The 72,089-nt window shown below is 33.8% G+C and overlaps 1 protein-coding gene and 1 long non-coding RNA gene across 2 annotated transcripts; both read left to right on the plus strand.

Moving 5' to 3' along the window:
* The first annotated feature begins 3,308 nt into the window (after nt 1-3,308).
* On the plus strand, nt 3,309-27,376 carry LOC127846364 (deoxynucleoside triphosphate triphosphohydrolase SAMHD1-like). The gene is made up of 14 exons (XM_052377565.1): nt 3,309-3,500; nt 9,825-9,985; nt 10,205-10,320; nt 10,612-10,679; nt 15,347-15,472; nt 15,885-15,932; nt 18,098-18,262; nt 19,064-19,155; nt 19,334-19,378; nt 19,490-19,688; nt 19,898-19,972; nt 22,334-22,429; nt 24,914-25,039; nt 25,347-27,376. Exons 1-14 carry the CDS (start codon nt 3,462-3,464, stop codon nt 25,395-25,397), a joined length of 1,407 nt encoding a protein of 468 aa, XP_052233525.1. The 5' UTR covers nt 3,309-3,461; the 3' UTR covers nt 25,398-27,376.
* A 28,364-nt stretch (nt 27,377-55,740) lies between these two features.
* LOC127846375 (uncharacterized) lies at nt 55,741-59,538 on the plus strand. Its single transcript, XR_008033479.1, has 4 exons — nt 55,741-55,816; nt 57,641-57,736; nt 58,835-58,963; nt 59,157-59,538. It is a non-coding gene; the product is annotated as an uncharacterized LOC127846375 (long non-coding RNA).
* The last annotated feature ends 12,551 nt before the right edge of the window (nt 59,539-72,089 follow it).

Raw genomic sequence — 72,089 nt, forward strand, 5'->3', positions numbered from 1 at the left:
ACTTTAGATTATTAAGTGGATTTTTTGGGGCATCAGAGCCGGTAATATATTTTGAGTGGCAATTGAGTTGATTGCAAACACTTGCAATGGATACTTACATTGTGAACTATAAGTTTAGTATAGGTTGGTAAATCAAACAAGTCAATTATTAATCAAAGCTCTGAAGGCACTACAGTTGTTCGCTCTTTCAACGGATTTAATATTACTTAAAGTCACAGATCATGAAGTTTGACTTTTGAATGTAGACCAATCGAACGCCACGAAAAATGCAAACACCAATGCAATTTACTTTTAATTGTCTACAGTGGTGAGATTTTGAAGAAAAAGAAGGAAAATGCCATTGATTTACAATCTCCCATAATTTAATGCAGGATTCACACAAACTCCACTTACGATTACAAAGAAGAAAAAAGAAGTTCAACGCATATCTAAGTTAGCGCTAAGTTAAGTTTGTGAATCTAACAATAATTATAAATAAATGTATAACTTTATAATGATTAATGTATTGGTATCAACGAGCATTGTATTAAAATCTCGATCAAACCACATTTAAAAATATTTATTTTATTTGTCTGAAATTAAATGCTTTATTTATGTATTTTCATTCCAGATTTCTTCATTTTCATGTACTAACATTAACGTGTTAATCCTCTTCTTCACCCGTCACCAATATTTTCATGAACGTACCATCTACTGCAATGTTTAATTCGAAAATTAACGTATTTTTTCTATAGTTTCAATGGGTCAATACTTTATCATTATGTGCATTTATTCTGATTATTTTTTTTTCAATCCTAATGTGATGAATTGCATGTCTATACTAATTTACAGCACCTGGTCTGCTGCAACACGCACGCTTTTCAAGCGTGAACTTTGACAGACGACAGCAACAATTTCTAACTCTTATAAAAGACGCTTTTTTAGATGCGTAGGAAGGGACATTAATCAGCAAAAATTAACAAATGGCTATACACAATCAAAATATACATGTACTGAAATTAAATTGCTACCGCGTAGATTCTTTAAAGGTTGTTGTTTTAAAAACTTACTGGCCATGAGGATTCAATAGCTCATTATTTGCTGTTAACTTTTCATAAGTAACTATTGTTAACAGTATCCTACCCTCCTCAGGCGATGTAGTGAAAGCAATATCTACCTATGGACCTTGGCGATGCTTCGGAGTCTTGAAACAAATCTTCTGCGAGTGACTCTCGTCCCGATCGTGACATGCACGCTCCAGCTGCTGACCGAGCTCTGTTGAACTTATGAATACTATATCATTTATAAAGTTAACTTAATTTGTTTGACAATCGCCATTTTCTTTTACATTTTCCACTTAAGTCGCAAGCTGATAGATTCAATAACCATTGGCGATTTTGTCGATCGGCAACGCTAGAATATAATATCCAGACCTTGAAATAAAGTTAGAAAAATTCACTTTAAATAATTTTATTTTACAAAAACTTATAAATTGTTGTTGTTGCATTTTGTTACTTAATTGTAACATATTCACCGCTGAAATGTGTGCAATTAATGCACATGTATTCAAGCAACACGTTAATGTGTGTGTCCTCAATTTGCTTATTATTAGTTGATTTTTCACTATTGAAATGAATGGTATTCTAATATTTGATTAGCATGCAGATTTATTTCGACATGCAGTTTTCTTTCGACACATTCTGAACATACTTTTCTAGCCGCGTCATGCGAAAATGGATCTTATGGCGAGTTGGCTAGCGTAGCTAAAGCCCTGTCTGCGCAGTTACGCAGTCTGGTCAGAAACTGCGCATCCCGCTATAAATCACGCAAGGTTTCGAAGTCTCATTAGGTATCTCATGACCTACTGCGATATGCCAGTCTGGATCATAGCTTCAAATCAAAAGATCAAATTTATTGTCGGTATGAGATAACAGGTATATAACATAAGCTATCTATAGTTTTTGACCGACCTAACAAACAGTAGCAAATTGCAACACATAATTAATACATGGCATACATAAGAGAAAGCTACTATACTATTCTAAAAGCACAATTAAAGCAGTATTCCTATATAAACAAGACAAAAATCGTCTATGTGTTATTTTGCAATAATTATGGGCGTTGCTTATACACTGAAAGCACGCGCTGTAACTAAACAAAACATGCCGATACATTTTCCACCAGCGTAATAATCTGATATTGAGGGCGGAGATCTGATCGACAGAACAGCCGATAGTTATCTTTATGGGCGGAACTTCATATAAAATAGTACACAAGAAAAATAAGATAGATTGTATAATCTTTAGTAAAAACCGTGTTAGAATCGAAATAATTCGTGTACGTTACGGCCGGAAGTTTAGTTGCGTGGTGTCAAATCACTCGTGCTTCGCACTCGTGATTTAATCCCTACGCATCTCAACTTCCGGCCGTTGGTTATTCGACAAAAAACTATAACGTACACGAATTATTTCTTAAATAAACGCTTATTTACGGAATCCGGATAGGGCCAAATTAAGTGTCGCGTGTCGACCTTCAAGGTCAACACACGACATTCAATCGACATTCTCTCGACGCTCTCTCGACGCGCGACAAATCAGTCGACAGTCAATATTTGAGTGTCGCATATTGCGCTGGGTTTTAGAAAAAAAAAATTCGCAGACAATCTTGACTGTCGACTGATTTGTCGCACGTCGTATTGAGCGTCGAGAGAATGTCGCGAGAATGTCGCGAGAATGTCGTGTGTCGACCTTCGAGCGCGACACTAGACATTCTCGCGACATTCTCTCGACGCACGACAAATCAGTCGACAGTCAATATGATATATCGCGAGAATGTCGCCTGTCGACCTAAAAATCACACGACATTCTCTCGACGCACGACATTTTCTCGACGCTCAATACGATATATCGAGCCAATATCGCGCAATTGTCGCTTGTCGACCTAAAAATCCCTAGGTCGACACACGACATTCTCTCGACGCTCTCTCGACGCGCGACAAATCAGTCGACAGTCAATATTTGAGTGTCGCATATCGCGCTTGGTTTTAGAAAAAAACATCGCAGAAAATCTTGACTGTCGACTGATTTGTCGCGCGTCATATTGAGCGTCGAGAGAATGTCGCGAGAATGTCGTGTGTCGACCTTCGAGCGCGACACTCGACATTCTCGCGACATTCTCCCGATTGATATAGGATGTTTTGCAATATTTCTTCACTTCTTGTTTCAGTTATGTGTACTCATTCTTAAAAAGTTTTTTCTTTTTGAAAGCCGTTTAGATTTTCATTCAGTCAACTGTTCCTTTAACATTTACTTTTGCATAAACTTCCCGTATCTTGCCTATGTTCGCAAGCGAACAACTAAAACTTGGTCTAGATAAGATTTCATATTGCGCAAAAATGCGTTCTTGAAATGTAATATCGAGCTTTATTGATTTGAGAAAGAGAACACAGCCGTTGCACATTTAAGCTAATAAACTAATACAATATGAGTGAAAATATACAAAACAATTCGGAACTAAGGAAGGTAAGACAGATTTATTTAAAACTATAAATGATAACATTTTCATTCTCAATAGATTAAATTTGTCTTGAACTCTCAAATAAAAATAGCTACCTTTTTAGCAGTTTATTACAATAGAAATACAAAATACACCTAGTTTATAAGTACAGCCTATTGTGTGGTTTGACTATCGACTGTGAGTCGGATAATTAATTCATTTAAATCATCGTAACAAAAAGGAATTCGACAGTGAGCCGTATTTATTTATTAACCATTGTCGGTACCCGGTATATTAAGCCATTTATTTTAAAAATTAAACGATAAACACATATGGAAACATTTACTTAGTGCTTCTTGAAGGGACTTCATCTGTTAATGTATATGTAAATACCATGTAAAAATAATATATATATATATATATATATATATATATATATATATAAAAATTTGTTTCATATTGAACAGTTTGCGAACCTGATTTCATGCGTAGGAAGTTAACAGAACGATTAAATGCCAAATTATTTAACACTAAACAATTTTCATGTAAGTTAACATTTGTGTGCACCTATTTTTGTCTACTTTACATGCTCATTTAAAGCGGAAGAAATAATAAATGTACACAACAATATAATGTCCTTATAAATAGATGACACATATCAGTATTATCAGTTTGGTATATTGTATATCCTATGATTAGCGGTTTCAATAACTTAAATTGCATCTCCACATTATAATATTTGTGGCCATTTAAATAAGATAATGAATACACAATTTTAATTCAATGAAACCATTTTTCAAAGCAAATTATTCCAATTTACCATTTCATTATAAGTCACATGGGGAAACTATTGTCACTAAAATCAATCGTTTCAAACATGGTTAAATGATGAAAATGAGCTTTTTATAGAATAATTAAAGATGTAATAAATTATTTCTTTGGATTTGCTGTAAAACTTGTAAATGAAACAAGACCTTTAATCGTAAAGTTATTTCATTCACACGGGTTTGCGCATAATCAATATTGGGACAATACAACAACTATATACCAGTACCGTTTATTGTTTCGGAAATGAAGTTTTTGTAAACTTGCGGTATCGCTTTGCTTAACTCGTCGCACACATTTAACTTGTGATCTTTGGTGGGCCATAAGTGGTAATTTAACCCTTTTAATACTCGCGATCTTTAAAATCAGAGCAGAACAGAACAATTGTTTGTTACACACGGGTATGCATGAGGCATGGTCTACTATTTATCTTTATTAAGCAATCACAATTATCTTTATGTGTAATCTAATCAAGTTAACATCGTATTTGCTCTATAGGAATTTTATTTTTTTAGTAACTTTCCTGATCAAAGATCCCACCACTACCGTCTGACATAGTTTTGTTTAATTAACAAACCAAATATTTAAACGTATTTAATAACAACAAACAAAACTATACTTCAACCTGAAATAAAAAGAAACGACAACATTATTCTTGCAGCAAGTACATTTTTATACATAAGACAACTTAAACGGAAAGAAGATATTTTTTTAACCAATATTGATTAAAGCGGTTATCGGCTCCACCAAAAAGATATTGACAATGGCTGTTATTAATGTGTTTATTTCTTTTCCATATGCTTTAACACAGGAATATAACTTTCAAAGTTTAACATAGATTCGCACATCTATTAAAATTAAATGCGTGGTAAGAAAAACATTGGCATCACGAATATGACATGATCTTTTATGTAACCAAAGACTTTCATTTTTAAAGATAGTTATGAACGTGTAATGTGACACATTTCAAACTATACTTAAACACTTTGACTTTTTCAGTTGAATTGTTTATTAACCCGGTTTTAATCATAGGATAACCGGTTAATGTTTGAGTGACCTGTTGCACTCATAATTTATATATTATTGAGCGCCCTGTACCTAAATTTAGATCAGCAATAAATAGTATTACGGCGTTATGTTTATGTGAACTATTGTTCTTTTATGTATTCGTTTTTTTATATTTATTTATGATCTATACTTATAAATGCCGAAAACGATTTTTATGATTTACTTCAGATAATTATTACGACATTGCGTTGTAAACATTTATAATGCTTAAACATCACAGATTCGTGTAAAAGTCAACGAACGTATTTGCTAATAAATTCTTTGGTACTCATTCATTTACATTTCACGCCCGTATTGGACCTTTTATGCAGTCTTTATTACACATCATTATATGGTTCTGCTTAAAAGTATTTGGGTTATTGTTGACCTTATATGGTAGTTCTAGTTTATTGTCGGTATATGAATTATTTTAAAATAAAATGATCTTATCAGAAAAAAACCCATAGAATTTGAATATGACCGTGTTCGTGTATTTGCTGTTTCTATTATGCTTTACTTTAAAACAATTGATTCAATATGTGTCCGATATAAATGTATTTTGAAAAAAAAGGACAAAATGTAATATACACGATTAATCTATGGTTATACACAATTAATGCCAGTTTTTTTTAAGACTGAATAAAAGAAGTTTGTTTCAGAATCACAAAAGTGTTGACATTTAATGGATAAAAAATTAATTATAAGTCAATCTTACTTAAAAGTCATGTAACTTACACAATTACCAACACGCACTGTAACGCCCAGGTCCAAAATACTCAGAAAACATTTAACTGATAGACAAACAAATATATTAAACAGTACACATTTATTTACATGGAGGATGTTGTAGCAAATTAAAGACCCAAGTAACCAGCGGCTTAAAGTTAAATTTTGACGTTGCGGTAGATCACCATCCAGAGCTATGCGCCAACTTACAATGACGATGAAGAGACAAAGGAAACGATCTACAACACTCTATAAACAGTTGTTGATGAACTAACCAACATAGACGCCCAGCTTCTGATAAGAAAAATAACACAGGAAGAGAATTAATGAAGAAATGTTAACAGACGTATGCGCATTTTATGACCTGGTTATTGGCGACAGTACGGTACAACACAAAGACATCCACGAAATAACATGGATCTCACCAAATGGCAAAACAAGGAACCAAATAGACTACATCACTATCTCAAGAAAGTTGAGACGCAGCATGCAGGACAAAGTATCCAAAAGAGGAGCCAACGCAGCTTCAGACCATCAACTACTGATGGGAATCACCATGATCAACTTACGGGCCTTCAGAGACACAGATAGACTTCAGACTACACTAATCATCCGAAGAATTAAAGAAACAGGACACCTTTTCATTTTCTCTGAGGAACATATCTGATTTCTTATGTATGATGACAGAAGAAATGTCATTCGACTAATATTGGATCTGCCTAAGGGGCACGTGGAATGACACGTGCACAAAGTTCTGGGGAAAAGAGATCACAAAATGAATGAATAGCTCTCTGGCAACACATTGAATCTGATACAGAACAAGCGAGACCTCAAATAGAAAATCAATAACACCAAGAGTGAAGATGAACAGAAAGTGCTCCAGGAAGAATTAACTAGCATGAACAAAGAAGTCAAGAAAAGTGCCAGAACAGACGAGAAAGTCTTCTATAACACACTGGAAGCAGAAGCAGAACAGGAAGATAGAAATAGAGACCTCAGCTAGGTCTTTAATATCATCTGAACCCTTTTTATGGAGAAACACAAGAGGCAAGGATGGACCGAACACTTCAAAGACCCATTTAACCGAGCTCAACGATCAACGAGAACGGATATCCCTCCTGCAAACACGCCAGTCAGAGTCAACACCAACCCTCCAACAAAAGCTGAGATGCAGAAAAACACACTGGCCAACACGCTCCAAGTCTTCAATAACAAGTGCCTCCGAAAAATCCTCACGATCAGATGGACAGACAGAGTCAAGTACCGACTTATGGAAACCGACAAACCAGGATCCCATTGGACAACGGGTCACACGGCAGAATGGAGATGGATTGGTCATATCATGCGAAAACCTTAAGAAAACATAACACGACAGGCCTAACAGTTGAGTCCCCAGGGAAGGAGACGAGTCGGACGCCCTAAGACCACATGGAGGTGATCCTGTGAGGAAGAAATGAAGAACTGTAACATATCATGGGGAGAGCTAAAGAAAGCAGCCCAATACAGAGAAGTCTGGGGGACTGTTGTCTAGGCCTTATGCTCCACAAAGAGCTCAAGGAATTACTTCAAGTTAGTCAAGATAGTTATCACTATTCGAAAGGCGCACTGATATAAACATTGCGGGTAACATTGGGCCCGTGCGTCCGTCCGCAACTAACGTCCCTGCGCAATTTATCCAACATTTCGTACGTATTTGTGAAACTTTTACAGATGTACTACAGTGCGTATTGATAGGTCTACACGACTGCGTTATATTTAACAAATAATCGCCCTAGAAACTTACATGTACACGCATTTGTGTTTACGCCTTCTACTTTTTTGATGCAAGGTTCTTCCAATGTTTAAATTAACTCTAAATACTACCATGCATGTTGTCAAAGTTTCACTGAATGCGTTGCTTGTTAAATATCAAGTTTCTTGCTACTCGCTTACGTGCGTGCGATTTTTGTAAAACAATAATATAGTAACTATATCCTATTGTATTGGCGCATATAACTGCATTATTTTTAAGGAGTGATTGTCTCTTGTTAAAAATTACCTTTACTATTTTTTCTGTCACCTCTCCCCACTTTTTGTGTACGGTTTTCGTCGAAGTTATAAAAATATCCCCGAGTGCTACAACGCATATTGTAAAGGTAATATCATTTCCTTGTTAGTCCCTTACTGGTTTCAGCGGAGGGGATTATAGATTTACCCTGACGTTCGTAATGTGTGTCCATTTATCAGTCTTTCTCTCTGTACGTTAGTCCATCAACCTGCACAATGCTTCCTGCTAATGCTTGAAAACGACTTAAGTTATTTGGTACTATTATTGTCATGACACTTGCTATCCGAATTCTGCTTTACGCTTTCTGTCTGTTAATCTGTCAATTCCTTCTTCTATTAACCTGTCAGCCTGTTTGTCCGTCTGCAAACACAGAAATAATGACACAAGTACACCGTCATATAATGGGCTCCTACAGTTTCTGAGAAACTACGTAAGATTCCTAGATAAAACTTTGAATAGTTATCAAGTGCCTTTTTGTTATTGGGGAACAACTTTAGGTTTTCACTAAGGGCAAAGGGTCAGGTTACTCTTACTAAAAAAGCACAAAACATCAACTTACTAAATATGACAATGTGACTGTAATATGAAAACAAATCTTTACCAGAACTCAATTGTCTTGCGCATGATAAAAAAGTTGAATTAAATATGAAACCGTATTAGTGTTCAGATATAAAGCAATATGAACATTTTGCCCATTATTATATGAAGAGGATATCATGCGACCGTTTCCGTTACTCTTAAGCGCACTTATGTCAATCTTGTTTAAACGGTTTTATTTTCCTGTGATTAACAATATTAACACTATTATAAAAAAGTGTCTTTGCGCAACTCATTCTACATTTTGAATACTGTCTACGTCAATCTTTACAGAAAAATGATCTGCAAATGCAAATAATATATTAAAAAGTTTCATTATTGCGCTATTGTTTTAGAAGTGATTGCCCCTTGTTTTAATTTTCATATAAAAAGCGTCTATGCGCAACACCGCCTACATTCTGAACAGTGATTTTTCTTAATAAAACACAACGATATCAAAATGTTCGGCTCACAGGGTATAACACAAGCGCAAGATGATTTTTTTCCTTTTCTTAAAAGTGCAGTCGCAAATTCTTACTATTTTGACAACAATGCATCCTTGGTAGGGGATTCACTACTCTGGGACATCTGTTTGAATACGTTTTTTAAAACATGTTATTGATCTTAAGCTGTATTTCAGGGCTCTTATCCAAATAAAATTCGTGTCATAAAAATTATCTTAAAACCATAAAGTTAAGAAAAATCCTTAAGTAATTCAAATGCACAATTTATCTAGATTTCAGACCTATCTAACAAATACGAATTTTCAACGGCTAAATGATAATATACCATTTATAAAAATACATATTGTGTGCTACAATTTCTTTATTATAATAGTTAGTATTTCGGCTAATAATATAACTATTTAAGGTTAAAAGAAATCTCTTTGACCGCGGCCTATTTAGAATTACTCAGCTGAAAGTCAATTAAAATCCATTTAATAGGACCATGGCTTGTGTCCTTCTTGAGAAAAAAATGAGATCCAACGCTTAAAACGGATTCCGAAGTTAAACAGAAGTAAGGCTTTCTTGATGTGGGATAATCAGACCAACTGTAAGCAATTGCAAATATCAACATTACATTCACATTTTCTGTATAAGTTAATATGGAGTGTACACGTCATTTACAGTTAGTCAACGACCCCATTCATGGTCACATTGAGCTGCACCCCCTGTGTGTGAAGATCATCGACACCCCTCAGTTCCAGAGGCTACGCCACATCAAACAAACCGATGCCGTCTACTTTGTGTATCCAGGTGCCACGCACAACAGATTCGAACATTCTATTGGGTAAGATGTTAAGTTTGTTATCATTTTAGATTGACTTGCAAAAAAACGATATGTATATTGAGTGTGCAGTTAAAATTATATTGCATGCACATTTTTAAGACATGTTGATTTTAAAGTTAATTGTTTACAATGCAAAACATGATATCAAGATGTATCGCATCATAATTAAATTATCTTTAAAATATTATACCGACAAAAGTTTCATTTTATGAACTCAAGAGTTTGCCACCTTGCGGAAAATTTTGTACGATCTCTACAAACTCGACAGCCAGAGTTGGGGATAACGGACGTAGATGTCAATTGTGTAATGATTGCCGGCCTGCTACATGATATAGGTAACAGTTATTATGAATCTGGCTAAAATGAATGAATGAATGAATGAATGAATGAATGGATAAATAAATAAATACTTGAATGAATGAATGAATGCAGGAATACATAAATAGCTATTTAAACAATGTTTGTTATGAAATATGTATAGAATATTATAGATATATGTAGATATGTATCTTCCATGTTAAAATGCTCATACATACTACACATAAATTATGACCTAAAATTAGCCATGTATCGAACAAGCAAAGCATTTATTACAAGTTTATTAAATGTGGCACGTTTGTTTATAGGTCATGGGCCAATGTCCCATCTCTTCGAAAGATTTCTAGCAAAGGTCCTACCTAAAAGAAAATGGACGGTTTGTATTTTTCTGATTATTTTGTTCTTTACAATTCAACAGCCGGTTCCGGCGTTAAGTAAACTCCATCGTAAAATGTTGTAAATATGCGATGTCATCGATGACCTTGTCAAAGTTGCAGGCCGATAGGCCGAAGACAATATAATTCCTTAAGACTCAAAGTATTAAAAACAGTTGTAAACAAATGCAATCGAATCTTTTGGCATTCCACAAAGCGAATATATATTCATAATTAAAATGATGAATGAAAAACGGATGATGTTTTTTTCTTGAACAAATGAATTTATAAATCTATAAAAGGGGCCTTTTCACGTTTTGGTAAACTGATAAAAAACAAAACAAACGCAATTGTTTCAGATTCGCACGTTTTATTTGTAGTTATGATATTTCTGAGTAAACAGTAATACTTCACATTTACCATGCTCTAAAATAACTATTATATGCATCTTTTGAAGATCTAAAAACCTAAAAATTATAAAATGTTATAAAAATTAAATAATTTGGAGAGTCCTTATGTATATCAAGGGGTCAGTGGTTCGTGCTCAGTTGAGGGTTTCCTTTTTTTCTTTCTTTAATTTTAATCTTTCTTTTATTTGAGCTTTTTAGATTGAATGTTTACATTTAACAATAAAAAGCATTTTATGACAAACTTCAATACATGCCAAAATCTGTGAAAAGACCCATTTTAATAGACATATTCTGAACATTAAGAATAAAATACAAATGTACTTATTTGATCGCAACCTTTGTTATAGACAAAACTATTATTGGCTTTGAAACAAATTCATTTATATGTGATTACATTATTGAGATCATTATATTTAAGTTTATAATATCAATGAACAGCAGAAATTAATTGTTCATGTAATACTGGTTACGATGAAACATTATACAATGTACATGTTAATTGGGTTTTGCCAAGTATCAGGAGGCCTCCTCGACTCTTTTGTTCCGTATGTTTTATAGATGTTTACGTTTTTATCAGAGGTTCCAAATGAAACATTATCACTATTTTACGTTTGAGCGCGAAAGTGATGCAATACAAAAAGAAAATCCTGGACAGTTATAGCACGTCGTGCAAAGCAATTTTATTCCAGAATACTATCATGAAAATTATTTTAAGTGCCACACTTATTATTATATTCCATGTCTAATTGTTCAATTTAAGAAAATGTATCAGTAATGCAGCCTCTCTTTAACCATAAATTTCTTTTTTTTGAGACCATATTCGGGATTTGCAATTGTGTGTTGATGGCTAGTTTAGGTCTTCTGGTTTCTGCGGAGCCAAAGTAAGCTTGATGTCCTTTCTGCACCACTGCCTATGGCGTGGACTACCTTCTTTCGGACTCGATTTAGTGATACTTATAGATACATGTACCTATATTTCATCAGGATGAAGTAGGGCATCCTCTCATCCAGCTTCAACCAGAACAACCAGGTGCTCCAGTCTTTCTTCAAAACCTCTCCGTCAGATATGCTTTCTTTTTATTTCATGAGCTTCTTTAGATCGTTTCTTACATTAGACTTATTAGTTAAATTGCTATAAGCCTCCTGTGCCGACCACAACCGTATTCATAGGCGATGATTGGCAGGGACAACATCTGGATAATTGTATGTTAATGGGTTTGGCTTTTTTGGTATTGGTATTGGTAGGCTTTTTCCAGCCTACCCAATCTGCCCAATGTTGCTTGGTTTTTTACATGTCTACAAAAGTATGCATGTTATGAGTTTGACGGGATGCTTCTTTCTGCACTTAAGATCATTGTGTTGTTCAAGTTTACGGAGTACTCTGTCATGACCTCATCTTCGTCATCATCGACATTTAACTACCGGACATAATGGCAAGATATAGACAAATCTTCAAATCTTCACACACAGTGTACAAGTTAGAGTCACTCCAGGTATGGTAAGCTTGGCAGAGTATACACTGCTTAGCAGATAGCTGATTCTTGCTGATTTTAAGTTCAACGTCTGCTTTTGCTGAAAGGCGTTTTGTAATGTGTTGTTTCCTTGCTAATTTTACCCTTATTTTTAACTCTGTAATTGTATTTTGTACACTCAAAAACGAGATTTATAATTTATGTAATTATTATAATGAAATATAGTTATTTTCTTAAAAAATTACTTTAGGGTATTTACAAGAATGCTTGCTTTATTTTAGACATTTAATTGCTCAAATTGTTGTGACACACTCGTCAGGATAACAAAGTGCGATCGTAAACAAGGCGTGGAACATTAACATAAAGGCGTTGAACTTACCCTAGAATGATGAACAAAAAAGTAATAACTAGTGTGTAGCAAAAGTGGAAAAACACTTAATTGTTCAATTGATACCGCATCATAAAACAACATTCTGCTTAATGAATTGCACACAGAAACTTAAAAAACTATCTATACACCTTTTCTATTAAGAGCTTTAGTTCAGAATTAGATTTGTTTGACAGTTTTAAATCATTTTACGTGATTTTTCTCTTAATAATGTTGAAATTGTTACGAGTTTTATGAAGTCAGTTTCATATATGCTAAGACAAGTTAAATTATTTGTATAATGCAATGTTGATAATGCGTGCTAAAAAATCGAGAAGGCGTATGTTCCGAGGGCATGCGTCCGGTATTCTTAAGTATTTTTGGTCCGCATATTACTTTTGGACTTTACAGGCGCTCGAGCTGATATTTCTAACATCAATTTGGTTATCTCAACTAAGCAGCATTGATCAGTATTCGTCAGATACATTCTTAAGTTTAACTTTTTTCATACTGATTTTAGCAAAAATTGTGCCAAAAAATGCCAAAAACATCAAAAATACGAAACCTAATCATGTACACAACGGAATCCTCAAGACTATTATGAACCTGTGACGTATGCACGCTTTGGGTCACGTGAGCCCCAATTTCACATGATTTTCATTTCCGCGCATTTGAAAACAAAGAAGAACTACTAAATAACACAAGCAATTTACAAACGAATTATGTCTACGGATAGCCCTAGCAAAGTGATTATAAAACATGTTTTTGTCTTAATGGATAAACGAGGATCATTGTGTATTGAATATCATGTTCGTAAAATTCAGAATGCAAGCTGATTGCATAAATACGATTTCTCAGATCAGAGCGAATTCAAGAAGGCCGATTTGTGGATTGAAAACAAAAGGAGTTTTTTTATCAAGCTTGATGAAAGTTTATTGAAATTTGTCGAGTAATATGCAAAGATATTGACGCTGCAAAGAAAACACCACGCTGCTATGTCCTGTCTGTTTGCTTGTCCCATTGTAAACGGGTAATGACATGATCATTCATCATTATTAATGCAAATGGCGTTGTAAACAATGATGCAATGGTCACGTGGTTTTACATGTAACCCACGAGTGTTTAAATTTCGATTATTTCTGTGCATGCACATACATTTAAAAGCCCTATCTTTGTACTGAATCTGGGCAATTCTTGACCGATTTTGACCATTTTTTTTTCACATCTGACGTAAATACAATCACATTTTAACTCGCAATCACTTTTTGCGACGACAATGAGATAATATACCAACATCAACTCGGGCGACTTTAACCCAAATATACAACTTTCGGTTACAAAAATCGTAATCTGTTCATTAAAGAGTATAAGATTACGGTGTAGTAATTGTTAAAAATAATGTTTGGCAGTGTGTCGTCTGCAAATGCCCATTCTGAAATTGCATTTCTGTTTAAAACGTTTATCCTAGTTGGACAATCCATATAAATAGATAGCAATTATAAAAAAAACATCTCGACATTTACAAATCTTGCTACTTTTATAATAAAAAGATGCACATCTTAAACAATTATACATATAAAACTATACTTAAAAAAGTTATGAACTTCGTATAAAACCTGCAAAATGTGTAATAAGCTATTTGAAAGTTCTATAAAATTTAGGATGATCAAGCATATGATACCATTTCAATGAACAACGTGAATTGTGCACATAAATAATGTCTTTAACACTTTTTATAATTGAGCATACGCACACCAGAACATGAAAAGCCATCCCAGGCAAAATTTCCCATATCATTACATTATCTGATCAAAGGCATTATTTTCCAGCGAACATAACGTAAATCTTTCGTTATTTTATAACGTCAACTTAAGTCAGGATCGCTTATCACCATGCGTGATGTAACTGTCACTTAAATCACACGTAACCCAGAATCAATCACAAACACGGACACACAGAATTCACCTAAAAATCGTTATAAATATTAAAAAGCAATAAAAGTGCAAAACAATTAAACAAATTACAATCTTCTCTCTCAATGTTTTAATAATACAAACTGGTTTGACAAGCACTTCCTCGTGTACAAAATGAGATATAAAAGACATTACCCTAATAAAGCATACACTGAATCAATTAATCAAACTTTCGGTGATGTATAGGTGCGTTTAAGTTTTTCATATTTGTCATTTTGTACATAGTTATGACACCATTCGTTTTTTGTGTGTAATAGCTACTATTGATATATTTGCAGAAAATGCGCTTAACTGTATTTACAGACACTGGTATACGTAGACATTTATTTTAAAGTTAAGACTTTTGGGTCGTTGATTGGTAAACATTTTGGTACATTTTTCTTTCGAATAACTAACATAAAGGTACATATTGCACGCTAGTTTATGATATCCCGTTGTATTTAAAAGCACGAAGAGGCATCAGTTCGGATGTTCAATCACCTTTTAGATGAAAAGGGTTTCCGGAAGATTTTTGAAGACCATGGCCTTTCAAAAAGAGATATCCAGTTTATCGAGGAACAAATTCGTGGAGATGTAAGTGTCAATTTACTTTGAATATGACGAGTGTGAGAGAAAGGTTTGGTACGTTTCTATGCGTAAATTGAAATATATGCTATCAAAACAACGAAAGCGGTGAGTTGGATTGGATTTTCTCGGTCTAAGTTGTATTAAAACGGCTCTTATGCATCACACTTAATAAGTTTTGATGTATAATTATTATTATTTTACATTTCTTAAACATAATTTGAAGCACGATTATTCAATAAAAAAGTTGTGATTGGATTTATATCAATAAACTATCTAAAGACAACCCGCCATACCATCCATCTGCTTTTCATACGCTAGTATAACGTACATACATGTTACTAATTAATGGCCTTGCATAATGATTCCAAAAAGATTCATTAGAATATCTGTTTAAGTTATATATTCTATACATTTCAAGGTTGCTGAATATAAAGGCAGGGACCGGGATAAACAATTTTTATACGAGGTAAGAAATGATGTTTTTAAATTCTCAGACACTATTTATCTTATTGCTAAAGATGTATAATAAAATTCCTAATTAGTATTGATCAAGACAGCTATTTGTGAACTGTATATTTTGCCTCACATATAAACGAGAGTATACCTTACAAATTAATATTGTTTAGAACATGCAATTTTAAATAGAGAACTTTACTGCGTTTAAATCATTCGCCTGTTAGTGTGTTACTATTTAAAAAATTTCGTCAGCAACTTTATCATATGAGAATATTAACTTTCAAAAGCATGTACGTGTTCACTTGGACTATGTTAACGAACATATGATCAGCTCTATCAAATAAAGTGTAACATAATTTTGTCGATATTAACAATTCATAAATCCATGTTTTAACTTCAAGGGATTTGTTCTCAGATTGTCCAAATGAGATATATGGTCGAAATATCAATTTTCCAACTGTTGAGCGCTAAATAGAAAAACAAAAACAAAAACACCAGGGATCAAAATAACAATGATTCACTCTAAATATGCAGGTGTGTTTATTAAAGTGATATTATGCGCCATTTATCACTGTTTAATTGATCTGAAAAGAATTAACAGGTCAAAATAGTAAGTTAAAATGTGGTAACTTACAAATTTTCTGCAACTCATCTTGCTACCAGTTGTTTATAAAAATATATATAATATTCGATATTTTACATGTGTCCAGTCCTCTAATCTGAACGGAACTGTCTTTTTATTAGGATCGGAGTTAGTGTACGTGTATCGTATGAAAGAATCTGCACTAAGACTTAGTTTAGATTCACATCGTACATGCATGATCAGTTGTCAAACGAAAGTACGGCTGATATTCAAATGCATTATTTTTTTCTGTCCAGGATATTGTTTTAGTATGTTGATGCTGCATTAACAAATATAAGTGTATATGAAGTGAAAACACCAAAAATAAACAACGGTTGCGATAGACACCTATACATATAGCATATACTGTTAGATGCGCATAAAATAACTTTAATAATCATCATTTGGATGATAAAATCGTTACAAACGTGAAACTAATAAATGAATTGGAATGTTTCTGTTTTATGAGTCACAAGCCGTGGATCACTTATATATAATGCATAGACAACTTATCAATACATGGGTGCTGATGTCCGATTGATGCATAAAATAGCCTTTCATTAAAAAGACATGGGTTCGATCCCCGATGGGTACACACTTCGTACTGTTATTTGATTGTTGTTTTTAGAATGTAGCTCTTAAGTGCCGATGTTTAAATCCAGTCATTTAAAGGGGCCTTTTCACAGATTTTGGCATCTATTGAAGTTTGTCATTAAATGCTTTTTATTGAAAAATGTAAACATAGGATCTAAAAAGCTCCAGTAAAAAACACACAACAATACAACTTAAGAAACAAAAAAAGTAACCATCAACTGGGCTCGAACCACTGACCCCTGGAGTTAAAGTCTATCGCTAAGACCACTCGGCCATCCGCGATCATACAATTAGTGATCTATTTTATACTTTATATAAGCAATCCTCGCAGTATCATACAATATAACGACAACAACAACAGAACGCTCAAAATTATTCAATTGTTTCGCGTTGCAACGCTTTATAATTTTCAGATTTTTTTATCGTCAAAAGATGCATATAATGGATATTTTAGAGCATGGTTAATGTTAAGTATTCCTGTTTCATCACAAATATCATAACTACAACGAAAATTTGCGAATCTGAAACATTTTTTAAATTTTGTCAATTAACCAAAACGTGAAAAGGCCCCTTTAAGGAATTTACTGGCTTTTACTGAAAAATGTCACGGTATTTCCTTATAAAGACAGTGTAAATGTGTTATTAAGTTTTCGATTACTTCCTGTAATAATACATTAATGATAGCATCATGAAAAATAAACATTTTTCGTTATTTTAGGCATTATTGTTATTGAATGACGTAGGTATCACTTTTGTTAATAAGGTAATGCAGATAATTTCAAAACAATTATACAATTATAAAATCTTATATTTTAATGAACCAAAACTGTTCAACGAAGCAAACTTAATATCGTATTATTATTTGATATGTTATACGTGTTGGTGCAACATGCCTACATACGTTTTTCCAATCTTAGATATGATCTACTAAAGTCAAAATAATTAACGTATATTTTCAGATAGTAAACAATAGGAGAAATGGGATCGACGTTGACAAGTGGGATTACTTTGCACGCGACTGCTATATGCTTGGGATACCCAAAACATTTGACCATATTCGGTGCATGCGTATGAGTCGCGTCATAGAAGTGGACGGCGTAAAGCAGATCTGCTTCAGGGACAAGGTGTAAATAATAATCTGCAACATTTCGCTTGCCATAACATTTATGATCATTTAATACTCGAATTTGATCAAATGTTCTAAGTTTTATTTAAGTAAGTTTTTGCAAACATTAATTTTATCAAAATCAAGTTGTATTTTGCTTTATGCATTATTATGCGCCCACAAAATCGCCGAATTATCCGTGAAACCGAATTTTTATAATGTTTTTATGAGTTTGCAGAGGTGTAAAACATTTTCCACGATAACTGCATCTGTCATACTTAACGTCCGTCCTCCTGTCCGTCCGGAAGTTATTATCCGACTTTGCTGAAAATTTACATGTAGCATAAGTTTTGTTATGTTTTTTTTTTCTGGTATTATTAGCATTTAATTTATTATGTATGCATGCCTCATTATGATGGTTTTTTTCGACGAGATCTCAAGAACTTGTAATCCGAATATGTTTACACTCTTAGCGCAGTATCCTAATAAGGTGGACATGCGCATAATTTCATGTGATCTGGTGTACTGATATTTTTTCGTTTTGAAGCGAGTTCTTTTGTTGAAAGCAGGACATTTTCTATGTTCTGCAAGATCTCTCTACTTCAGCCACTTTCCCGATCGAATGATAATGTGTTTATTATAAGGTTGTCCCAATCCTTTGATCGTTTGTAAAATTCTTGACCCAGTTTCTTGTTCCATTTCTTACAAGCAACCCTGTTCTATTAATTGGAAGTTTCGTCGTAATTAGTATTAATTGTTTATTATACAAGTTTTTATTTGTGCGTAATTTGAACTCAAAATACATTTTCAAATTTAACAGGAGGTAGACCACATTTATGACATGTTCCTCCAACGAGCAAAGCTTCATAGCCAGGCTTATCAGCATAAAACGGTCTACATCATTGGTGAAATGTATGTGAGATAAAAAAAGGTCGAATATAACGATACTGGTATTTGTAAAAATATATGATTGTAATATATTTCCATCTTGAAATAGATACGAGAAATATACTATCTATAAAGGCATGTTTTGCCTTAATGTTCTCTTTCTCTTCACAAGGAATGAACGTGTTTTGTAATGTCTTTAAAGGTTGATAGAAGCTCTAGAGAAAGCCAATGCAATCATCAAGATAAGGTAATTTCGTGTTAAATATTTAAATTATTTGAATCAGTTTGTATTGTTTAATGTTAAATCAAGTAAAAAAAACTTTGAAGAAAATGATAAACTTTGTTTCAATTTAACAAGTGGAAAACACATGACGGAGACAATAGACGACATGGCTGCTTTCACTCAATTGACAGATAACGTGATTCACCAAATAACATATTCTGAGGAAGCCAGTTTGAAAGCATCGAGGGAAATACTTGAGAAGATCATGTTTCGCAAGATGTACAAATTTGTGACAGAGAAACATCCCAATCATCCGACATACAAGTACCTACGAGTGAGTGCCCATTTTTCTATTTGATTGATTTCCATGTTGGTAGTCTTAAATCTTGTTTTGCTCAAATGTATCGACTTTTTTATCAGTTTTGTTAAACATATAAAAGATATTTTGATACTCAAATTATACATTCTTTACATTTACTAACATATACGATGCTAGTCGTGTGATCTATACATTTGTATTTAACGATTGTTCTCTCTGACCAGGGTAACGAGAACATTCTAGCCAAGAAGATAACAAAGGACGTGGCTGGTATTACTAAGGATGACATCGTTATTCAGGTGTTTAAATTAGATAGATTAGATAGACCAAGTATAGACAGGTCTGTTAGGGGCTTGTTGAAATGACAATTTCTAATCATTTTGTATGAGATTTACAACAAAAAGAACAATTTAACATCGTGCAAATTTCATAGACTCATACTGCCAACGCATTTGTATGAGTCGTCAAACTAAGCCATTGATAAAATTAAAAAGCGTTACGCAAAACACTTTACAAAATTGGATTGTTTCTTTTAAATTGCCTTAAGAGCCTTTTTTTTTCGGCGATGACTTTTTTTATCCAAGGGTCTGTGGTTAAAAACCAGATTTAATTACCTTTTTATAAACAAACGCAAAACAATCTTTTACATTGGAGTGTTTTTGTTTTTATTTATTTATAGATGTCTACAATTCGTTCATTTCTTAGTTACAGTCAAAATGACATTCGTGCTATAAGAGCCTTAAGCGCCTTTTTCAGCGATGGCTATTTAATTTAAGGGTCAGTGATTGGAGGCCAGATTAAATCATCTTGTGATCCCGTTAGCAGTCGCACTTTCGGTTCGTTCGTCAGTCTGTCCGTCTTTCCGTCCGTTGTTCCGTTCGTCCGTCAATCTTGTCCGGAGTTGGTTTCCTGAACGATTTATGATATGTACATTATTTTTGGTGTGTAAAATCCATTGCAGATGATGCGTTTTGGTGTTATCTTTCAGCCACTTTTTGGCAATTTTATTAATAATTTTCTTGCTTAAAAAGACGTATAAAAGGAAATATTTCATTATTGTCAACAGCAAAGATACTTTCGACCATATTTTTTTGCTAAGTTTAAGTGTCAATGCTTCAAAATCAACAAGCCTTATTGCGACGGAGAATGGATCCGTAGTTGCATAGGTGTGTGAGGGTGTTCAACATTATTGCTGGCGGGAGTATGGGGTCCTCCCCTAGAAAATTTTGGAAATTTCTTTGCAAAAGGTGTAATTCGATGTTGCATTTACGGCACATTTTGGCAATGTTTATCCTCGAATTTTAGCTTGAAAAAAAGAGAAATATAAATATTTTCAGTAAACATTTTCAACTTCAAATATACTTTTGACCACAATCTGTTAAATTTGAATGTCAAGGCTTAGCTGGAGTTTCACTTATTTATATTATTTTAAATCAAGAAGCCTATCACTGCGATGGAATGGGTATGGAATGTGAGGAAATGTTTGACTCTTAAATTGCTTCCTCACCCAGAAAATGGTGGACTATATATACTAAATAGTGGAGAACAATTTCGAACAACGATACCTACCGGTACAATAATTTGAATGAAAATTAATTTGGGCATTCCCTATAATTCTATCATGATTTTAACGTCCAGAAATGTGAAAAGTCAAAGAAATGCTAGATTTCAGATATACATTTCAAATTCAACAACGGGTAGATCTTTAAATCGACTTACCTTAAGTGAAATGTAAAGTTGTGAACATTTTCCCACTTATCTGTCAAAAGAGCTAGCTTCTGAGTATCATCTAATGAACTTGTTTCGCTGATGCTATCTCAAAAAACATCTGGATAAAACGGAGCGTTCGCCGACATTTTGAAAATGTGCGCCACGTATAAAACATAACCTGATACCCGTGTCCAAATATTGGTTCCCAAAAATTGAAGATGGATGTCGTGTTTGCTTGTTAAAATAATTATACCCACAACCCCCTTTAGCCCTCACTTTTTTTGCATTTTTTTAATTTTAAAAGTTTTCTTTTTTAAGTTTGAAACATAATTATACGCACGGGCGTACTGCCGTATGCCTAGGAACGACCCTGGCTACCAGGACATTTCAAATCGCCCCCATGGTGCAAAAAGGTACCATGTGGCATTGAAATAAGAAGGCACAAGGCACCTTTTTGCACCAATCGGGCGACATAAACAAATAACGCACTTCCAATAAATTTTTATTTGGAACAATTTGTAGTAAATTACAAGGTTGCCTTATGTTTTTGAAGTGTATTACGGGGTTTCAGTTAACAAAAATTTGCATCACGGACGGAAGTACTTTGCTACGGAAACTTTTGAAGTTATCATACTTTAAGATTTAATTCGGTATCGAAGCATTTGGTTAAATCTTAAAAACCAAATGTTCTTGATGAAAACCAATTTATTTTATATAATTTTATACATTATATATATGAAAGCGTTAGGGTATAAGATACTCATTTGTACACTGTTTGAACATGTTGTCTCATTTGTAAATATACATATTTTATTAAAAACAGGCCGAGAAAATTTTATTTACAGAAACTGTGTGATTCACATACTGTGATATCTACACTAATTCCCCCTGCTACAATATATTTTTATGTGTGGTTGTTTTTATCTCGACGTTATTTTCTCTCTGTGAAGATTGTTCACTTGGACCTTGGAAGCGAGTTCAAGAATCCTCTGGAAAAAGTACGATTCTTTTCCAAATACAAGCGAACGGAAGCCGTTTGTATAAAGGTATTTATCACCTTATTCTATAGTTGTAATCTTTTAATATCGATGTCTAATAATACAATACAAATTAACAAACAACATGTCAGTCAACATACATTACCTTAGAATACACTGGGAACCTGCTCGGAAATACTGTGCATTTTGGTTCTTCATTTTGTTTTAGTGAAGTTCTAAACCTACCGGAAATTCTATAGGTAGCGATATTTATGCTTCCTTGATAAAAGTGTTGTAAATTTGCAACCGCTGGTCGCACAATAATTTTTAGGGATTGCTTTCTAACTCAGATTCATACCATACTCGAAAGCCAGTCGATTGTTTGGAGAAACCTCCGATGCGTATATCCGATTTCATAAATCCTTCTATTAATTGGCTGATAGAAATCCTTGAAAACTTCATTCAATTAACCTATTTTACTGAAATATTTTTCACTAAACTCGTGTCCATCTGATTTATCATTTTAAACCCGTACCTATGGCTATCCCATTGTTTGAATCTCCATCATCTCAAATTGAATAGGGAATTCTCAATTTAACTACAACTTGATGTAAAAAAGCAAACCGGAAGAACGGCTGATAAATTGTCTTGCAGCTGTGAGAATACTTTTTGTATTTGGAAGTTTTTATATTTAATTGTTTACTTTAAAGCCATAATTTTATTGTAAATATAGGAGCCAATTTTATTATTTTGACTGTTTTGAAACATAGTTAACGATCGATTTGATAAAAAGCGTTTGATAAAATGTTCTTACATGGATAATTTATGTTCGGATCGATCGATCATACGCTCGCCCTCACTAGGACGAACAATACTTACACCCATACCATTTCTGTAAAGAACTGATATAGCTGATATAGTTTTTTCACCTTAAACTATCGTGGTATTTCAGATTTGGTTGAGGAATTCGGCTTTCTAGTCAAGTTTTTTAGTCAAACTGAAATAAATATTTATGTTAGAACCTTTTTTCCCCGATTTGCATATTTTTTTATAATCACCAAATATCTTTATTTAAAGATTTTACAAACGTGTGAAAGTTTACGCGAAGATAACGCATGCATTTCATGCAGAGTTTTACCAAATCTAAACGAATTGGTACATTTTTTAAACAGTTTGTATTCAACCAAAACAAGTATATGTGAATGACATTATAGTATCGACGATAGTACATTTCAATATGTACAGTAAGCACAATGGATTGTACACATTATTTGATATATCATACGTAGTTATTAAGTCAATAATTTTCTCAAAAGAAATGAAAGCTTGTTAGAAACGCTGTACTGTTCGATTTAATTTGATCACTTTACCCATAAGCCGACATCTCCTGAACCGATGGATTTGTTTGACGACATTTAACAGGATTTTTTTAGGTGGTCCTTTATTACATGTGTTTAAATTGCTTGGTCCGTTGACCTATAGGGTCAAAAGGTTAAGGTTATGAGAACTACGTCTTGCTTCCGAAGCTGCCCGAAACCAATCTCGCGTTCGCGCGTAAATGTTCGGATATCGTAGCCGGAAATTAACATGGAATATATTGTGACAAAAAAACAAAACACGAAAACGAGCATTTTGTATCGCATTAAATCTGTATTACCAGACTACATCTAGCGTCGAAATTTTGGCTATTGCTATAAGAAACATTCATTTTTTATATGTTAACTTTAACATATCTTTATGTTAAAGACATAAGATGTGACGTATGGGCATAACTAGTTTTGATCAAAGGGTCATTTGATTTGAAACAGCATAGTAGATAACAGCTTTTTTTTTAAGAAAGGTAACGTCACTAACGGCATTCGGCTTTGATTCGTGTTTTAATGTTCACCGGAAAGTACCTGTACGGCCACAAAGCTAGAAGTGGTATTTACTATTTGTTTCAGGAGTCCGCACATGTATTTAATACATGTGTTTGTAAATGGATTTAATAGTCGTGAAAACTTTATGAAACAACAAACATTTATATTTTCTAAAAATAATAAAAAATGATACATTTAAAGATAGTGTTAGAGATATTTTTTTATTTACTGGTCACCAAATTATCTTGACGCTCTTTGGTAATGACGTTGAGCGTAGCCTGGCATTGTATATAGTTTCAGCGCTAACATTTTTGAAGAAATATCATTTTAGAGAATATTTAAAGTACTAACATACAATTATTTATCGTATCTTAATAAAACATCATACATTTAAAAAGCAACACAGTTAAAATGTTTTTTGTTCATGAATGCCAATCTTGAAGTTGTGACATGGCTTACAACTTGAAGAGTGGTCGATATGCAACGCTCCATAACTTTTCTTGAGGGCCACAGGAAGAATTGGTGACGGTCCTAAATTTCTGAAGTCAAAATTTGTAAACCATGAAGCTTAATGGTCATTAACAATTAGTATTCACAAAGAAGAAGACAGATATATGACACAACTGTTGATGAAAATCCGCTTAAGGTACTGCAATAGTTTATGTTTTAAATCCATTACACATTACACATACAGGAGTCGGTCATGCAAGCTAAACATAATCTTGAGCTGCTGATACGAGTGTTCTCCAAGAAAGGAGACGACGAAAGATTCAACAAAAAGGTCGAAAACACCTTTCTGGAGAAGATTGACATTGCACTGGTAATGTAAAACGTGTATGGATATTAATTACTTGTCGAAACAACAGATTCATTAATAAAGACGATTATTAACGTTGATTTATATCTTTATTTTATCGTCAATATTGCAAGAAAACCATACTTAGCTTATAACAGAATGTATTAACAGAAAAGTTATAAGTGTCTAACAGGACAATGCTGTATACACTAACGGAATAATTTAGTAACAGATCAGTGATATTAATTAATTAATTAATTGAAAATCGATCAGTATTTGTAATTTCGTGAGACATTAATTGCATGTGTGACCTGTGATTGTTTTGTTACAGAGAGAGATGACACCTCCAGTAGAAGTCGCAGGCAATGGTGCAGAGCCATAATTTGGCTTTTATGATACAGCACAGAACTATGTCTATGATCATTACAATAACTGAACACGTGTTTTTATTTATAAGAAAATATCGGTTTGCAAAACTTTCACCCATTAATCACAGCGTATGTAAATATTGTATTAACCACAATTAGCTACTTTTTGTCTCATGAGACAGACATGGATTCTTCGCTATTTTCGACATCAATTTTTCATTACGTCAAATTGTATAAACATCCTGCTACCCTTTCAGCTTTCACTCTTACTAATAATTTTAAAAATTCGAATTTTATTGTTGCAGTGGTAAAAAAAAACACACACATGATTATAATTTGCTGTTTAATTCCAACGACTAAGCAAATTTATTCAACTTATTTCGATCGCTTTAAAAATCATTTCCGCCAGACAGAGATTGTTAACTTTTTCGTCACAAGTATGGCTATGTTTGAGACTGTAAACAGTTTATTTGATTACGTTCAACTATCAAAGTCACAGAGTTTGACAGTGTCCTTTTTATCTCTCTTTAAAGTATTTTTTTTAAAACTTTTGTCATTTGTCACTTTCGACCGTTTGATTCAATAAAGCATATTCCTACGATGACTTGGTACTAAAATGCAAACTTACATTTTTGATTTTTTGTTTTGTTTGTTTAACATCATAATAGTTTCTTTATCTCATTTGAGCTACCCAATATTATCTTTTCGCCTTGTTATTTTTTTATTGACGTACAATACTTGTCTTAAACATGCATGATATGGTAAATGTTGCATTATAGTATACTTTTCGAAAGTTTAAATTGTATGTTAACATTTTCTTACAACACTTTCAACAGTGACACACATTTTTCAAATCCGTGGGTAACGAATCAAAGTAAGAGACTTGTTTTTACCAGATGTGATTAAGAGTTTTTGTTTAAACTGTATTATCGTTTTTTTTCTCCATAAACATACACACACAAACTTGAATGTTCGACTAAAAGCTCCAAATAATAATGGTAGGGAGATCGGTTAATCATCTGTTTGTACTTTTTTTCTACATGGCTTTGTTTGAGACTGTTAACAGTTTATTTGATTACGTTCAACGATCAAAGTCATAGGGTTTTAGAGCATCCTTTTATCTCTCTTAAAAGTATTTTTTAAAACTTTTGTCATTTGCCACTTACGACCTTTTGATTCAATAAAACATATTCGTACGATGACTTGGTACTTAAATGCAAATTTACATGTTTTATTTTGTTTTGTTTGTTTAACATCATAATAGTTCCTTTATCTCATTTGAGCTACCCAATAATATCTTGTCGTCTTGTATTTTTTTATAGACGTACAAATACATGTCTTTAACATGTATGATAATGTAAATGTTGCATTATAGTATACTTTTTAAGTTCACGTCTTTATTTATAAGCAGCTTTTTAATATTAAACCCGTCGTTTTCTCGTTTGTACATTTTTTCCAGTATATTTTTTCATTTGAATTCAATATTGTATTTCTGTATATTTGCGTTATTTCTTTACTGATTTGAATGTGTAAATGTATTGTGTACGTTGTGTGGTATTTGAAAGTTGTGTGAATAGTTTTGTTGTACTTGAAGTGATAACTAAATTGAACGCTTTAGAGTGATTTGTATAATATATTCGAAAGCATGCTGAGTTTAAATTGTATGTTAACATTGTCTTACAACACTTTCAACAGTGACACATATTTTGCAAATCAGTGGGTAACGAATCAAAGTAAGAGACTTTTAACCTGATGTGATTAAGATTTTTTGTTTAAAATGCATTATCGTTTTGTTTTCTCCATAGGCATACACAAACAAACTTGTATGTTCGACTAACAGCTCCAAAAAATAACGGTAGGGAGATCGGTTAATCATTTGTATGTACTTGTTTGCTAATTTATTCAAGGGTGTTGAATGAAAGAAATTTCTTTGTTACATATACTTTTTGATATGTAATAGTGTTTTGTATTAAAAATAAACTTATTTAGCAGACATGTTCGAACACTCCACCTGCAATACTCCCAAAACAGTTTGGTTTCATTTTACGCCATAGTGTTGATGCTCTTATTCTACAAATTTAAAAGTATCCGTAGAATGTGCATGCACTTTTGGTTTTTCTCATTTAGTTCATGGAATTTGTTAGAAAGATTGTTTGCGTTCCAAGAGAGATATTAATGGACCGTACGCTCAATAACAAACTGACGAAACGATATGCGATGGGAGATCAACGCTTTAAAAAACACTACAGGATCGGATTTATTCGCAGAGATTTTATGATTGTGTCGTTGATCGGCTTATTAATTTGTTAACATACTTTTGAAATCACGATCGAATGTATGTTCAATGATAATCGACTTAGAACAATAGCTATTAAAGAGTTATTTTCAGGAAATGCCCATACATAACATCCCTAACCATAGAATAAGATTCTTTCTTACGGACTAGTTAATAAAGATAATAAATTACATCTTTCATCATAATTTTGACGATTTCCCTGTTTAAATGTTCAAGATTCGAACCGACTTTCTTTAACAATTGACATAGCAACTGAGAAATAGGTGCTTAACATGACGTTCGACTATTTAAAGCCACTTTTTTCACAAAGTATTTTTAGTATCATGATAAAGTATTTAAAGTCCCTTTAAACACGGTAGTTTTGTCCCACTCTTATTATTTTTAAAACACTCACGATGTTTTTTTTTCCAAATGTATTTTACAGTAATGAGATATATTACATTTCATTTTCACATTGCAATTTTACAACACGTGTCACTATTTGTTTTACTTTCTCAATCGCAAAACGAAAAAATGTATGCGTATGTGGAAATAAAATTGGTGGCTGGTACTGAATGAATAATGAACTAAGTATTCAATATTGTGATCCAAGGAAACATCTGTTGATCTCATGTTGATTACTAGCTGACACTTAACATATTTTACTTTGGTTTAATTCTTGCGTGTGACATTGTTATAGAGCCACGTAAATAAATTATTAGGTTGTTGATCTATATCAATAATAATTACTCAACATTTTTTGCAGTTAAAACTCACATAACACTTGAAAAGGAATTGTTGCATTTCGCGCGATTGGACCCTAGACACCTGGATGCAATATTTACCGCGCTAACACGATATGGAAAGGAATGTCTACTAATCCCTTCATGTGAATTAGAGAAAAGTGCATATTGGCTGTATTGGCATATTATAATAGAATATTGGTATTTGAAAGATTCTTATTGGACTGTGCTATTTGTTTTAAACATATTTCAACTGGCTCGAACCTTTTATTTCTATGCATCGCTTGGTGGCACATTGCTTTAATATGTTGTTACTTTATAAATGTTTATCAAATATTAATGCGTGAACATTAAATGGAATTTAGTATCATATTCATTCAAATAACTTCTGCTTGTTTTATTTTGTTATTTATACATAACCTATTTATTATGTACTAGTAATTATTTCAAACCTATAAATTTCGGCTCGGTTCCTGTGTAGAACTAGTAGAGATTTTTGGAACGCTCCCACATTGGGATCGAAAGCCGTGATCTCCCGATCGCTAGGGGCAAACCATATCCACTACGCCACGGCCCGCGGCAGGGGGGTGACCGAGGAAAAGCAAAACCTTTGGATCTGCACCAAGTGCGGTTTTGGTGGCCATCTTGACAAAACAATCAGGAAGCCCGATGTGGATTAACTTTTGATGTTATTAAATACGTTCTACCCTACTAGGATCAGTTAAAATACCTTGTGTTGCTTTTTTTTTTTGGGGGGGGGGGGTCAAAGTGTACATTGACCCCACTCATATGGAATTGCGCTACTTGGGTTGTTATGAAACTCTTTTTAACATTCCACAGGCTAAAGACTTAGTCTTGCATGATTTTGGTATTTGTTGAAAAGGCTTGTTTATTTTTTGTTTGTCTGTCCATGAACTAAAATGTCGCCGAAATTTCTAGCATGTCTGTATGCAACTATTGGCACATCTGGGAATACATTTTTCTGCGGTCTAATTTATAAAGTTTGTCTGTAAAATCGAATTATTGAGTGGATATTTGGAAGGTCGTTGGAATAACGATTTTTTGCGTCATTTTGTATAACTTTGCTTATGAGGTCATCATATACAACGTCATTTGACGATTAAAAACATTTACTTTTATGATTTGGAAATGTTTTTACAAAAACGTAAACACGTAGATACAATATGTTTTCCATTGTTTTGATAAAGGCGCAATGCCGAAACGTTAATAAAAGGAGTAGAATCAAAGACAAAATGGAAAGTTCAACAAGACGAAAGCACGAAGCGTAATGCAAGCCATGAAGCTATATGAAGTATAGTAAATGTCACTTGATCATTAGTAATCTTATATTCATATAATGCGGAGATCCAAACATTTCGGCAGAAGTCAACATTTGCTCTGGAATCCAAAATCCAAGCTATATGTTGCCTTATAAAGCATCGCATTATTTCTGTAAAAAAAGGCTGTAAGTAAGTATTGACAAGAAGAATAGCAATCGCCGAACGATATTGTATTGACTTGATGAAGTTCAATTTGCTCTAAGATTTAGAACACTATTTAAAAAAACCCAAAGATGTTCGTTAAGGGTCATCTGTTGTTTCGTATAATAAATATTCTTTGAATTACAGGCGCGAGAAGACGATAACACGAAACGATGGCACAAGCTCACGATTCGAGAACGGGTGGTCGTGATGAGAGATCGGGATATAAAACTCGCGATCTCGCATCATAATTGTTCATTGTCGACCTTTGTAATGACGAGAAAGCGAAAACGTTATGGACACAACGATCTCGCGGTTGATCATGTAGAAGAGCGCAATATCAAGATATCGCATTCTCGCATCATAATATCATGCATTTGCGCGTGTTTTCAAGTTCCCGCATAAGCACAAGTCGAGATAGCAAGATTGCGAGGTTTATTACGAAAATTCTCATCCTTGATGCATATGAGAACACATATAATTTCGATAGACAAAAACAAGGCACAAATTAAATACCGTACGATGTTTGCGTAAAATAGTCTTTTTGCTATTTAAAATTGCTTTACCAACTTAAGCTGACTGTTTAGCTGTATAATTTAAGAAGAACACAGCAGCCGTGTGCAACTTTTGGTAATAATAATTATTAATGGAAAACTACAAATCGTGCGTAAGCGTAAAAAGTATTTTCGTTATTAATAGTATAATATGTGCTTAAAAAGAGACAACATTTTCAGGCTGAACGCGCGGTTTGTAAATGATACTTTATTTGAAACTCAAAGAGTCTGCTCTGGCATTAACCATTTAAATGTGTATTAATAAACAATACTATCAACCAAAACCAGAACACGTTACTAAATGTTACACATATAGACTCTTGGATTTTAAGCGTCTTCTTAAATCATAAATGGCAGCCGCATCAATTGTTCATCAACACAGACACTGCTTTTAATCACAGTAACTGCTGCTGCTTCACACGATCTCTCGACCTTATGAAAGGCGTATCCACGAAAGCACAATGTAAGATCACAATATCTCAATTATGATTTCGCTATCTCGCATAGGACTGTCTTGTCCATACACCGTGTTTGCGCATGAGTACCGTAATGTATACATATACGGCTTCCCTTAATATCGTGTATTACCGCAAACTGTCCATACGGTGAAATTCTTGTGGTATAATATATAAAAATTTCGGACATAATGAGTGATAAAACAAAACCTTCACCCCTGACATCAAAGGTATCTAGAAGAGTTCCGACTTTCCAATTTACTCTTTCTCAAATAAATGTCTAATAAAATCCACCACGGACAAGGATCAAACCGACTTCTAAGTGAACATAATAGACACAAATGCAGTAAGATATTGAATCCCAGATGTCGACTATGGTATCAACCATTGTAATGGTTGAAGTTCTTGGTACTAACTGTTCGGTAATTATTATATTATAAATTCAAGTTATATTACAAAATAGTTATAAGGCACAGATTGTTAATTTATGAAAAGCATATTTAAATAAACCAATATCATGGTTTTAAAAATGCACCCATTACTTAATCATATTATTAATAGTCAACACATTAATTTCATTAAAATAATATTTTACCTGACTTTTCATAATGGGTATTTATAGCCAGTACAACACTCGGAAATGAGCCTGTATCGCATAAACATTTCATCGTCTTTATTCGATTCTCTTCTTCAAACTAAATAAATGTTTAGTGTTTGTTTCGCGAAATAACCATATTTAATTTTCGGTTTGGATAGTTACGTCCACAACGTAAAAAAAAATCAAAATGAAAAGCCTTAAAACGGCCTTCTAACAACAGACAAATTTGAAAGACTGATTTTGGTAGAAGAGTGGTTATACAAGCCCAGTCAATGTATCAGGATGCCAGTTCATAATATACAAAACATGGCCACACACCGCTACTAATGCAGTATGCGAGTCGACTGATTTTCGAAGCCGTATGTTTTTTGTATGTTAAAGGTTTCGCTCAAATATTGTGTAATGACATATCATGTGAGAAAAATTGAAAATAGTTAACTTTTTATTGTTTAATCGCGTTTTCTCTTAAATAATGTTAGCGTTAAGGTCGCGTTCCGAGCACCACGTAATACGGAGCTAGTGTGACTAGATCTTTACACAACTGCTGATATATTTTCTGTTGACATAAAGTAAAAGTTAACAATTAAAATTAAACACAGCTCTGATTAAAAACATCACATTTCAGCCCTTTCACTTTCTGATCTCTTTTACTTCTAACATGTATATGCATAATAACTGTCGTTCGACGTGTATGACCACTCTTTAAAATGGTTTCTAGCAGCTTCACATTCATATATTTCACGCCTTATTCAAAATGGGTCTTATGACATTTGCGGTCAGCGTAGCTCTAGACTAGTCTGCCCATCCGCACACCATACCTTATCCGCTAATAAAACCACGAAACCTTGCGTGAAAATATTGCTCCTGACAAGACTGAGCGTTTGCGCAGATTAATCTAGATCTGCACTGACGCATATGGCATGAGACCCATTTTCGCATGACATGACTAATATAATTGTTTTACCATTCTTTGTCTATCTCACTAACAGTATTCTCCATCTATCAATTATTATATCGTTACTATACATATAAACAAATTAACAAATTAACGTCAAAAGCGGGTCGTTATTTGTATCAAAAGTGTTCATACGATCATATCGGACCGGCTGTTTTTCATATTTTATAGCTGAAACGACAAGGTTGGATCAGGCGCCTACCAAGACTTGTCAGGGGCAGAAGGTGAATTGAAACGGACCAACGACAGATGGTTGGGACTTCTTGAGTTTGCCAGAAGCTACCAACTCAACTGACCAACACCATGCATCCACAAAAACCGTCTACAACAGCGACCTGGAATGTTCCAGACTGGCAAGTACACAACCACATCGATTTCATAATAGATCACGGTCAGCATCAAATCAATAAGGCGAATACAAAAACATTTATTGGCGCAGATATCGGCAGAACCATGACTTTGTGCTCACCAACATCAAGCTGAAGCATAAAAATACGATTTGAGTTGGAGAAACTGAAAGATCCGGAAATGACAGATGCATTTCAAACACAGATAGGTGACAAGTTTGCAGCCCTGATCATCCTAGAAAATGACATCGTCACCATCACCTACGACATCAATGAGGTTTAACCGTCATCTGCCGAAGAAATTCTTGAGAGAGAAAGAAGGAAAAGTAAGTCATGGGTGACGACCAAGATAATAGACCACTTCAACAAAAGAAAAGAGCTGATGTATAAGAAGTATACCAGCCTGGACTCAAGAAAATACTATAAGAAAGCAAAAAGGGAGGTAGGAAGTAGATGAAAGAGGCACTGGAGGATTTGATTGAGTAGCAAACATCGACAATGATTTAACCACAAGCAGCAGTAAAAAAGCCTACAGCACAGAAAAAAAACTCTCGAAGACCATTCAGTCAATGATCACTGTTAGACACATACATAAATCGCTGAACAGTCTGACCCATAGTGCCGCAGTCCTTAACAGGCAGACATAATACTGTAGCGACTTCTATAACTGCCACCTTCAACCAGTACCAAGTCTCATTCATAGCAATCATACACCAGAGGCGGACGACAAAAGTCGTTCATACTTAAAGCAGAGGTGGAGGAGGCAGAGCGCTGTCTGAAGTCAAGAAGCTCTACGGGTGTGGATAACGTCACTTTCGAGCACAGATGAGAAGCAATGTAATGCAAAAGAACTAGCAGACTGGATTCAGAGCTGTACGGAGCACAGTGGACCAGATCTTCAACTGCAGAGTCATCATTTACAAAGACCTGCGACACCATATGTTCTTCCACAACTTCATCGACTTCCAGAAGGCTTTCGACAGCGTGTGGCATTATGGCTTATGGCAAGTTCTGATCGAATTCAAAATTGAAGAACGACTGGTTCAAGTCATCTAAGAACTCAACGACAGAAGCGCAGCGCTTCTCAATCGAAAAAGTGTGACTTCTTTACTTTAAAACATCAGCAGGCGCCCATCACGAATGTCAGCTCTTCCCCGTCCTGTTGAATATTTTGCTAGAGAGGATAACTCAGGAGACCCACCAAGACCACCACTCCTCTATCTCCATCTCCAATTTGAGTTTCGCTGAAGACATATGACTCATGGGTAGACCAGCAGTGAACTCTAAGACCCCGCCATACAACTTCTTGAAAGAGCGGGAGCTAACGGGATAAGGACAGCAAGGGGAAGCGCATTTTGAACAACACGAACACATGTGCAGGCATCACCGGGAACTGCGTGAGCTGAAGAAGTGACCAGCTTCAAGTACCCGGGAGCAAATGTATTCAAGGATATTACCAATTTATCCGAGGTCCTAAATAGAATTGCCATGGTGACTATATCGATTGCCAGACTGAAATGGTTGTGTACAAGCAGATTTATCAGCTTCCCCACAAAGTAAAGGCTGTACAAATCATTTTAGGTCTCCATCCTAGTGTACTGTTGCGAGACCTGGACGCTTGAAGCGGACACAGAACGCAGGATACCGGCATTCTCACACAAGTGTTTCCAAAGGTTGCTAAACATATTCGTCATGGAGCACAAGACCAACGAGTACGTCCGGAACATGATTGCAATACTTGCTGGCCCACATGAGCCCCTCCTGGCGACTCTCAAAGCTTTCTTGGTTTGGAAATATCACCTTTCTCGATTATCTACGCGAGAATGTAACCCAGGGTACGCTAGAGGGATGTCGCCGTCGTGGCCGTCAGAAAAAAAGCTGTATGGACAATTTGATCGAGATGACGTCCCTTTCGATGGGTGAGTTGCTCTCAGCAGCACACTGGCAATTTATCTCTGTGTCGTCGTCCCCTAAACGACCAGATCGGTAAAGAGAATGATGATGATGATGATAATGATGATGATAATGATGATGATGATGATGATGATGATGATGGTGGTGGTGATGATGATGATGATGATGATGATGAGGAGGAGGATGAGGATGATGATCGGGACGACGACGACGACGATGATGATGATGATCATGGTGATGATCATGACGGCAGAGCCAGGTCGAACGTCTATTAATGGCCCTGGCCGTATAACGACCGTAGGACCGTTTTATTGGCAGTGGGTCTAATATAGACGTCCGTCCTGGCTCTGCAGTTTGGCTTTGTCTCAACATGCTCCATGTGTTTCGCACTTCAATATCTGCTTACAAGTTTTTTTTCCATCTGACACCATGCAAATGCATTTATCAGGTGAACAGCCATAAGAAACCTTATCTCCTTTTAAATCCTTTTTAAACATGTTTTATGCACATGATATACAATCTTAGTTATTCGCATCTTAATATCTGCGTTGTGTACACGATTTCGATTGAGGACATACGATTCTGGGATATCAGTAATTTTTGAAGAAAAGTGGCTCGAATGTCTGGTTTATAAAAATGGTCTAGTTTAATTTAATTTATCAAGTTTTTCTTTCGACATTGTCGAATTAACATCGTTTAGAACGTTATAAGCTATTTAATTTCGCACCGAGACACCGAGTCGCTGTCCTTAGGTTTCATGCCATTGGTACGAGCTAAAATAATCACAATACTTCACTAAAAACCAGATTCTATACATGAATAGGACTGCCGTGCTTCAGGACATTAGCTTATTGAAGCATGCAAGCTAATTTATAGTTGTAAGTTGCAATACGACACTAATCAATACCCCAAATATCGTTTGCAGAAGCGAAACACACACACACACCTTAACTCGTCAATTTATTTATGAGTTGAAATGTGTACGTGATTTAAATTCTGTCAAGACATCTTATTTCATAAACGCTTTACCTCTGTTCAGCGGCAAATATACTTGTTATTTTTCCCTGTAGGATACCAATTAATATGGCTCGACGTAAACTTAATATAGAGAGTAAGGTAAGCAAAGTATTTATAAAGTTATAATTGATTATATTTTTAGACACAATGACATAAATTTTGAATAATATTTTGTCAACACCGCCATTTCACACCACGTAATGATTGTCGATTCAAATATAATAATAACTTCTGTATTTTTAAACATTTCTGACTGTTATCAACAAATAAAAAGTTCAATTTTCTCAAAAGTAAGGATGCTGATCACAAAATAAGAACACGTTATAAACAATCAATCCTTCCAGATCTGGAACGGTTTACTTGTAAATGTGGCAAAACGTTAACCCAAAAAGGGAGGTAACCTTAAGCAGCTTATATATCATGTATTATTTGAAGCTGTTTTAAGGGACAAACGCATGTTTTGCTTTGTTGTACATTAGCTTAAAGAGCTCTTGATTTGATAACTCTAAGTATTTAGTTGTCATGCGCTGTTGCTCATCATTTCGACTTCACTAATTTCTTACTCCTTTTTCTCATATCTATTTGAAAATGGGACCGGTAGATCTTGAACTCTGAAAAAAAAACTGTAAAATAAAAACCAGATGTTAGACTGATGGAACACTGTCTGTCAATTATCGATTTTATCCCATTTTATGTTTTTATTTAAACATTCTTGTCTTGCATGCTGGTCATTTGTGAAATAGTGATGGTCATTTTAAAACAGTAACACTGAGAAAATCCGTATTTTATATGATTTATTACAATCTACCAAATCAGTGTGTATCCCTCCGTGGTCTATGATCAAATGTTGTCTCTATTTCTAGTTTGATAGTCTTCATTTTCTCTTCAGGTCAATAAGCAATTATAACACATTCTTTTGCGGTTATTTCCTGTATGTTATGCGTCTCTACAACATTTTAAACATGATAAATGATATAAGATTAACGATTGAAATAGGTTAATTGAGGTTTTGAAGAGTATAATGGCGTGCATTTTTCATTAATATATTTGAAAGTCGTCATTTTCATCATAAAATTGTACCAAGATTTGCTCAATCTAATATAACGGAAAACCAAGAAAAAATCCTTGAAAGTTATCCGTTTTATGATGGGACACAATTGGAATTGGATTTAGTGTAAACTCAACTTTGAGAAAACCAGGCACTAGCGCTCCTGGGTCCACTTTTACAGAAAAACATTATGTAGCTGTGATATCTAAATGATTGCATCACCATTAGAAAATATTTGTTAAAATTAATATTTTATGTATTTTCAACGATTTTTAAAAATAAAAAGTACGAAACCCTGCATTTGTGTAATAAACGGCCACTTGTTGACTTTTAATTGTTTACTGGTTCACATTTTCCATTGAGCCAAAAAAAAAGAAATGATTATCGTGTAGAATCAAGTATAAAATTTGTAAGCTATAGTCACCTAAAGTCCGGCTAGTCTCTTGGTTGGCATATTCCGTCGTCCTGATGCTTGGCTATCAAACACTTTGCTTACGTCATCGTTTTCAAATGTATGCTACAAATGACATATGTAGATTATTTAAAAAAGAAGAAATACAAATACTTTAAAAAAGACAGCCAATAAAACTGCTATGATCTTATGTGTGATGTTTTGCACGTTTTTGTTAATTTTGTATCCTGATGATGGTTGTGTTATTTTCCGATTCAACGTTTTTAATGTGTTTGTGATGTACCCAATCATGTCGGCAATGGTGTTTGTGATGCCGCTGCGATATGTGTGTGGTGTCAACAAGCCGAGTGATTCAACATGGCTTTTATATATGTACTGTAAAAGCAATTCCATTCAGATTTCAAATCGGATAGCAGTCACTGTCAGTTTGCAGACTAGCGCTTTGGGTCATAGTACACATTTGTTGATTACTAGGTATTCAACGACCCAGTCCATGGGCACATCAAGATCCACCCACTGTGTGTGAAGATAATTGATACTCCACAGTTCCAGAGGCTACGCAACATCAAGCAACTTGATTCCGTCTACTTTGTATATCCGGGGGCAGCTCACAACAGATTCGAGCATTCGATCGGGTAAGCCTACTGTTGTGATATTTTAATAGTTTGAAACAAAGTTTATATCTGATTTATAATTATGTACCCTTCCATGCATACGAAATAGATATAGCTGTCTTATTTATAAATTAGTTATCATTAAAAGATAAACACACCTTTAAATTGGAATATTGGCTTATTAGTTTGTGTGCCAAAATCTGTTATCGGTGTTGCTAATGTTCTCACCTTTATTAAAAGTGCTTATTATCAGCTTTGATGATACTGTGATAAACGTATTATTGCATCCGTTGTGCACACGTGAACTTGTTTTCAAAGACTCGTTTCTTCATAAACATTTTCAGGTTTTTACGATACCTTTGGGCAGTGATGTATATGTTAGTCTATAGAAATACGGTTTAGAAAATGAAACCACAAGGCTCAGTGGTTTTGCAATTATTTATGCTTCGTCTTTTATAGCAGCCCTTGTAAAATTTGATCGTATATTGAAGGCAACAACATTTTTGTATAAATAACTAATTATATTCTCTTAAAATGATATGAAACCATAAGACCACATTCACGTATAGCATATTCAATTTTAAATAGAATGTGTCTAGAAAGAGTGTGCCAAGTATAAGTCTGGTCGTTTCCGGTTTGCAATTCTTTGAGTAGCGTTAAACAATATTTTGTTTGCAATCATCCAAAATAGAATTGAACTTTTTAACAATATTTTTACTTCATACATATATACGTCATATCCTGACCACGTATTGCATATTGGTAATAAAAGATTTGTTCCTCTGTTAACAACACTAGAATGATTGTTTCAGCTTTGTAACTAAAAGAGGTATGTAATTTAATGGCTATTTACTTTACATGTAGTATCCGCATTTGAGTTGGGTGGATATAATGCCAATATCACCCGTTACACATTGTATCGATACTTCGATTGTGATACCTATGGTCACTGCTACTTAAATTATAAAATACATATGTAATCAAGATGTTTCGAAAAATAACGCTTACTAACATGGAACAAAAACGTATGCATTTTTAATGAACGCACAAACTGCATATTCGGTAAAAGTATATATATATATATATATATTGCAAACATTTATTGTGTGCATTATTTGACATGCATTTTATTAAATTTTAAGTGAGTATGTACGGTTTTGATGCCAACATATTATTTTTGCAACATTAAACTAACCCAGGAATATGTACGAGGAATTTTACATATTTGTGTAATTGGACATTAAATCAGAAGTGTGCTCATTGTGTGTTGCAGAAGTCTGGGCCGTATGAACAAATCTGCACATGTCTTTCGTACAAGCTATCTAATTACAGTTAGCGATAATGCTTTTATGTAAAGAGGTACTTCATGTACATTTTATTTAATAAGAGTATACTTTAACCTGCGACGACAAAGAAAATGTTTCCCGGGATAGCTTTGTTTGATTACGAAAATAACAATTGTAATACAAGTTTATAGAAAAACGAGACATGTATCTAATAATATTACAAATACTGATTATAAGGTGTGCACAGATACCTGAACGATTACCAATGATTGGGTAATAAGTAATGACATATAATAATATCAACCCATTCAAAATTGCGTTTTCGTGGATTTTTTACGTTTCTTGTTCGTTATATTAATATACACTATTAAATTAAATTAAACTTTAATCTTCTCACTTAACAACGAAGAACAAACTCGGATAAGCAAAATGGCACACCTTTGCAATGTTTCTATGTTCTTATGACAACATACATCTTATAAGAAGCAACTTGTCCCCGAGAAACGACTTAATAAGTGAACCTTATCGGAACTACATGTTTACTGGTAGGGAGCCAAATAAATAGCTCAGGTGAACAAGATGTCATCATCAATAGTTAGTTATTTTGTCCCCATGAGAAAACAAGTCGTTTAAAGACTTACTAAATCGTTCTGAAGAGTTGATTATCTCGATGCCTCAATTTTATAGGAATTAGTTGCTCAATTGTGTTAACGAAACAAATAAAAACATGCACATATCACATTATTGCCTACTTAATAAGCGCCTTTGGTCAGTTTGATTTTTATTTAATTATAAAGTGTGTGCCACCTTGCGGAGAGATTTGTGCGTGAGCTACAAAATCGGCAGCCTGAGTTGGAGATAACGGAAGTTGATGTGCGGTGTGTAATGATTGCAGGACTCTGTCATGATCTAGGTTGGTATAATGTTGATTTTTAAAAGTATTTCCTATGTAAAAACACACCATTTTTGTAATTAAAATAATCTAATGGTAACTTTTCAGAATTTTGGGTAATTGTCTATATTTTAATTTATGCGACGAGTTGCGAGGAGAGGCTGACCTAACCGTGTAAGCCTTTCTTGGACAGGTTGGATAAATTCAACTACCCAAAGACGCTATTTTTTGTTTATGATATCACATGATTTAAATGATTTCTTTCTTTGGTTTGCGCAATAATTCATATCGTTAAATTATAAATAATTCATTGCAAAATAAAAAGACTAAGCAAAACATCGCTATATACCTCGATTTTACATTCTTCAGCTAGTAAACTATTACACACTCCAGTTTAAAAACAAAAATCTATTTTAATATAAGTCACACTTTCATTCAAATTTGTCAATCACAAACATTGCAGTCGAAATTTACTTTCAAAAATGTACATAGAGAATTGATCTTTTTCTTAATTGAAATCATTTGTCTATCAAATATTTCTTTCAAAAGAATAAATAAAAGTCGTGCGCCTTAATCACAATAATAACTAAATAACCAGCCGGCCATTTCTTTATTCATAATGAATTTAATGGAATAAACACAACCGTTTTCACGGTTACACATTTTAGCTTCAACGATTAGTTGTTCCCTCTAACACAATCGATACATTTTTGAACAGCCTGTTTCTTTTTCATTAAAATAGTTGTTATTAACAGTTTTTGTCGATAGCCTTTCATTGATCAACAAACACAGACAAGACTTATAAAAAAGCACTTTATCTAGTTTACGACCCAAAATTTAAATACAAGATTTAACACATTTAGGCCTCTCATTGTAGAGCCGCAACAAACAAAATTTAAACTGCATAAAATACAGTTTAACACAATTATGTCTCCAGATTCAGTCGTTCTACATATTCTTAACTCATTTTATTCGTGTTTATTAGAGAACATGCAAAACAGAGAAACACTAAAGTCAAAAGTCCGATTGCGTAATTTTTGTTATGTGGATGAAATATGTGTTCAATCTCTAGATTGTTTGAAAATGAAATGGAAAACTTCGCTTACTGGATAGTTTAATATCTTTTATTGATTGAACATATTTTTATTTACTTTAAACCTATATTTTTGAATATATTTCTAAAACGAAACTCGGACTCAGAAGCTATGTATGTATGTTGCATTCAAATCACGCATCATGTTTCGGCAGTGATGCTTTCATTTTCTTCCCGCATCATCATCATTTAATGAGATTGCTTTTGACGCGTGTTTGGTTTGTGAAGAATGCTTGGGAAAGTTTATAAACATGTAAATTACAATGACCAAAGTCATATACCCTTTTTAAGATAAATATGACAATACGTTTTCAAATAACCAATGACACGCCCGAAAGATAAATTGTAAAGGAAACGAAAAGAAAAAAAATACATTTATTTATTATTGCAGGCCATGGCCCATTTTCTCATCTATTTGAAAGATTCATGACAAGGATGGTGCCCGAAAGACAATGGAAGGTTTGTATTTACATTTAGAGACGAACGTTAAACGTTTATCCTTGCTGATAAATAGACCGTTTACCTCTATTACATCGACATATTGACTGCACTACATTCTGTTAATATTAGAGGAATAATTAACATTTATATATACTGTACTATAATTTGTGTAAATTATGACTTTTCTCGAATCATTATTTTTTTTAAATTCGCCTTAATAACACGACGCACATATAAATATAGCTTCGGTCTATAATTGTGTATTTATTATGCCCCCCTTCGAAGAAGAGGGGGTATATTTCTTTGCACATGTCGGTCGGTCGGTCTGTCGGTCTGTCGGTCTGTCGGTCGGTCCGTCCACCAGGTGGTTTCCGGATGATAACTCAAGAACGCTTGGGGCTAGGATCATGAAACTTCATAGGTACATTGATCATGACTAGCAGATGACCCCTATTGATTTTGAGGTCACTAGGTAAAAGGTCAAGGTCACGGTGACCCGAAATAGTAAAATGGTTTCCGGATGATAACTCAAGAACGCATACGCCTAGGATCATGAAACTTCATGAGTAGATTGATCATGACTCGCAGATGACCCCTATTGATTTTGAGGTCACTAGGTCAAAGGTCAAGGTCACGGTGACCCATAATAGTAAAATGGTTTCCGGATGATAACTCAAGAATGCATACGCCTAGGATCATGAAACTTCATGGGTAGATTGATCATGACTCGCAAATGACCCCTATTGATTTTGAGGTCACTAGGTCAAAGGTCAAGGTCACGGTGACCCGAAATAGTAAAATGGTTTTCGGATGATAACTCAAGAACGCATATGCCTAGGATCATGAAACTTCATAGGTAGATTGATCATGACTCGCAGATGACCCCTATTGATTTTGAGGTAACAAGGTCAAAGGTCAAGGTCACGGTGACCCGAAATAGTAAAAAGATTTTCGGATGATAACTCAAGAACGCTTTTGCCTAGGATCATGACAATTTATAGGTACATTGATCGTGACTCACAGATAACCCCTATTGATTTTCAGGTCACTAGGTTAAAGGTCAAGGTCACAGTGACAAAAAACGTATTCACACAGCCCATATTGGGGGCATGCATGTTTTACAAACAGCCCTTCTTTAGATTATCTTTACATTATCTTACGTTATTTAATATATAGTTTGAATGGTATTGATCGTTACAACCCCTCTTATAAACAACTTTATCATTGTTTTTTAATACGGCATGATACATAAATGTCAAAAGATTTTTTACATTTTCTTGACCACATGCAATTCCGGAAGTTCTAACTTACACACTCTATTGTTTGTTAATAGATCTATGTGTAAGTGGTCATTGTTTTAGATATATTTTCATAAATTGCAAATTACTTGAACGTATCGTCAAATAACGAGCTACGGAATAAAGTGTTATTTTGTGTATTATCTCACCAGCTGAAACATATAGATATTTTAATTCTAGCATAGTGGATTGAACTGTGTTGTGTGATAGTTAAGTGTTATTGAACAATGTATGTATTTAGTATTTAAATTCATGCATTTTACTAAATAAAATTATAATAATTCATGAACTACTCAACATAGAGCTCCGTACATAAATAACCAATATTAATTTTGAATCATAAGTAATAGAAAACAAGTTTCGTGTCGTGGAAGAATTTGATTTTATATCCCGATGAAGAGGTAAAGCGATACGTTGAAAAACGTAAATTTTACTTATGACACATATTGTTGTAGACCTTTCTAAATTTATTCGTTATTGATGTTTATATTTTAAGCACGAAGAGGCATCGGTAAAGATGTTGAGGCACCTGATAGAGAGAAATAACTTACAGGACGATTTTCAGGAATATGGCATTGAACATATTGATCTTCAGTTTATCGAGGAACAGATCAGTGGCAAGGTCAGTGCTCGAAATGTGGTCAGCGAGTGTGCAGCGGACCTCACACTTCATAATATTTATACTAAATTTGAATAACGAGCTTATTTAAAACGTATTTTAAAATGTTTAAAATATACTGAAATGCTTGAACATTAATAAGTATTTTTTTAATGTTTAATAAATTGTTAATTGATAAATATTTTTTATCGATTACATATGAAGAAATGATGTTAAAGCATGTAAACAAATTAAGTACCAGTTCTAACAGTTTACAATTGTTTTGACGTGTTCGTTTACAAATGCCAATAATATAGCTATGCATATTTTAGTACATGTGTCGACAGTATTACTAATGTAACCTCCAATGCTGTGCTTTGTACTGGTTTTTTTGTCAGTTTAATTTATTGTTTGTTTGTGTTTCTTTTGTCATGTGTCTAAGCGTATGGGAAAGGAAATACTAAATATATATATTTATTTTATGCTTTCCGGTGGTTTATACAGGAATATCAGTGAATTAAAACTGATAATTTCACTGTTTCAAACAATGAAAATTAACAGTGAAAATTATCGATAATTTTCACTGTTTATGTTAAATGACGTCATTTTTTGACGAAATGACGTCATTTTCCCCAGCGAAATTCTTTAGTTTATCTCTTTAACAATGTATATAAACTGTAAAAAAAGCATAAAATAAAAAGAAAATTTGTTGTGTTTGGTCGATTATCGATTTTAATTCACTCGTGATCATATAAAATATATATTTTCACTCGTGGCTGCGCCACTCGTGAAAATATTATTTCTATGATCACTCGTGAATTAAAATCGATAATCCACCGAATCCAACAAATATCCTCTATAGGAACTTTAAGTGCTGATAAGAATGATCTCCTGCTGATGCAACTTGAGTTTCACTATATATATATTTATTTTGTCTACTAACCTCTCATTGAAATTTCATTTGCCTTCTTTAAACATTAGTTTCTGAAAGACAGCGACTCGACAGGAATAGTAACAAAATACTTTATTTTCTTTTCTCTACGCACTTAAGTGCAATAACACCTTACTGTTTTAATGTTAGGAAGCATAACCCGGTAATATAATGTGTGATGGTCTCGAATAATAGAAATGAACCTAATAAATGAAAAGCGGTTTGTTTAATCGGTTTGATTCACTTTGGACAGACTTTTTTATTTTAAGTGTAATGACACACTTTTCATGACGTCTTTTATACATTCATTTTGTTCGCCCCGAATAGTAATAAGCTTTAGAACGCGGATACAATTGCTTTTCTCCCTGAATATACGTTTTGGTAAATCCACTAAGCACGTTGTGTGTAAGTCAGTGTTAATAGAGAAATTGACAACAATACATGTATCGTTCACGAAACTTAAGTGTCTATTGCACATTTTCGCGACTTATTGTTCTAACAATTCGAAACTTTTAGTACACACAAATACATGTTGTTTTATTGCAGCATTTGAATAGGTCAAAATATTGTTGTAGAATGGAGAGTTATGTAGAATGTTTTGGTATTGAATGTTTTCATATGATTTTGTTTACACAAATTCACTTTGGTAAAATCAGTAAAATATGCCTATTTTCTTAATATTTTTTGTAGTCGTTTTACATTTCCCTTAAACATGTCATTTGTTCCAAACATAAAAAAACATATACTTTTAAAATAAACCATACAATTAAGCAATAGACAGACGTGACGCATTGATACCACTTACAAAGACCAACTTCGCAACCTTTATTTTTTCAATTTCACCATAGAAATTATATCGTGTACATTTTATTTGCGTCGACTTGATAAAATAGCTGTACAACTTAAACCTTAAGTGAATGATTATAATGAGTTAGTTAGCAAAACTGTTCACTTAAATGAGACGGTATGTCTCACTCAAACATAACGTCGATGCCTTTAAGGTAATGGCAAAATATTTCGGACAATTATCGAAATGCAGCACTGTTTTCATGGACAAAGTGCACGTTCTTTATTCGAATTGGTATTACGGTTCATTTTGATACTATATTTATTTGGAAGTTATCGTTGAACAATAATCGTAGCATTATTCTATTCCATTATTGTCAGATTGAAGATCCTCCAGGCAGGGGTCGGAAGAAACAGTTTCTGTACGAGGTAAAGTAAGATTTATTTTGACTTGATACCCCCGTCACACGGGACAGGCCTTCTTTCAGCGTTCCTACGGCGACCCACTTTCGTCGCATGAACACACAGGACGCCGTGTGCCGTCATTAGAACTAGTGACGGCGTCGACTTAAGGTTCATGGGGGGGATAAATTTCATTAAAACTTCTCTTTGGTTTTTCTTCATTGAATTTGGTACAATATGGTCAAACTATATATCATTTTAAAGCTTAAGACGGATAGAATAACATAAACACATTTATGACATTCAATATTTGTGTGCTTTATTCATATTTTGGTTTAAAACCAATACATTTTTACACTAATTTACAAAATCTCAATCTAAAGTTAGGAAGGGAATGCACTACCTTAAGTTGAATAAATACAAAGCTATATACATATACAAGGTCAAGTTAGCAACATTTCACAGAAAATAATTGCCATAAAACAACAAATGAGTTTTTATTCAACTGCCTTTTTTGGATAAATATCCTAAACAAAGTTCTAAAAATAACTAAAACGTAACTACTTTTTAAAAATCCAGGTACGGTGGATAATAAGAGTCACAATTATATTTCAAAGGCTTAACAATTTTGTTATTTACCTCTCAACCAAATTGCAAATTTTACACCATCTCAAATTGAAATACATTGCAGACGACATATAAAATTGTAAAGAAATAAAGAAATTGGCAAAACTATTGATTTTATAGTTCGATTCCTTCTACCCATTTTGAAAGCGTGGCCATCGCTGTGATCCGTAGAAAAACGTGCAAAACAAATCGGTCGAAACCACGTGCAGTGGTGAGAAAACCGGGTATGTGTATACACATACCTGAGAAAACACATGTACTTATTTTGACAATTGTGTGGTACTAGTAAAACAACTATTAACATTAATCAGCAAGAGATCGCACTAAATAACAGAAATGACCACGCAGAGATATCATCACTTACCCTATTGCAAATATTTTCCAGCTGAAAATTGTCCCCCACACGACTTTTTTAGTTTATTTGTTTTGTTTTTCTGGAGCCGAAGTGCATCTTACAGAATATCCATCCAACTTCCGTTGTTTTCACTTTCGTTATTAAAAACTCCGTTTAATAGAATTATTTCTACTTTTAGATTGTTAAAGCGATGTATTATTATATATTATTGATAGAATTGTATACCGTGATGAATTGAACGGAGTTATGTATCGATCTTTCTGTCAGTCTGTAAGCGTACTATTTTATGCGCAATAATATAAGCACAGTGATTCGACAACGATTGTAAACATTGGTGAAATGCTTCTTACATAGTTATTCTTTTGAGTGTTTATGAGGTCTGATCGTGCAGTTTGCAAACATCAAAGGAAAGATTACAATCCAATGCATTTGTCATCGTCAACCGTTTGGAATGTCAATTAGGCGATGAGTGAGTTTTTAGCATGTTTCTTTCTATTTTATTAATTTAAAAATGGCTGCCCCCATGGTGATGAAATGACATGTGTTCGAGTTTTGATATTTTTAGATATGTAAACTTTTTTTACTATTTAAGCGTAACTTGCCCTCGTCAATGTCGATATTATTCACTAGTTATATAATTTTCCACCGAAATACGTGGAATAAACATGATTCCGATTTTTGAAAATAATGTATATTTTAGTGTTAAAATCGCTTTGTAGTTTGATTGATTTTGTGGATGTTATGATCCGTTGATGTACAAAATTGGTAGCAGTTTGAAGGAAAAACATCCTTTCAAGCATATATGTATACATTTTCAATGTGGCACTCTTCCTTTAGTCAAATTTGAGTTCAATGCTAGAGGTCCCACATTTTTCAAATTGAAGCCTCTACATGAACCTTAACGACAAGAACGTCTGTGGAAACTACCTTACGGCGACTAATGCCAAGACAAACAAACAGCAAACCAAAAATACATTTCTTAGGCGTCCTTACTACGGCTATCGTTATTGTTTAAGACTGACTTGAGGAATCCTACAGGTGTTACAAGGGTATTACACTAACAACATACGTAACTCAGTAATATAAAATGGTTTCATGTATTACTTTTTGGGGATTTCCGATATTATGTAGTACCTGAAACTGGAAGTTACTGATGCCGAACTAATAGGTGTGTATGATGCCATTTTATTTCATCTATACAGTAAATGAGCGGAGAATACCTATGATAGCCACAATGATAATATACTTAGTGTTATATTCGACATTTTATAGTTCGAATATAACCCTAAGTATATAATCAGTGTTGGACAATACAAACACAGCAAACTTGAATTCTTTAAAATATATTTTGCGTTTATATTTTCAAAGTCAATAAACTTTGTTTATTTTCATATTAAAATTTATTACTCGACACATTGAGATGTTTCAACTCGGAAAATTGTACGTTGGCAGATTTTACTGAGGGAAAAATCAGGGCTGGAGAACTCAAACTCTTGCTTTGCTGTTTCTTCTGCATATTTTATGTCTGTGTTTTTTTAAATAGCTATGAGAGGTATGAACTTAAAACGTATTAGGCAGTAACGGGGAGGGAAGTGCACGAGAACCATCACTCTTTATTTCATATAACGCAGTCATTTCCCTTTGATATATTTTGTGATAATATTTTGACTGGGGCATATCTTGAAAGTATAAGAGCTATGAATTTGAAAATGGTAAACTTGAAATGGTTGGAAGATTTCATTAAGGTGGAATACACTGCTTCAGAACTATCACATTTAACACACATTTTCATAGCTACATCACATTTTCAGAGTTACAGACCCTTTTTTAAAACTGACAAATAGGTATTCGGTGGTATTTTAGGCATGGAAGCACTCGTTAGTATTAGGCGGGACATTTAATTTTTTGTCCGATTAATATTGATATATACATTACAGATAGTCAACAACCAACTACACGGCATCGACGTGGATAGGTTGGATTACTTTCCACGTGACTGCTTGATGCTCGGTATTGGCAACACGTTTGACCGAAGTCGATTCATACAGATGACCCGTGTGATAGAGATTGGTGGGGTAAACCGCATCTGCTTCAGGGATAAGGTAATGTGAGGCTTTATAGTATGATAGATAACACAGCAGATTAATTAACATTCCGTACAAATTGTGTTCGCATTAAAATTGATTGAAAATATTTTTTACTCCATGATGAATGGTTGACATGCATTCCAGATGTATTATATGCAAATGATTATTTATTGTAGTTTTTAACCTCATGCATTACGGATGCATTGTCATTATTTATTTACGTATTTGAATATATAGAACTATTCCATTTACAACAATGTCAACTAAAATAAACAACACACAAATACTTGCCAATACTGTTCATGCCTACTATATACCAACAGTAACACTGTATACAGTTTAAATTGTGCTGAAAACGATGCCATTTCAGTCCTTCTAAGGGGCTGCTAACAACAATTTAAACATAATTGTATTACATATTTATTTTATTAAAAATTGTTTTCCTTGTTGGTTTTTAATGTCTTATTGCACGTTTACTCAAAAATTACGAGCACCCATTTAATTGTAAACTTACAATCCTGCAAACACTATGTACGGAGAACAACCATGCATGACTTGGCAATTCCTTCTTATCCATTTTCGGAACATAAAAATCAGTTGAAACTAAGTATGCATACTTTGTATATAATATGTCTTGACCTACCCGGGGCCCCGCCAACATAGGCCTTGCCCACCCAAAATTGCCTTTTAATATAACATCTATACGGCGTGGGGATACGCGTCGGCCTCTGCCGCGCCACTAATAGTTAAATTTGCTGCTGATATAATTCGTAGAAGTAGACCAAGCATACCTATTCATATCTTATAAACCGATGAAATACATACTTATATTCAACATTAATTTGGTTTGTATGATACAAGCTTGTGTTTTTGTTGTTGGTAAATACTTTAATTATAACGCAGTTAGATTTGTGTATGAATTTATGTTGAATGTACGACAATTATATGTATCTACCCATTAACTTTCTGTGCAGGAAATACTCTGTTTATGAAATTGTAATACTATTTGAAAAGCTTTGTATGTTTGTATGTTATTTTCTACGTATATATGCAATATTTTATGAAAAATAATATTGTGCACGAATATTTTTTTTATGTATACTGGCATACTGGTTAAATGACGGTACTATACTTGATGATGTTTCACATTTATTATCACATTCAAACACAAACATAGCTAAATATGAAGTGTATAGTATATTCACGCCTTATCAAATTTGCTCGATATGCACTTATTACTCTATTTAGTTAAATTCGTCATATTGTTTTGCATTATATAATGCGGTTATAAAAACGATATATTAACTAACTGACTCTTAGCCTGCATAGTTAAGAAGTACGATACCGTTATCTAAATACAAATACTACATTATGTTATTGTGTGCCAACAGTCTAAAATCATTGATTTGTTTGCGTCATGTCTATTTGGCGATTGCTTTTTTGTACACATCGTTGTTATACTACGTTAGACGGAACCAAGACAAATATAAAAATATAAAACTATGACTGGTCACAATGTATGATGTTGTTGAATATACAGGAAAAAGAAAGTTGATATAGTTCTAAAGAATTGCGATAAAAATTCGAAACCCAAAGCGATTTCCTGCACCTCTGAAACATCTAGCTCCTGTTGTGGTAAAAACTTATTTATATCTAAACATCAAGGACCTCTTAAATCTGTCTATAATAAACGTATCTTGTGAATGCTTTTACAGGAGGCAGACCACATTTATGACATGTTCTACCAACTAGCCAAGCTCGTGCGCCGGGCATACCAGCATAAAACGACATACATAATTGGTGATATGTACGTTATTAATTTATTGCAAACTTGTTCGGTTTAGCTATATTATTTATGTTTAATGCATAATTTATAGCTAACCTACGTATAATTTGCTTATTATAATCGCATTTTGTCCGTTGACTGTTGTCCGTAGTCATTAAACATTTTATACCAATGACATCAACTTAACTTCCAGGCTAATTTTCACTAAGCACAGCATTGGTCTTTGAATGGCACTCTTTCAATATTGTTTAAATAGTTCAGGTATGCTGCCCACGTAGGTCGCGAAAGCTTGAAATCGATACGAAAGTGAAAGTGTGAAAAATAAATTTTGAAACCACAAGACTCAGAAAGAGTTCAGAGTTCAAATGGTTAATATCGAATTTTCTGAAACGAAACAAAAATAACCCGAAATATAGCTGGTAATCATTATATTTGTAACCTTAAATAAAGTTGGCATAAATCACGCCCCTTGTTTTAAAACTGCCACAGCGGTCATATTTTTTAAAGTTCACTATCGATACAATGATATAATCGTAAAATTCTCACGAGACGTTACAACCACTACGCTTAACCATATAATTAAAATAATCCAAACAAAAAGAAGGAATCTTTACATACTGAAATATTGGCTAGACTTCCAACTGAGTGGTCGTGCGACATCTCACACCCAGTTGGATATCAGGTGGCGGATATGGAGACTTGCAATTGATATTTGGGATAGCTATGGCATAAGCCAGGCCTGCCTTGGCAATAGGAGGAGGGATGAAAGATTGACACTATTATCTCCAATGAAAATACGCCATATGTACCCCGACAGGAACACCACGCGCTTAAAATAGTCGATTTTACCTAAATTTTCTAGACCAGGGGTATGAATCCATGGAAAACACTCACCCGCTGAGCTAAATATGTGGTTATTCTTATAAAAACAACGAGTCATAATGTTTTAGGCTGTCGCATAGTTCGTCAAGACACAATACAAGATAAACGTGAACAGAGTATGAATCCATGGAAAACACTCACCCGCTGAGCTAAGTATGTGGTTATTCTTATAAAAACAACGAGTTATGATGTTTTAGGCTGTCGCATAGTTCGTCAAGACACAATACAAGATAAACGTGAACAGAGTCCGCTATGGTTAATATATACAATGTACTTATACAGCAAAATACAGGTACCGAGCGGATTCTTTGTCTTGTTATAACAAACTCGGGAAAGAACTTTCATGTTTGATTCCCCACTCTTTTAAGTTTGATTCGAATCATTCTTCCAAGTGATCGGATTAAAACTGACTGTAACCTGTCACACCAACGTTAACAATTTTTTCTAGACAAATACATTAAAAAATACTCAGGTGAGTAAAGGCCATCTGGACTTATGTATTAAATATTGGTTTGCAGTACTATTTCAATTCGAAGACTAAATCATAAACCTTAATTGTTCTTTTAAATGTTACAAACCACTATAATGCAACATTGTATACATTTTAATATTACGTTCCATTCAAGTGTTTGTTAAGGGGTATGGTTAATATTATAAACTAGCTTCGAAAATAACAATTTGCGTTTTAAAATATACTTTGTCACCATACACTCTGTTGAACATATTGTGTACATATCGGAGTTATTACTTCGTATTTGTGTTTATAGGAGTATTTATTCATTTATAGGATTATTGAAGCCCCAGCAAAGGCCAACGACTATATCATACTTGGGTAATGTCTTTCTAAATATTTTAATAAATCTTTAAACAAAAATAGCATAAGTGATCGCATTTTGTTGAGGATAAACGGCTTTATTTTGCATAATTATCATAAGATTATTGGCGCTTAACACAATTAGGACATTAACAACTAATTTTACATCTAATTATTGTAATATCAATAGCCTTTTTTTTATCAATATTCATTGAATAATACCCTGAATGACTAGCCATATGTTAGTTGTTAACGAAACATCTGTTATGTCGATATAAGAAGGGACACGCATATGACTGAGTCCGTAGACGACATGGAAGCCTTCACTGAATTGACAGACGAGGTGATTCAACGAATCATGTACTCGGCTGATAGGCAGTTAGATGCCTCCAGGCAAATACTGACGAATATTATGTGTCGAAGGCTGCACAAATTTGTGGCAGAAACACATCCCCACTATCCTGCGTATAAGTACATACAAGTAAGTGAGAACTTATTTCGGGCATTGCACAGCAGCGAAAACTCTCTGTATAATCAAGAAAAGTTAGTACCGTCTTGATTTTAATCTTTGCTATGCATTTGGTGTTTATTGCAGTATTGCTTTGTAAGAACCAAAGATCTATCAATACATTGTATTTATAAATCTCATGTTAAAACTTACCGATTGGTTTTTGATTTGTGTTCTTACTAATATGACTTCACCGGGTAACATTTGTGTCGAATCTCGTCTGGTATTGATAAAATCCAAGTGTACATCAACGTTCATTGTTCAACTACTTATTGTAAATCGACTTAACAATATCACACCCATCGAATAAACATCATATATTCTTGAATGACCACAGCTGTTCATGAATGGCCGTTCAACATTGTTCAACTATTAAAAAAAGCTAAATGTGTACAAATCTCAATATCAAAGTGCGAATAAAGGTAACTTTACGTGCGATTATCTTTTCTCAAATTTAGTAATAATGACTTATTTTTTTAAATAATGCATTTCTTAAATACCATAGACATATCTTCAGCTCAAGCGATAATGTGCTTTTCACCGTCAAGTTATTATTCAGAGTAGCAAAAGTCCATTTTAAATTGTCAAAATAAGAAACAAGCAGTTTGTCGGCCGTTATATTTTACAAAACGTTGTAAATTACCTTTATGTGAAAAATAATTAAATAGTAAAAAGAATTAATTCATTTTATTTCAGTTCATAACAACAATATTTTTTAACACGGCGGAATAAAACACACATGAAATTAAAAAAAGTTTTAATTTTTCGTTACCACATGATTCGCAATCACATGTAATTTTGCTCATTTTTCTGTCAAAGGTCATAGGTCAAAATGGCGAGCACCGATGACAGATACAATTATAGAAATGCAAAATGTTTTACTCATTTTAACTATGCTTATAAGAATACAAAAATCAATATAATGAGTCACAATTATATTGATACATAAGCAGTATTTGTAAACTCTCACCTCTACCCGAATTTACCAAAGGGTATGATAAATATGTAAAACTAATTATATATATGTATTTTGACTTATATGATATACTCTAAATATTGTTGTTCAAATGACGTAATATTTCGTTAATAAAATATTGCATAGTGGATAAAGTGCATATATGATGTACCGTAAATATATGTACCATTCTGAAAGAGATCGGGTAAAGCCAATACTATTTTACACTTTATTTGAACGTAATGTGTTTTTTTAATTGACTTATTTCAGACAGAATGCATGTTTTCATAACTCTTTGTAATTTGCTTTCGACAAAAGATACAAAACAGATGGGATATAACAATACTGTGATATTTCGGTTACTTGTATCGATTGTGCGGCATTGTATTCCGCTCTCCTCGCGGGCATATGGAATACAACATCCCACACACAATTCTGTGATACAATTCACCGAAACACTACAGTATTGTAATGTTCTCTATAACTGTATTTTTGTTCCTTAGCTCAAACACCAACTGTACTCGGATAAAGCAGGGGCACTATCGTAAAGTCAACCGCGATTCACATGTTATATGAAAAAACGCACAACAGCATTATAATATATTTGATATTTAAATGCACAGCACAGTTAAAAAGATATCCAATGTTGATCCAGATTTATGACTTAAAACTGTGATCAAAATAGGCGTTGTTTTTACTTTAGCTCCATAAATAACAAAATAATGTGGATGTCATTCAAGTGTGTTTTTTAGAATAAAAATGAGTTGGAAAAGGGTTATATCATTATTAAATAACTAAGCTAAACAATTGAACCTTATTTTGCATAAAGAACGATTTAAATGTGCTGTTTATTCGTGATTTTTAAGGTTGGGTATTAAAAATGATAAGCGAACACTAATACGCACGAATTGTATTATGAAAATGCGTTTAGAAATGCAAATGCAGTCCAATTATTGAAGTTTAAACCTTCAAAGCGGAATACAATCCATCCCAGTAAATCGTTTGATTGAATGATTTCTTAGTATTAACAACTACTTCTATTTTACAAATTTAGGACCAAATTAAATGTTTATGTAATTGATTGTGTCTATCAGAAAAGAAAAAGCAGAATGCTGATTTGGTTTTCGTACATTTCCGTAGATAGGTTAAAGTTACCGAACGACCTTCTGAATGACAATAAAACTCATATGTAAACAAATGTTTTATTGATTTGCTTATACCAAATGTGATAAGGAAAATAATGTATCGAGGTTCTTTTTTTGCAACTGTTGTTCATACGCTACCACCACATTTTCACCGAAATTCCGTTGTGCATGCTAAAATGTGAACACATAACACCATACTATGGTGGTTGATTTACATTAAACATTTTTGTAAGCAGTATTTCATCATTAAAGATACTCGATCATGTTTGCAGACAATGTTCCCAATGCCACAATAAATCAAGGTCAAAATTTATATTTGTAAGCTTCACCGAAAATCACAGTGAAGCGGACAGTTGTCCAAAAGGTCAGGCGGACTGTTACTTAAGTCTTTTCCGTAGGTAATACGCCCTTATTGGTATTTCAAAGAAGGGAACTATAGGTTCATCTCTCTCTTCCGTCTGTCTGCTCAGCCATCCGCCAGTTGTTCTTTCCGTCCGCAAAACTGAATACGATAACTCAGAGAGTAATATAGATAACTTAAAGTTCTAATTAATGATAAAGTGATTTTCGAAGACCTTTTTTTTCCATCAGAGTAAGAAGTCATGTCAATGTTGCTTAAATAGAACAACATTCTATAGTGTATTAACTTAAACAGTATGATATATATTTTCGTTTGAATATACATGAAGAGTAAGTTAAGGTTTATGCAAAACGTCTTTAGTATTTTGTGAATGTTCACAAATTGAAATAAAACAACCTAACAAACTAATACAAGTGTGGCTGAAATGAAACGAATCAATAGATAATGAAAAATATGAAAGAAAAGCACACATGTTAATTTATAGGGATTTTCACTCGTTGATACTCTTTCATCTCACATCCAATAAAATATTAAGCCTTAAATGTCAACTAAACTGTAATTTAAAAGATCTTTTGTAAGAAGACATGTTTGCTACAGTTAGCTCGAAGCGACGGACGAACCTATACTGACTTCGAACGAAACGCATGAAAGCACTGTTTTTGTGTGTATTTTATTAACATGTATTTGTATCTTTTGAACAGGGAAACGAGCAAATTCTAGCAGGAGAGCTTGCAAGGGGTCAGACTTTTCCTGTGGATGACATCGTAGTTCAGGTTTTTACTATATAAGTGTTTTCATATGTAAGTCCAAATATAGCATGTTTACTATACTAAGTTCAAAACATTTACCGCATTTTAAGTTTCGAATAACAGACATTTACTATTCAATAGCATGTTTTTAACTAATTAAGATGTAAATGGCGTTGTATTCAAAATGAATCATCTGGTACAGAATTTCTGAATGTACATTGTTATTTAATACCGCTACTAGTAGTAGGTATGGGGAATTGGGCTATATTATAACCCTTTTGTTCCATACGTCTTTTTCGCTTATGGTCGGTCTGTCGGTTGGTATGTCGGTCTGTTGGTCAGTGTGTGTCTGTGTCTGTCTGTCTGCATGTCTGTCAATGCCGAATATTGTCCGAACTGTAAATTTTGACAAATATGCCAAACATATTTGAAAAGGTGTCATACGTTGTAGACCAAGCGGTTACCTTAAATGTTAAGGCCAACCTTTTGCGTCAAGATCATACAACATGACTTATTCATAAAAGCAGGTTGTGTCCGCTTTATAACTTGACAAATCATTATTATACAACTTGGAATATTCGTGTGCACCTAAATAAGACGATAAGTCAAGGGCAATAACTGCTTTACTCCCTTTAATATCAAAGTAACAATTCAAAGTCAAATGTCTCAATACAGCAAGCAATTTAATATTTAAAAAGGGCTTGCTCGGTATGAAACATGCAATACAGGATTAGTGAAACGACTGCATAAATACACGTTTTTGTAAGATAGTGTGTCGTGAGCAAGAATTATGCAATTACCTTTTAAGTTGAATAATCTTTATGCTCAAATGTAAAAAAACAGCACTCGCGAAAACCTCATTTCATTTTAATTTAAGAGATCGCTAAAATAAGCAGCCTAATGATCTCTGAAGTATATTGAAGTATACTGCAATTCAATACTGACAAATCTGAAATGTTAATTAATCATTTTAATTTAACCGTTTCTTTTTGAGAATTAAAATATTAACTATGCATCCTTTGCGCTTCGCATTCACACTAGCCAGTAAACTATTGATAAAATGCATTGCTAAGTACAGGAGCAATCAACCATTCGCACACTAGTTATGCCCCCTTCCGAAGAAGAGGGGGTATATTGTTTTGCACATGTCGGTCCGTCGGTCCGTCGGTCCGTCGGTCCGTCGGCCGGTCCGTCCACCAAATGGTTTCCGGATGATAACTCAAGAACGCTTAGGCCTAGGATCATGAAACTTCATAGGTTAATTGATCATGACTGGCAAATGACCCCTATATATTTTCAGGTCACTAGGTCAAAGGTCAAGGTCACAGCGACATGAAGCAGTAAAATGGTTTGTAAGGTATTCACACAATGGCTGCCACTACAACTGAAGCCCATTTGGGGGGGGGCATGCGTGTTTCACAAACAGCCCTTGTTTTATATAGTTTTCTTAAAAAAGACGATGTATAGAAGTTAAACAAAACAGTTCTTATTTTTATTCTTATTTTAGTAATTGTTACCGCTGCCCAATTAATAATGTTTGACCAAGGCTTTTCACGGCGAGCTTGTTGAGTTTTCGTGTTGATTATTGATTGTTCGATTTTAATTCACCTAATACATGTTATAAATAATAACATGAATGATTGATGTTGATGTTTTATTGTTGGTGTATTTTGCTTGAACATATATCAATTCTGGCTTGTGTGTATGTCAGTAACTGGCGTCATGTGTTACCAAAAGTTTATGAATTGGTTATAATAACTATCACTGATAACTGATAACAAGCATTGAATGTAAGAACGCACATGTGTTTTTAACGCTAAGTCTATGTGTTGTGTGTTTTCTTTTAAGATTGTTAAACTTGACCTTGGGAGTGGTGAAAATAATCCTTTGGAAAACGTTCTATTCTTCACCAAGAATGAACCGGAAACAGCCACCCGTGGGAAGGTATACATTAATTCAGATTCGTATTAACATATATTATTGAACCTGAATCTGTGTAAGACAAAAATTTAAAACAACACCATTTTTATCTAGCACTGATAATCACAGATTAGAGAGGAAACCTCAATTTGTACGACTGAAAGATCCGGCAGCTCTCAATATCTCAGATCATTGTTGAGCTAATTAGTATCTGTACTTTGTAAGAGAGCTGTGAAATAATCATAATTTGTGTCTCAGCTATTTCAGAAAGATCTTTTGGAGACTTAAGATCACACAAAAATAGTTGTAAATATATTCTACCATTATCGAATTACATCCTCGAACGAGCATACATTATCACCATAGGAAAATCTATAATCCCGAAAGTTAGTTACAGGGTGCTACTCAAAAGGGGTAGGGTTGAATGCGGAACCATCCTAGCGACATTATCTAATAAGTTAATAAACATTTATTATTTTGAAAATAACGATTTACAAATATATTAATTCATTTAATATTCTAACCTATTTGCGCATGTATTTTAGTAATGTCAGGTGTCAATATGCTACACAATTTAACAAATTTAAGTACAAATAGTAGTTAACAATGCTCAATTACAAAGAAATTGCAAAACATATCAAAATAACAAAAATTACAAAGGCATCTTTAAGTTTATCACTATCTGTTTGATATAATTTCATAAAACAAATTTGAAACCGAATTCACAAAACATAAACAATTATTACAGAGGTAGATATATAATGACGAATTTGAGGGTAGATACAATAGGTATTAATTTGTATGTATTGTTAGTATAAAATGTGTATATGACCTTTTATTGTTAATGCTGTAAACAAAATATTTGCACGTACATGTACACGTTTCTATTGTAAGGATTCTCTTAAAATCTTGATGAATCAAAATCAAACCGGTTTAAATATTTTAAATACAGTAACAGGTTTAAATATTTTAAATACAGTAACACAAACACAAGAACATGTCAGAGAACCACTATACACATTGCCAAATATTTCTTACGTATTCTAATGTGTTTACAATATTATATATTTTTTCATTCAAATACAATATTATATGATATATTTCGTGCTTTTGCACATACAGGCTATCTTTCAAGCTGAACGTAACCTTGAGCTGATAATACGAGTGTTCTCCAAGAGACGAAACGATGCGCAATTCAACCAAAATCTGAAGGCGCTTTTTGAAACCAGATTGGGCAATGACGAACTGGTGGTACAAAAAACAAAAATCACTTATTTAAAACAATTCTTTCCTGATTACTTTACAAGAAAAGTTTAAATTAAAATAAATGCTAGGACACGATTGAAACTTTATCTCAGAGAGTTTTTATGAACCGAAAAGAATGATAGAAGCATATTGTTACACTGTATAAAGAGGTTTTATTTGTTAGTTAATTTTGTTTCAGAGAAGGCTTTTGCCCCCAGTGGCAGCGGAAGAATAAAAATGAACGCTTGTATCAACAAAAGAGTTGGAATGATTGTGCGTAACGTTACAATTGCTGTTATGCTGCTGCACGAGTTCTTTCAAAGTGATATAACATATTACGCATGCATATTTTTTAAATATAATTATGATAATAAAAATGTGCTTATTATTTAATACAGTGACAGTTCTTTTCAAACTCACATAACATTAACATAACTCACTATCTTGTAAAATATCTTTGTCAAATCGTACCAAAATTTGGAGTAGTTGAAATATATTACGCTAATTTACCTATTAACTTACATAAATGATTTATTAAACGCTGCACCAGTATATTTTTAAATAAACAAACCTCTCATAAATTGAGCGTTTTATTTTAATTTGCGTTGCTGTTAAACACACTTAACTGTGTCCTGTTGCACCTCACTTTGGTAGTCAACACCAAAGAGCATTTCGCTAGGCTTGATGTCAATCAGAATGTATTGAACACCGTGCAACAACGACAAAGACAACGATGATAACGATGAAGATGACCATAAAGATAATGCTAATGCCTATGGAAGTGTCAAAATGATGATGGTTTTCAACACCGATGTAGGTTTGACACCAAACTGCGGTACTACTTTCCCTCTATTTGCACAATGGCGGAAGACAGATGTGTCTCTAGCGTTTTTATTCATTTTGCAAATGATTGTCATTATAAAGTTTATACAAAAGTCTTTATTCCGCTTAAACGTACCTCAGACCTCTTTTAAAATATATATATTTAATAAAGCCTTTAAATAGAATGTCAGAGAGTTTTACATATAATAATAACACTACTTTTAATTTTAAATACTTCGAAGTCTTAAATTAACCATAAAGAAGGCTTTTGTTACACAAAATGTCGTTCAGTTAGGATTACAGTTAACAAACTGAGACTGATTTTAACTTGTCGTCATTTTGATCCAAAATTAACTGCAGTAGAAACAGATGCACACTGTGGAAGATTCACATTCTGCTATCGTTACCGTTTGCACAACCACCATCAGTACATGGAATTTCCGAACCATGAATGAGACCGGAAAGACAGAACAAGTTGCCGCCGAGATGAGGGAGTTCAACCTCACTATCCTAGCGATCAGTGAATCAAGATTGACTGGCTCTGGGCAGAAGCGACTGTCTTCTGGTGAGTTACTGTTGTTCTCGGGGCATGAGCAGGAGGATGCAGCACACACCCAGGGAGAGTAGCCCTGACGCTTTCGTGCTGTAACTTACGAGGAATCACACAATTGTCCATCCCAGAAAAAGTGTTTCATGGCATCCTGCTGAACCAAATGAAAGACGCAGTAGACCCGCATCTCCATGACCAACAAGCAGGCTTCCGAAATGAGAAATCTTGCACGGATCAGATCGCAACCCTGCGCATCATTCGGGCACAATCCCTTGAGTGGAATTCGCCGTAGTATGTCAACTTCATTAACATTGAAAAGGCGTTTGATAGCGTTGACCGGGAGTCCCTCTGGAAACGTCTGAGGCACAACGGGGTGCCAGAAAAGATCACCAAAATAATCAGGAAGTCCTATCAGGGAATGACCTGCAGAATCGTTCATGGCAGACAGCTCACGGATGCCTTTAAAGTGAGAACCGGTGTGAGGCAAGGCTGCTTACTCTCACCTTTCCTGTTCCTGCTGGCCATAGACTGGGTAATGAAGACATCGACGGAGCCGAAGCGGAATGGAATTTAGTGGACATTATGGAAACAGTTGGAAGACCTCGACTTTGTCGATGATTTGGCTCTTCTCTCACAAACCCAACAACAGATGCAGGAAAAGACAAACATGGTAGCGGACAACTCAGCTAGACTGGGCCTCACCATCAACAGAGGGAAGAACAAGGTGTTCAGGACCAACGCATCCAACAACACACCCACCACAGTTCAAGGCGAGGCGCTTGTGGAGGTGGACAGCTTCACATATCTCGGCAGCATTCTGAACAACCAGGAAGGAACGGATGCAGGTGTCAGAACCCGCATCGGTAAAACGAGAGCAGCCTTCCATCAGCTGAAGAACATCTGGGGATCCAGCGCAATTGGCATCACCACCAAGATAAGGCTCTTCAATACCATCGTGAAGCCATTTCTTCTATATGGAGGAGAGACTTTACTGTTACCACCATAAAGAAAATACAGGTCTTCATCAAAATACAGGTCTTCATCAACACCTGTCTCAGGAAGATCCTCAAGATCCGCTCACCAGACAAGATCTCCAACGAAGAAATATGGAGAAGAACAAACAAGCAACCAGTTGAAGAAAACATCCGTCAGAGACGTTGGCGGTGGATAGGCAACACCATTTGCAAGCCTGCATCTAATATGACATGGCAATCTCTCACATGGAACCCCCAAGGGAAAAAGAAGAGGGGACGGCCTAGACCTGGCGCCGTGACATTGATGCAGATGCTTAGCAGATGGACCAAACATATTGGCAGCTGGAGAGACTCGCCCAGAACCGAGACGCCTCGAGGAGGCTGGTGGGCGATGGGACCACAGGGGAGATGAGATGTTCAGAAAAACCACACTGCGATATCATCTGCACTTCATTTAAATGACTCATTAACATAATTGAAGAAATAAGAGTTTATCAATTCGTTATCGGAGATTCAAATCTGTAAGAACACTTTATACTAGAAAGCGATTATAACTTTTAACATTCTAAAATAAAAATTTCTATAATAAGAGATCATAATTTCAATTGATAAAATCATGACTTGTTACACACGCGAACAGATTCAATAATGCAGAGCGTCCCGTAATCACGTGATAGTCAAGATGGCGACGTTCATGCCGAGACAGTTATTTTTCGGCGTTTAATACCCTTTCGTACTTTTGCTTATTTTTTAAATGACGCTCACTTTCCAGCCAGACCAGAAAAAAGGTGATTAGCGTTTATTTCGTATTAAAATTCGCTTTATATGTCGATTTTACTCCCCGCAAATTTTCTTAATGGAGCCCTAATTAGGTCATCCCGCTAAAACATTTCACAGCGAGTAAAGTCGAGTTAAGACCGAATATTAGTATGAAACAAACGTCAGTAACTTTCTTGCTGATATGGCTGAATAGTGAGCAGAATTACAAAAAATAATACAAGTAATAAAGGGTATAAATGGCGAAAAAAGCTGTCTCGGCATGGACGTCGCGATATTGACAATCACGTGATTACCCCCTCTGTATGAATATATTTTTTTAGAATGTGTATATGTTTTGTATACATTTGGTTTTAAGTATTTACGTTGAAAAATAAAAATAAATATGAAAAAATGAACATTATCAATCAAATGTTAGTCATGTGATGATTCTTATATCGTGCATTGGCGCCACCTCATGTCCTTAGCTCCACCTCATTGACCTTTGCTCCATCTCTTTTGGAAAAATATGAAATTATCTATTAAATCTGCAAGAAGCCAATGTGTTTGTGCATGCAGTAACTAGTATATGTTTTATGCAATCGGTTGTTGTCATTCGCGGATTAACTGGGTGGAAATTCGCGCGTCACACAAGCAAATACAGCGATATGCTTCAAATACTCCACCATGTCACAACTTATAAAGGTCATCAATTTACCAAATGGATTGTGAGTGCATGTTTCTGTACATATGTGGATGAATCAATCTTCGCTGAATCGCTCTACATTTCCCGATATTTAAAATATTGCGAAATATAATTGAAAAAGCATATAAAACCTACTCAACAAGAAAAATTTTCCGTGAAATTTCAAAACATCTGAAACTGAGCGCCAACCCGGAAGTAGCGGCGTCTGTGATTAACAGCCGTGTTATTGAACATTAAACAGCACGTATGACTTTTCACTTCATCGCTGAACTGTGAACTCACAAATAGCCTGATAATGCTATGCGGACTAGTTTTCGGCTAGCTGGTCGGCCATTTTAATGTGAGGAGGTCATCTATGCTCTAATTTATTTTTCTATAAATATTGTCCAATAAATGATGTTCGATGTACCATGACATGTAAGTGTACTTTATATAAGTTCCGATGATAAAACAACTAAATCAAATTACAAACGTTTTAATGTCAACGTTTATTTAAACGACAACTCTGTTTAAATGCAATAATCTGTATCGGTATTTGTCTCCCCTATACTAACTTACTTATTGATAATTATGGATGTCTTCAGCTTCTTCCTTTTTTTTTAAGGTTCTTCGACAATTTGATGTCAAATAAAAAATGAAAGACACGAAACGATTGAATTTGTATTTTTGTAGTATATGGCACTCATGCAAGCAATCACAAGACCGACTTTATATAAAGTGTTTGCATCATTCTGAAAACTCAACAATAAATAATGCAAGTAATTCGATGTCGAGTAAGGCATAAGTGGTAAGTTAATCTTTTGACTAACGTAAATAACTTCATCGTAATAACAAAATGGCAAGCGACAAGTTTCAAAACAAAGCAATATAATTAAGTACAAAAGCATCATACGGGTGAAAAATAAAGTCATTTCTATTGTACAAGCAATATTTAACATACTCTTCAATCTCAGTATCTTAATTTCAAATAATTGAAAACAACTAAGATCAAGCAATTAATATTTTTTACTGTTTGCTTGAATCATATGTATTTTTGATTCACATATGTTAGTTATTCACTCTAAGCAGCCAAAACAGGATCAGTTTAAAGCGGGTATATACGATTTTGTCAAATATTTATGAATTAATATAAACTGTGTAAAAAACTTATTATATATATATTTCAATATAAATTAAAATAAAAGTTAAGAAGAACATGTGTCGAAAAATGGGAAATAGGCCAGATATTTAATTCTGAAATTGAAAACGGCTGTACAGCCGAATTAGCCAGCATGTATACCATACATGTACGATGTGCATCTAAACTTAGTTTACGGTTTATTTGAATTCCTGCAACGATATCTAATCATACGACACACGAACACTATCTCCGATCCTAATACAAAGACGAATGCTTCGTTTATTGTAGGAAAATATGTACGTCATTATCGGCTCGGGGCGCTAATTTGTCTTTGCTGCATTTAATGAAATTCGGCTTTAATGTATAATTTTTCTTGCCTATTTTGTGTTATTGTAACATATTTTATCAATATATTACAATTAAACACATATAAAAAATCGTATATACCCGCTTTAAGGAATAATCTAATATCATATAACAAAACTAACTTCATAGAAATACAAGAGAGTACTATATAACTAAAAAAACTATTTTATAGAACGTATTTAAATTCATACTTAATGACATGTAACCTGAAAATTGTATCAAAAAGTTAGTATCTATGTAAAACACTATCCAATGTATTGAGGTCTCCCAAAATTTCCTCACTTTATAGTCTCCGTACGGACCGACTGCGTTGACTGCAGACTGAAGACCTAACGCAAACCAAACAAGTACGTGTTGTATACTATGTATGCGCAAGATCCATTAATGTATTGAGTTTAATTACACGTTTAGCGAAACATCCATTTGGGGTTTACATGCGCGGAGGATCAGTTATGGTTTTATGATTTTTTATTTTTTGCAAAGCATATTATCAGTAGATGAAAACAATGTAAATAAAATGTTTGTTATATCGCGAGATATAACCAAATTCAACTATGTTCGTGTAAACACTTAAGTTAAACCAAGCATTAAAAAATATAACGATATTAAACAAATCGAAACTGTATGAGCTATATATGTTTTTGAAAACAAAAGAACTGTATCAAAGGATCAGAGTTAATAAGCTCTCGTTAATGGTTAAATTACCGCTCTTTAGTCAATTAATAATTTTAAATATATGGGACATAAATATACTAATCCATACACATTTTCAGTTATACATTAAAAATAAAAGTGGGCAGAAAAGCCAAAATCATATGCTCGAACGTTATTTGGTTGTTATGCGGCCTCGAAAATGCATTGAAGTAAATACTATAAAGCAGTAAAATTCCAGCTGCTGGAGCAGTATTCCATTCTTATTATACAAAGCAACAAAAACCTGACACAAAATATAAACTCATGAATCAGCTCATATGTGCTATCGTGCATATAGGGCTTACCTATGCAATATTAGGTTAAGCAAACATTTAAAGTGCATAGGCATCTTTTTCGTGTGGTATTTTTATAAACACACTGAAATCATTTAAATCATACACGTCTATTTATTTTACAATCTAAAATGCAGTAAATTTTTAAACTGTTCTTAAAGGGATCTTTTCACGTTTTGGTAAATTGACAAAATTGAAAAAAAGTTGTTTCAGAATCGCAAATTTTCGTTTTTGTTATGATATTTGTGAGTAAACAGTAATATTGAACATTTACCATGGTCTAATATAGCCATTATATGCATCTTTTGACGATTTAAAAACCTGAAAATTATAGAGCGTTGCAACGCGAAACGATTGAAGAATTTCGAAAGTTCTGTTGTTGTCGTTTATTTTTGTGAAACTACGAAGATTGCTTATATAAAGTATAAATACGTCATCGATACATACTTGGCAGGATGGCCGAGCGGTCTAATTGGTTTTTACTCCAGGACTCGGAAGGTCACTGGTTCGAGCCCTGCTGCGGGCTACTTTTTTTCCTTTGTTATATTTTATTTTTGATTTTTTTACTGGAGCTTTTTAGATCCAATGTTTACATTTATCAATATTAAGTATTTAATGACAAACTTCAAAATATGCCAAAATCTGTGAAAAGGCCCATTTAAGAGCTGTGATAAGACAGGATCCTGTATATGCTGGTGAATGTTTTCAGGGTTTAGAAGATCTAGTAAGATGTACGTTGAAAAGTTTTTTTGGTAGACCATACTCTCCACTGGCTCGAAACTTTTTTGTGCCACAAGACATGATTTGAAACCAATACACACGACCTATATTTTAAATGTTGTATTTGACATTAAGTATTTTGTTTATTGTTTAAACTCTACAAATGACACAGTTGTAAGCCTTTTATTTTAATTTTGCAATTAGTAACAATTTAACAGTTGGGTATATTTATATTCGATAATGATAAATGTACAAAATTAAAGCCATTCACAATTATATGGCGATTTTGTTTTATGTAGGATGATAAGCCTTGCATTTGCACAACTTTGAATGACTATATTGCATGATGAAAACAATGTAGTATGGTGCCTCTGGATAAAAATGTTTGTGTCGAGAGAAAGACTATCGATACGTAAATGACTACAATCCACCCAAAGGTTTGTTCTTATACAAATTACGACTTCAGTAACTTGGTGGGGGTAATAGTGGTTTGTGTTGGGGGATTATAGGATGACTATTGCAGCAAATTTCTACTGGCAAGTTAAGCACCAGAGGAATGCAAAAAATTAGGCCTACTAAAAAAAAAGGCAAGTTTCAGACGGTGGACATTCGAATCACAAGCATACGGGTCGATGTTGAAGAAAATCTGCGTGTTATTTAGGGTTCACTTTAATTAATGATAATAAATAACAAAAAGAACGATACTGATGTCTACATATCTCAATACCTATTGCTGGGCAAGTTTAAAACGTTTGGGCAGACAATATTAATTCAGTTTGTTTCTGATGGCCCGCGTGGTAAAAGTGGATAAGTTAAACTGAGTGGCTTCTGGGAAAACGTTTTCATTCACAATGTTATCCTGTTGGTCTTAGTTGTTATGTGTTCTTATGCATGTAGTTTGGTAAATAAAAGCTCCACTAACCATGATTGAGTTAATCAATATTTTGATAACATAACATATATACGTATACCGACGAAAGAAGTCCGTTATTGCATTCAACCACGTTGCATCCAGAATTCTGCATTTGCAAACAAAATAGCTCCGATCGCATAGTATTAGTATTAATGCGCACAAACATTATCACGTGACCAATTGGAAAATGTGTTAACAAACACCCTTTGATTGAAATAGTTTGACATTATCAGCTTACAGCGCGCGTTCCATCCATGGCATTGTGGCATTAGCATCCGAGTTACACGCAGACCTCATGGAAGGTGTATACAGCGACGAAATATCGGCTCAACACTGAACCATCTACATTTAACCGATACAGCGCATGTATGTTCTTTCGTTTAAGGAAATCAAATGCGTTCGCGACAACCTGTTATTACCACGCGCTACATTTTTTACTGTATACATCTCAATGTTCTCTGCAATACCAAGTTTTTATATGGCAATTCGCCCGTGCTTTTCAGACCACTTTTGAACTTTTTCCTTACACACGAAATACATGTTGTGGTTGTCATTTTCGCAGCAGCTAAGTACTCGCCATGCATTTACTAAAATTCGGATAAGCGTTGTGGACTTTACATTGTTAAATGCCATTCAAATTAACTTAGATAAAATATTGTGATCATTTAGCAAAACTTAACTTAGATATTAAACTGTAATGCAGAATTTTTAAGTAAATGGATACATAAGCAGACGGGTTAATAGTTATTTTCAATACTTATAATGAACAAATAATATATTAAACATAATAATGCTTTTGTTTATTCTTAATTGTGATTGTAAATTAAAGTTAAAACAAATATTGTTTATTCAAAATAAAGGTTTGATGTGCCAATATTTGTTGATAAAAAATCCAAATTCGGTCCACTTTGTCGTTCCACTTTATCGATTAAAAATTCCCTATTTGATGAGACTCATTTTCCAAAAGTGGCCAGGAAAACCATGTATATTAAAGTGAACTATCTAGCTGTGACAAACTGAAATTCTGTTTTAAATGACATATCTTTAGAACTTAAGAGATGGGCATAGTTCATAGCTTGAATATATATATATATATATATATATATATATATATATATATATATATATATATATATATATATATATATATATGAATAATACTTGAATCTACATGATGTATGGAAACCTTATGACTACGTTTGTCTTCACGAAATCTTAGATACATAAACCTCTTAGTCAGAGTAAAAGCCTAGGTCACCAGTTCAAATGATAACACCCTTCCCGAATTCAGCTGTTTTATTCAACAAAGCTGTTTGGTTGGCATAACGGTGTATAGTGTCTTTACGAGCAAAATAGCCCGACCAGTACTTTCATTACATTGATCTATTATTGTATTTTTTTTAGAACAGAAATATTGATCCTATCGTGCAATTGATACTTATACAAAGTTTATACGTATAACCATTTTGTATAGCTTTTATTTTGGGTGTTCACGCTTTCAAAACGAATATTGATTTATAATTGAGATCTATAACCAGTAGCTTTTTTTATAGCTAACGATAATAATATTTTTGCCATAGAACTAGTGATAGCCAGGTTGTTTAAATTATTATTGTGTTGATGGTTGTATGTAGTTAAAAAAAAGTGGTTTCACGTTGTATAGGTATGCCGTTTAGTATGGAAACTAACGAGCGATATATTTTGGTTGTCACAATTTCTGCATACAGTAAATTTAAATATATTGGTAATCTTTCTATTTTTGCAATCGAGAATGTTACGTGATGGGAGCGCAATTACAAGAGATCTAGCGAGTAACGATAAAATGTTGCGAAAGATTGCATAATTTATGTTAATGCAATTGGTTATTTTTGCGGTCACATAAACCGTGACGTTCAAGTCAAATACAAAAAGAAACAAAGTAAACACAAACACATTGAACACTAATACTATTACGCCCTCTCTCTTCTAACAAGCGATTACATTTGACGCGATTTGGATTTACAGTCGAATAATGGGTCGAATAGTCTGTCTTTAGAACATTTTGTTTTCGCAGTATATCTTAAGAACGCGTTTACTTATCATCATCCAAAAGCTAGGCTGGTTACCTGGTCGAGGCCTACCGATTCAAAAGTCCAAATGTCCAATTTTAAAGTCAGAAGGGCTTGTTACATAAGATAAAATGGGCAAATTTTATATTTAGTAAATAATTAATTCCCATACAAATTACTCCTAAAGAAGACGTGCACATGTGACACACCATCATTGACAATTGTATACTCTTATTATTGGATAGTTGCGGTTTTCATGCCATCATGCTATCACGCATTTTATCATCTTTTACATGTTCTGTTGTCGGTAAAGGTGTAGAATAATTAAATCACTGCATTACGCTACTAATTATCTTCGAAAGGTTTTGATTTGTGCAAAAATAGCATCCATAAATTTTATTAAAACGTTCATTCTGATCCTTAGCTTTGATGTTATAGATTACTTTTGTAAACGCTGATTGCACATGTTGTTTGCAGATGAACGGTTGGTCTGTAGTTTGTTAAGCAGTACACAACTTTTTAACATCAATTGTTTTCATCTTCATTCCATATCGGATATAATTATATCAGTTGATACAAACGACACATTGAAGTATGTTAATACGAAAGTAAACTACTACGTTGCAGATTTGTACAATGAGAAACATGAACTATACTATTTTAAATATTCAAAAATAATATAAGTAAACATTAAAACAGGTGGTTTATCAAAATGAATTTAACAACAAAACGCTTTCCAACATACACCACATTAATTTCATTTCTTAAAAACGCAACGACTTTAAAATATAAAAAAATCTTGGAGACAGGGCATCATGTTGCAACGGCTAAGGGCTCTCAAAAGTGATATTTTCCGCTCATTCCGCTGTTTACTAGAAAAGTCAAGAATAGCTGGGTTGCTGTTAGCAAACACTTCATATGTGATCTCGTATATTGGCTCTCGCATTAATGCATCATAGATCCACTTAATGAAACCTCCTTGAAATTTGTTGAGCAATCAATGACATTATCACACTGGTATAAGCTTCTTCCGGATAGAAATATTTCTTGGGAACTACCTTTACTTAATTGAAACTTGTAACGAATTTAGGAGGAAAAACGAACTAATTTAAAGAACACTGGTGTTCAATCACGTTGATTCATGCCATGCTGGGTTATGTTGTAAGAGATATTGGTAAAGTTGGAGTCTTTAAACATTATGGTTCGGGAAAAGACTTTGACAGGATTTAAACTTTGGTTTCCGGTTGCAGTTAGAGGCATTTCAAAATATTGCCATTGGTACAATAAATATTACACTCATGCTATGCAAGAACCAACGAACATAGCGCCCCTAACATTCAATAATAAGCTGACAATTTTATTAGAACATGCATGTTTATTTTCCATACTTTTATGTAAACTCAACAGTTAGACTTATTTTAATTGTAAAACAAAGAAAGTCTTTGATAGAAATTTTCATTACAGTAATAAAAACACTCATTTGTTTGAGCGCTGGCCTATCGGGTCGAAAAAAAAGAAGCATAAATTAAAATGAAGTTACTTGCTTTGTTCTAACATGCAATCTTTTAGCACAGTTATCGTTCGATGCTCAAATCATATATATCTGTAGATGACTCAATGACATAAATCGTGAACAAATTTCTTTAACGAACATTTAAGTTCTGCTATTGTAGAGAGCATAGCGAAAAATAATATATGCATTTTAAATTATATATTAATTTCAAATATTAATGCTTTTGATTTATATTCTTTTCGTTTTTCATACTTAAGGGATTTGTTCACAATTGGTATAGCATTTTGGATGATTTCATAAAATATTTACCAATCTGTAATATGTGGAAAAGATGTAAATAATCTTAATAACAATGGGAAATAAAAAATACATATTGTGCCTTCATTGAGGTTCAAACCTACGAGATTTTGAAGCAAAAGCTTGCTCGCTGCCTCTACAAAATACAGGGTTTCGATTGTTTTGGGAAAGTTTCAACGTTATGTACGTTATTTACGTCGTTGTAAAATAAGCAATGAAAGCGTTACAAACGCGTTTTTTGCCGATATCGATATGTGATTTTTATTTCATTAAAACTTAGGAACAGTAATTTGCCTCCAAGATATTGCCTTTGATTGTTCATATCTTTCCTATCGATATGTTCGCTCATCGTTTTAAAAGGAAACCACTTAATTTGTATGTATTTGCATATAAACTGTTAATGAACTATTCTCATTGACTGATAAACAACATGATTTTAGAAACTTTGCAAAGTTTTACCTAATCTAAATAAGATGAATAAATAGATTTTCATGAATTCCAAAATAGAGGGCCGACTGAATCCATAGAAATGGTTGCATCTATAGAAAAGGGAAAAATATAGAAATAATGAAACTCCAAAACATTATCAGAAAAGCCACGTTTGTCCACTAGTATTTATTTAGGCAAATGCCTTAACGATAATAGAAAATACACACACACCGACATTAAACATACAATGACTATTGAAGCTGGAGTCATTGTCTTCGAACGGTCATCGGATTTACATCGATGGGGCGGGTTTGAAACCAGTTTAAACGATTACCAAACATCACAATTTTCCCTGAGATGATAAAAAAAATTACTAAAGTAAACCCAAATAGAATCGCAATTCAAATGTAAAAGCAACACAAGAAAATGAAAATTGTATTTAATTTCAATTAAATGAATCGGTGTTGTTATATTATCCTGAACAACTGAATCACAACTATATGAGTAACATGATCCCAACACTACGAGAAACAGTATCACAACAATCTGGGGAACTATTGAATGAAGTTAATGAATGAATCAGATAAATCTCTTGTTGTTGATTTTCAAAAAAATCATAGCATCATAAAGTAAAAATCCCGATCATCTTTATTGAAAAATGGTTAAGCATGATGATATCTATACATAGCATAATATGATACCGAAAAGCAAACATTTGGTATGTGCGTATTCTTATGTTGACATGCTACATAAGGTCAACGAGGTGGAGCACAGAGTCAGCGCGGATTCAGACCAAGAGGACCAAGAGGCGGCTACAGAAGAAGTTAGGTCACCTGCGGGTTCTGGAACATTAATGGCTTTAGTGCAGACCTCAATAGTGATAACTATATTATACGCCAATCATGTATTGATAAATTAGACATTGACATTAT

Source organism: Dreissena polymorpha, chromosome 9, assembly GCF_020536995.1.
Source record: "Dreissena polymorpha isolate Duluth1 chromosome 9, UMN_Dpol_1.0, whole genome shotgun sequence".
Classification (NCBI taxonomy): Eukaryota; Metazoa; Mollusca; class Bivalvia; order Myida; family Dreissenidae; genus Dreissena; species Dreissena polymorpha.

Bases quoted from the DNA above. Each gene is read 5' to 3' on its own strand.
- LOC127846364 (XM_052377565.1), top strand. From the start codon at position 3,462: ATGAGTGAAAATATACAAAACAATTCGGAACTAAGGAAG. The intron at 19,379-19,489 runs GTAATTTCGTGT...CAATTTAACAAG, and splicing joins AATGCAATCATCAAGATAAG to TGGAAAACACATGACGGAGA. The intron at 25,040-25,346 runs GTAATGTAAAAC...GTTTTGTTACAG, and splicing joins AGAAGATTGACATTGCACTG to AGAGAGATGACACCTCCAGT.